Genomic DNA, 70709 nt, shown 5'->3' with positions numbered 1-70709 from the left:
CATATAACTTCCACAAGGCTCCCACGCTGCCACAAAAGCTGTGCCGTGTCACTGTCCTGAGATGTGTGTGTCAGGGCACTTTGTGAGGGTTGCAAGCAGCCTACAAGACACCATGTCCAGGCCCAGTTCCTTCCCTGAGTGCGTGAGCAATGGCAGCGCAGCCTGTGATGAGGCCGCTGACAAGCCCCAGGGGGTTACAGACCAGTCTGTCACTGTTAATCAGAAATACTTTTTTTTTCCCCTCTGCCTGTGCACAGCTCCCTTTACACTGCACTGCTTGTTTTCAGGTCTGTCCCAAAGAAGGGCTCCAAAATACAAAATGCTCCGTGGGAGTGTAATCCAAGGCAGAGCCCCAGGCAATACCACGTTCAAATGCCTGATCCCTTGCACTTGGCTTTGAAGAGCCTAACTCTGAATTCTCTTCAGCAAAGAGCCCTTTGACCTGTGGCCTGCAGACCCTCTGCTCTGAAAGGTAATTAAGGAGAGCAAGCCTTTTGCTGGCCACTTTAAATTCACTGTATGGGGCCTGTGTCTTCAAAGGGAGAAAATCATGGGAAGGTCTATAATCAGAGAAGTTGAAAGCTACCAGTCCAAGAAACTGGAGGCACTTACATGAGAGATTGCTGTGCTGGCTGTGGTTTATCTTTTTGTTCCCACAGGACAAGTTTTGCCTCCATTTAGAAAGCACTGCAGGACCTGGTTCCTCTCACAGTCCTCTCTTAGGCATTGACTACGGAATAAATAGAGGATGTTTTCCTTCCCTGAATATCTATTTCCTTCCTAAATAAACCATGGGTGAGTCTGTTTGGTTTTTTTGAGTTTTTGTTTTGTTGTTGTTGTTGGGTTTTTTAATGGAAGAAACACAAGCCAATAGGGAACTTACAAAGCTTTTAATAGCTGTATTTTGTTCCTTAGTACCATGAGGAATAGGGAAATCACTGAACAAAGACTAAGACTTTGGGATCAGCTAACTCATCCTCCTCTCCAAGGCAGGATTAACTAAACCTAGCTCATGCCAGATGCTTTTTGACATGTATTTAACAGCCCTACAACCCTCCAGCCTACTCAGGAAGTGACTCATGTGTTAATGGTATTGATGTTGGTCGTCTTAGAGTGCTTAAGGCACCTGAGTTTGGGTTTTCCCCCCCCCGTGGGAAAAAGAAACAGGTTCTTTTTTCCCCCTTGCCTTTAGCAGTGACCTTTCACCTGACTGAAGCCTGTAGCAGTGGCTCCTCACAGTCTCCTCCAGGTAGGATGAAAACACAGCCCGTGCTTTCACCTCCCACCAGTCGGAGTGGGGGAGGCAGCTGAGCACACCTTTGTGCAATTCCTTCACTGTCTGTGATGGTGGAGATACAGAGGGAGTGGATAAAACCAGAACTGGTCAAATACTATACTCACAGAGCTCAGCTGAGAGCAGTTCACATGCATCAGCACTGAGGTGCCTTCTCCAAAACATCCAAAGGCCTGAAGCTGTGATTCTGCAAAACTGCCCTCATCATCGTGAGTCACTGGACAAAGGAGCTGCTGCATTTGGACTCTGATACCTGCTTTGAGCTCTCTGCTGATATGAACCCTGAGATCTCTTCTGCTCTGACTCTTAACCTCTTACACCACTGAGCTTCCAGGAAGGCTTGGGCTGAGACCCAAACACCCATTCTGTGTGGGCATGTTCAGAGACAGGTTTTTGCAAGCCGGTCTTTGCTTCACCCATGGACAATTTTCATTTGGATGGTTTTCCTCCAGCCCCATCTGTTGTTGTGGCCTCACATACACAGTTCATGGCTTGTTCTTGCCTCCTACTCCTTGGCCTGCCAAAGTCCCATCCCTGTTGCAATTACCACAGCCCTGAAGCAGCCAGGTACAGTATTCCCCTCATGGAATGGAAAATCAATCCTTTCCATCCACAGAGAACTAGAACTGCATTTAACTATTTTCTGAGTTAGCAGCACTCTTGAAGCTAGTGAAATGTCAGGATTTGATCCATGATTTCTGCAAGGCTGTGATATGGTAAACTTAGGCTGATTCTTTCTGTGTAGATGAGGCCAAACTGTTTATGACAGGACATTGTTCAGTACCTAACCTATTGCACAGGCACACTTCCTATCTTTAGTGTTATTGTCTAACCCTCTTACACCCAGGTCACCCCAACAATATTGCAATGGAGTGCAATATTGACTTGCTGTATTCAGCAAGACAAAATCATGTTTACAGGTAACATTTCAACAGCACTCCTTAGAGCTGAAGCCTGGGGCATGTTTAGGTGTGGGGAGGTGCTGCCTGTGGAAGGCTCTACAAAGCCAGCATGAGGCCCCTGCACTGGGGCTTTTGCTGGGATGCAGTTGTCATTGCACAGGAGAGGTTTGTCATTCACCCCAGTGAATGGGCTCACAGAGGCTTTTGGGAGCAGGTGAGCAGTTTTCACAACCACAGCAAGTGTGTGCTGCGGACCAGGGTGCCCTTCATGTTGGTGGCTGGGTGCCATCTCCCAATGAGTTTTTGGTTGTTCACTGATGTGGGGGCCACACTCAGTCCTCACCAAGCAGCACAGCAGTGCCTCTGGCAGCTCAGCATTACTGTGCTCAGCACAGAACAGCTTCACCTCCATCCCCAGAGCAGCTCTGTCACCGACCCTGGAGATGTGGTCAGTTCTACCTCACAGGTCCCCACTCAGGCTCCATGCAAAGGAAACATCCTCAAAATCATAAATGCTCATATATCCCTTTTGTTGAGGGCACAACTCAGAATTCCTGCCCTGAGATGGGAGTTTTCCAGTAGTGATCTGTGCAAAGGGTCTGTGGAAACACCTGTGATGGATTTGCTTTCTACATGGGGTGCAAAAAGTATGAGTGTTTTTGTGAGTCACACCTCTATTGCAGAAATGCAGATGCTGCTACAAACTCTCCTGATGTACACTGACCAAACACTGCCTGTCTTGTTAGGTTCCCAGCTCCAAATGATGAATTTTGAAGCTCCTGGCAGAATTTATTCTGAATTGATGTTCTAAAAGCAGAAACTGCTCATGCATCCCCTTATTCCAGAAAAGGCTGAGAAACTCTTGGATGGTGACCTAGCCTTTAAGGTGCTGCTTTTGTTCAAAGGGTTTCTTACACTGAAAGTTTGGTGCTTGCTTAGCTGCTTTGAGCAGCATGAAAATGTTGAATTATATGGATGTCAGAAAACCATGATGAGGATTTTCCACTTGGGAAATTTTAGGGATGTGCCTTCTGTGACTGTGTGAATTATTTGGTGTAGCAAAACAGATGATAGATATGACCACCCATGACATGTCACTCCTTAGCTAATACTGTGCAAAGATTGCTTGTTGTGGGCAATACCCTGTTTTGATGTCTCTGGCCTGCATCAGCTGTAGCTTCCTCAAGACTGCAATCAATTCCCAAGATTGCACAAAGGTTATGGACTGCCTCCAAACTCCCAATTTGAGACCACTGCTGTGTGCAGGGGTATAGTATTAGCTACACTATATAATTATATCTGATCGCATTCACATGAGGGACTTCAGGACCTCTGCCACATCTGCTACCAGTTAGGCTGTGCAAAAGCAGATCTTTGGCTTTCTGAGCTGTGTCAGCAAGCCCCTGCTGTGTTGTACATGGAGGAGCTGAAATAAACTGCAACTAGTAGCTGCTGTAAAGCCTCTCATGTTTTGCTGTACAACAAAGCACTGAGCTATGTTGAGAAGGAGTTTCTTAATACAGACTTTGAGAGAGAGTGGCCAGCCAAGAGAATTTTGAAGCTGGCAGCCAGTAATCAGTCTGCATAAAGAAAGGACAAGGGTTTGGGGGTCTGAAGGGCAGTAAGGCCCAAAGCAACTGCATCCCACAAATCCAAGCAGTGGTCAGATCCGTGCAGTGATGACAGCAAAGCCTAACAACTCTTTGTACCTTGCCTGGTCCTCTCTGCCTATGGACACCTTGCTAGCTTCACTGCATGCTGGGGAAGCAGGCTCCCAGCACAGAGAATGGAGATAGTCCTCTTCCACCCTGCCCAGTGCCACATCACTCAGCCTGACCAGCCCCATCAGGATCCCAATAGCTCTGGAGACGGGCAAGAGAGAAACCCTAAAATTCTACCAAAGTAGAAAGTCACGCATCTCTTTTTTTTTTTTCTTTCTGCAGCAAGCAAGCAGAATCCAGTCCTTACCATTTGCATATGGAAGAGGGATGATGAGGACAGGGCCAAGCTGGGAGGCTGAGCAGCCCAGGTGTAATGGAGATGCATGGTATGCTAACACAGAGCCCTGCACACACGGTGCCATTTGCTGAGCTGCTGTTTGGCCGGGCTCCTGCAGCTCAGCCGGTCACACAACAACCTCTGCTCTCATTAATGCCAGATTGGGTTCCTGCCGCCGCTCCCCTGCTGCTTTTAATTATGTGGCCACCAGCCAAAGACTGCTGGGGAAAACCCTACCCCTCACTTTGGGTGTCAGCTGATCCTAACTAAAACATATGGCTCTTGGAGGGGGGAGAGGGCATAAAGGAAAACAACAGACAGGGAAACAATTCATGGGAGAGAGAGGATGAAGGTCAGAGGTTAAAAGTGCAAGAATAGGGAGCCAGGAGGGGACATGGAGCAGAACACCACCATTTCTGCCCACCTCTCCCTACCAGCATACCAAGTGCAGGGAGAAAATAGCCTGTGGTCTAAAAAAGCTGTGGTCTCCTCTCTTCATTCTCCTTCTCCTGGGGCTGCAGGTGGTCAGTCTCACCAGGGCAAAGAGGAGGCTGCCAAGGTCTTGTGGCACTGTGGGCCTGGAGGTGGAGAAGGTGCTGGCACAAAGGCAGTGAGAAAAACACACAGCCCTTGGGGAAGATGGGAGGGGCGCTGGGGCATGCCAGGTGCACGTGTGCCAGGTTCTGTCTCATGCTGCAGAAGGGATTTGTGTCCAGGAACCCCACAAACCATGCTGTGACCGTGCCTGTGCCTGCTGCTTCTGCAGGGTGTGCAGTTGGCCCATGGAACGATCAGTCCCACTGGTGTCCTTCAACATCTTCTGAGGGTGTTGGGAAAAGGAAGCGAGTGGGGACCAAGCACTTGTAGTTCAGAAAAGTGCCAATGTTGGTGACACCTGCCAGGACTGTTCTCTGGAGAACTTGGGTCTCTCTGCCACTTGCACAGAAGATGTGGAAGATATACAATGGGGACTGATCAAGGGCATTTCCCCTCTGCCCCTTGGTGGTTGCAGGAGTCCTGGCTGCTCTGAGCCAGAAAGAAATCAGTAGCAGAGACAGTCCTGGGCACCCTGGTGTCCTGGGACAGCACAGAGCATAGGCAAAGGGCCACATGTGGCTGGTGCTCTGAGCTGCACTGATGTGGGCAAGGGAGGTCTCCACAGCCCCAGGTCTGCTGTTCAGCACATGCTGGGAGCAGCACCTCCCAGCCCCCTCTCCTCGCTGCACAGGGAGGCAGTGGTCCCTGGCAATTCAGAAATACATCTCTGGCAAGGCCAGCCAGAGGCACTTGCTGTACTGGGATAAAGCACCAGTACTGGGTGATATTTTCAGGGGCAATGGCAGCTGTGTTCTCAGGCATTCAGACACAAGGTCAGTCTGACCCTGATACTCCTTCCTATTGCCCAGCCCCAGGCAGTTCCCCACACAGGCGCTCTGAATTGCTTACCAACCTCCGAAGAATCTAAAAAATCCCTAACAAGTCCCTAAAAACCTCCACTGTCTGCACACAGGGCCTTGGGAAGGAGGCAGAGCACCTGAATAACAGGACAGTGGTGGTCTGACCACGACCAGCTGCCCACTCAGCCACTCCCATTCCCCTCACCTCAACAGGTCAGGGGGAGAAAAACTCCCTTTGTGGTCAAGATCATTACAGTTTAAAAAGAAAAGCAAAAGCTGCACATGGAAGCAAAGCAAAACAAGAAATTAATTCACCACTTCCCTTTGGGAAGCAGATGCACCACACAGGCTGCTGTGAAAAAAGTTAACTTCCTAACTCCATTCCAGACAGAGCCAGCACAGACAGTAGACATGTCTTGTGTATTTTGTGTACACACTTGCAAGTGCTCACTTTTTTACTTTTATTTTTCACATTCCTGCCATCTCACTTGGACCCGGGTCTGTCTCCCAAGTGATACCCAGTTCTTAAATGCCATCATGTCAGCTCCATCATCTATACAAGGAATGAACCACCCTCAGATATCCTCAGCAACCTCGGGAGTGCTCCCACCCACAAATGCCCATTTCCCCTGTGCAGTTACCACAAACACCTGCAAATGGGCCAGACACAGTTCTGTGCTCATACACACCCCTTTGTTCCTACCACAAATACAGCTCCGACATGAGGCTGGACCTCTGTGCTGGCAAGCTACTTAGCAACATGAACTCTTAACATAAATCAGGCTGGCTGCACTGGTGAGCAGCTCTTACAATAAAAATCACGTTACCTTCCCTTCTGGCTTCCCATGCAGACAATGTGGCAGCCTGGAAGTCATGTTAGGTCAAGAGATGTAGAAGTCTGAACTAGCTGCAGCTGCCTCGAACAGCTCTGGAAGGATCTTTTCCTCTTTGTTCATTTGATCCTGTTTTAATAGGCAAGAGTGACTGGTTTAAAGCAGCACACAGAGTCCCTGGGAAACCCACGGCTAGAGCAGACACTTGGCTTTGTCCGGTGCCTGGGCACCTCATGCAGAATGGGCACTTTGTATTTGCTCTTAGAAGATAACCAATTCATATAGGAGGTTCATGAATATTCAGCTTGTGCTTAGGGTTGGGGAGAACAATCCTTAAAACAAAGAGGCAAATTCTTTTACCCTTCATTTGGGGGAATGTGTTTTTCAGCCCAGGGGCTGCAAGTAGCCTGTGATCCTTTCTGGGCAGGATCCATTAATGACCAGTGTTTTTCCAAGCCTGAGCATGCATCACTGCTGAAAAATAGATGCAGTCAGCGAGGGCTTGGGGTTAATGTTTCTGGATGAAGGAGAATTTGGAGGTGAGTCCAAGAGCATAAGGAGCCAGGCTGAAGTCAGTCAATCTTGCTGTTGTAGCCTCTGTGGCTTTGTCCCCTTTCTGTGGCTGTACCTGCCCTGGGAATCTCTAGCAGAGCAGTCTCCCAGCAGTGGGAAGCCATGTGGACATGTCTTTTGCTGCTGCATGGCTACTGCAGTCATTCCTCTGTGCAATGTAAAACAACCAGTGCAGATTCTGTCTTCCCCAAAGAGGTCTGCAGTGGCATGCTATTCCCAAAGCTGCATTTAGCCTCCGCCCTCATTTTCCTTACAACATTTCAGGGCTCAGAGACACTGTCTAGGTGTGGTAACAAACTACCAATAAATAGCGATTGCAGCTTCTTTGTCCATCTGCAATGACCCCACATGTGCTGTGAACCCAGATGTGCCACCCCAGGCAGCATGCAGCTGATGAGCAGCAGTTTGCCATACCACAGTGACCTGAAATAGAGCATTTCTAGGCTCTTGTATTCATACTTCTCCACATAAAACACTTGTTGGTGTTGTTTACAGGAATTTCCAAGTGAAATAGGCTTTCCTTGAAAAAGTGAAATGACTTTTCCTATTAAAAGTACTCTTTTGCAGTATAACTGTACCCATACTTGGGTTGTTGCTGCTCTGACTGAGTGCTGTCTTCCCTCCCCTTCCCAACCCCCTTCCAAAATGATTACACTGGTAACACTTTTAAATACAGCCTTGTTTTCCTTGTCTTCATCCTCATGGGAACTGTCCTGTAATTGTTCCGTGTTGTCCAACCAAAGCAGCAGAACAAGTTGGGTGACCCCTGTGTGACTGATCACCACCCTCCCATGGGGAAGACAAACAGACAGGAGCTGGGCAAAGTGGGCACTGTTTGCACCAAATGAAGGGGATGTTACTTCTGTGGAACTCTGGCCTGGTCCCAGAACTGTTCCAGCAGTGCCAGGTGAAGCTGGTTGCTAACTGAGTGCATCAGTGCTACCAGACACCTGCCTGGAGCTGTGTGTGCAGGCAAAGAGCCTCTGTGTGACCTCTCATCTTTTCTCACTGGCCAGGAAATGTGTGCAACACCAGCTCCAATCGACAGGCCCTCCTCAATGCTCCTACTTGCTGCCTTTCTTTTGCAAGCATGTCTGTGTGCTCCTTCCTCCCCTTCCAGCTTTTACCTCAGGACCTCCATTTTTTCCTTCTGTTCAGCTCCAGATTTTCCATCCCACCCCCTGCTGCAACCCTCCGTTCCCCCTGCCTCCCTCCAGCCTTGTCCTTCCCTCTGTCACCATTCCTTTGTATTTTTCCCAGGTGAGAGGCTGCTCAAGCTCTGCACCTGCTGACCAAGGGGGAGCAACAGGGATTAAGGAGAGACACATCCGTGGGCAGCAGGTCCTGGAGCAGCAGGGCTCCTTTAGCCCCCAGCAGTGATGGAGAGGGCTGTCAACATCATTGTTGTGTTGGCATGGCAAAGGTGGGAGGAAGGAGGCAGAGGATGGGGTGGGAGGGGGAAGGGATTTGAAACTTCAACTGCCCCTTTGTGTTTTCACCTCCTCCAGTTTATCTGGTGCCCTGTGGAATTTATGATCCTCCCCCCTGCAAGGAGCTGTTGTATTTCAAGTCACAGAGTGCCTTCCAGCCGGGTGATAGACCAGCTAGCCTGCTCTTTAACAACCTCAAAGAGTGTAAGGAGCAAAGCCAAACTTTCTCCCAGCAACAGTTTTAGGAAGACTGATTATCTCTCTTTTATGAGCGGGAAAACAATGTCAATCCATTCCAAATCCCCGTGGTGGAGCTGAGCAATGTATACAGCCCATGATTTATATGCCATTCCAAGGCTGCTAACAATCTCTTTTCCTTTCTCACTCTCCATGCTCAGCTGGACATTTGCCCTACTTAGGGAGAATAAGGAGACTGGCCCTTGTAATTTGAAGAGACAGAGAACAGGTAAAGCAGAGGAGAACAGGAGCAAATACAGAAGTCAGACAAAAATCCCATCTCAGCAGCAGGAGTTGCCATCTAGGTCCTGCTTTCCAGGCACCCCAGGTGAGGGACTTTGGGAGTCTCAGCCTTATCTGCTTCTCACCTCATTGCTTTGGTGTGTTTTGAAGGGGGCAGGAGGCACATTTTGAGAGGATGCAGCCCATGTGATGGGCAATGGGAGAAGCACAGCTCCCAGAGCAGCTCTGCCAGTGATGGGTTACACAAACAGAGCAGCTCCTCAGGGAAGCCCCAATGCCAGCAAGCATGAGGGGCAGCCCCTCACTCCATCACCCCGTGTCAGGTCACTGTTCAGGGTCCACCCTTCCCTCTCCTCCAGGGAGTTCACTGTGGGATGGGCCCAGGTCAGCCCTGGCAGCAGGCTCCTTCTGAGCACCTGTGGCTTTTTCTGATTAAGGAGCACAGAGCTATGAGGCACTGGGAATTTGAGATAAGCTCCAGCACTGGGAGCACTTCTGACAGCCCTGTGGCACAGCTGGAGGGACAGAGCAGTGCAGAGATGTGGATTTCACAAGCTTGAGGCACACCCAGCTCTGGAGGATGGAGCTGAGCCCTGAGCTGGGGGATGTGGCAGGCTGGCCAGAAGCCCTCTGAGGAAGGTGCTGGTGCAGACACCTGCCCACTGAGTGCAGCACCAAGTGCCCCACACCTGGAGCAGGTGCACAGTTACACAGTACCACGTGTTCCTGGTGGCTCCATGCCCTTTGCCAGCTCAGCCAGGGCTGGAAGGACACAGAGCTCAGACAAGGAGGATGCCTTGCAGATATTCCTTTCTCCAAACATCACCATCCCAGTCTGCTTTGCCTGCATACGTGGGGTGGCTTTTATGGCTGTGGTACAAAATGCAGCTGCACCAGTGCTGCTGTGTGCAGCCTGAGAGCCCTTTGCTTCCACAAGTCACCCTGCAAGCCTCCCTTTCTGTATGCAGCCCGAGGGCCCATCAATCCACCCCTCCTCTCTGCCCTGTGCCTTCAGGCAGGGGTAGGAAGCTACAAAACTGTTAACTCCCTCCTCCCTGTCCCAAGAGATAAAGGCACAGATGCATTGAGCCAGGCAAAGCCTCCTGGCAGCTGAGATCCACACTGGCTACCTGACAGGAGTGGCCTCCTCTGTGAATTACCTGGCATTCCAAATGTGTGAGTCTTCCTCCTGGTTGCTAAACTTCAGAGGTCAAGCTGCTACCTGTGAGATTCAGCTCTTGCTGTCACTTTCTTACACATGGTTCTCAGTTACTATGACAGGGACACATAATATGGAAGCTTATTTCATTTGCATTTATTTTTGTATTTGTAATTATAAAACGTGAAAGGCCCATTCTTCCATAATCTCTGGCACAGCAGCACTGACATCCTCTCAGGGGGATTTGCAACAGGATAGGCTGGTGGCCTGCACGTTTATTGGATCAATTTCAGCTTGCCTTCTCCATGCTCTGCCACGGCTTCTCTGGTTACCACAGGTAGGTGTGCTGAAACCCAGAGCAGTAATGCACACCAAGCCTTCTGCTGTCCTTGCTGGTGGGACAGGGAGAAGGAATGCCACCTGGAAAGGCTCCTCCACTTCTGCTGCCATAGAGAAGTCACGCAGGCCTCGGTGCTGAGACATGCAACTCAATCTGTGGACATGACCTTTTGGTAAAGCAAGCTGAGTGTCCCAAGTTTCTAATTCTTGTGCATTATTAATGTCTTGCTCAGGAATTAATGTGGGTCAGGCTCTGCTTATGGGCCCATGTGTGCATTTCAAGTGTAAGTTTATCCAGAGTTCAGAGATGGATAAAGGCAGGATTTTGGCTCAGTCTTTTTTAGAGAAAGACTCTATGAAGTAATGACCCAGTGACAAGTATCCTCTTTGATCTGGTTTCTATTCCCTCACCAGGGAAATTGTTCACTTAGGGCCACAGCGAGTCTTATGTAGGGGCCAGCATTCAGACTTCTGTTTGCACTATATCAGGATAAAGCCTTGGAGAGGTGAGCAAAAATTTTAAGAGAAATGAGCAAGCTGGGCAGAGGGCTCAAAAACACGACCTCTGAGGAAGATGTTGCAGACTCAGTCATGTTTTACCTCTAGGCAGCTGTAAAAGTTGCGATGCATTTTTCTCCATGTCCATGGATGCAAGGCAGGCCTGACTTGATTTACAATAAAGGTGATTTATGGTAGGCATAGGGGCAATATTTCCAAGTTTTTAAGGATTGCTAGTCTTCCAGTAAGTACCCACAGACAGTATTGCTGGGCTACCACCCATGTCTCTTTAAAACCTGTCTCCACAGTCAGTCGGGGGAGGGTGAGGTATCCTGGATCCTGCCTCAGAGCAACGGGAGGCTTAGATCACCATGAGCTAATCGGTGAGGCAATTGGGCATGGCCCATGGCCTTTTTGGAAGAAGGCTTTTAGGAATGCATTCCATCAGCATCCCCTTCATTCAGCTGGGTGGGGCTGGGCAACAGCAGCCAGAGTTGTCAGGGCTAAACTGCAGGAGAAAATGTGGAGGGCACCTTGCATAGGAGCGAGCCCATGGTGCAGAGGGGAACTACAGTTTTCCACTTAGGATATAGCTGGAGTTTCCTAGGCTCTGTGATGAATCCTCATCAATTAGTACATGGTGTTTGAGACTTCAGTATGGCTGGAAGCAGGGCAATGCCTGTGAAGTGAAGTTTACAGCTTGATCTCCTTCACAGCTCAGGCCCAAACCCTACCCTTTGAATCAAACTTTTCTTTCCCTTTCAGATGCTGGGTAGAAATCTAGTCTTGCAATCCAGCTGGTGTAAATGTCTAGTAAGAATGAGTAACACTGCAGCTACACAGTGCTAAGCACAAAATTAGGTGCTGTACTTGGATTACCTTTTTTTATTACACTGCAGTGTTCCTTCAAGGCATTCTCTTTTATAGAGGCAAACCCAGTCCATACTCATTAACTCAAATGGACTGACAGCAAGGAGCTTGGCTTTCCTGTCCCAACCACATCAGACAAACAGAAAATAATCCTGCATCAACAGAGACACAAGCACTGCGTGCCAACAGGAACCAGAGGTGTAACCCTCATCCACTTCCATGGCTGTTTTCCATCCCAGCCTTCCCTGGCCATTACATTTCCCAATGGCATTGCATCTGCAAGAGATGTTTTGCAATCTACTGCCCTGTTTCTGAGCAGAGAAATGAGGCTCCACATGGCATAACAGGAGTGGAAATTTAAAGAGTTAACAGCACAAGACTGAATACCAGTCATGGCCAGGTCCCTCTGCAGTCCTGAGGACCTTCAGGTGAAGAAATGGAGCTGCCATCTTTTCACTGTATTCCACCTTGCCACGCCTGCCTCATGGCACCCTGCCTGGTGGCACACTCCCCATATCTGATCACACACCCTTCCTTGTCCTGTGATCTTTTTTTTCTTCCTTGCCATATTATAGGGGTGATTTCAGGATTGCTGGATGTCCACAGAGCACAAAGGCATCTGTGTTTTGCTGTCAAGGACTCTGGAAATGCTGCTAGAATCTAGCTGACTCCCCCACTGCTGCCTGTGTTGGCAATATTAACAGAAAGTTATTTCCAAAACTGAAGTGAAGAGCCAACTCCCTGATTGGAAGAGCAATAAAAAAAAAAATCTCAGTCCTCTTTTACCCTCACAATTTTTTCTTTTCTTCCCCACACCCCCTCCTCTATTTCTCAGGGGGTTATGCCTTTTTATCACCATGTCTGTTCTCTGTCTCCTGGGAGAGGTAAAAACCTCAGCATGACAAATCTGTCTTTCTTGGGGTGGAAGCTCTCCCAAAAGCCTTAGCACACTGGTGAAATCCTATACCTCAGAGAACCACCCACCTCACTCATGCTAAAATCATTGCTTGAAAGATCACATAAAACAATCTGTTACGCAACTCTCAGAACACCAAATAACCCCCTTATTTATAGTATATACACTTGCAACAATAAACCTCCCTTTTGAACTGCATTGGTCAATATAGGTTTAAAAGGCTTTTCCTATTTCAGCCAACATCTCAATTTGTTGTTTAAGCGTTCAGTGCTTTGGCTTGAGAGGAGCTGCTTGAGTGACTTCCTTTAGGGGTAGGTGATTAGGTTTGCAAAAACTTCTCTAGTGTGGTTCTCTGGGAGGTGGTACTGCTCCAATTTTTTTAATGCCAGCTTCTTCCTCTGTGCATTCAGCCTACGTCAGGAAGCCTACGTTTTGAGTTTGTAAGTATACCTGGAAAATGTTGCCCCAAAAGTTAAAGAAGATGATAAAGGCTATTTCTTCAAGCTGCTAAGCAAGATTTTAAAAGTATCTGTAACATCTGAAAGGCCCTTTCTGTAATAGGTCCAGCCATAAAGGTCAGCAGCAGAGCACTTGCAAGCAATCCCCTCCCTGCCCACCACAGCTCCTTTGGTCAGTCAGCAGAATCAATGTTTTTCTGCAGTGCCCAGGGCACTCATCAGCCACCAGAAGCCACAGATTTCTCTAAGCTCATTCCCTGGTGGCCAGGAGAGCCAGACAAGCTCAAGCTGGGGGACAGAAGCTGGGCCCGTGCAGTGCCTGAGGCAGCCCAGTCCTGCCAGTCAGTCAGCAGCAGCCAAGGGCCACCAAGAGCTCCTGCAAGGCAGGGGCCACCACAGCTGCTCAGCTCGGGGTGCACTCAGCCCTGAGGGAGGGGAACCCTCTGCCCCATCGCCCACTCCTGCTGGCCAGTGTGGAGGTTTGGCCTCTCCATCACTCCATTACTGCATGGAATCACAGGATATGCTGAGTGGGAAGGGACCCAACAAGAATCATGGAGTGCTGGCCCTGCACAGGACCATCCCCAAGAGTCACACCAAATACCCAAGAGCATTGTCCAAATGCTCCTTGAACTCCATCAGGTTTGGTGCTCTGATTGCTTCCCTGGGGAGCCTGTTCCAGTGCCCAGTCACCTTCAGGGTGAAGAACCTTTTCCAAATACCCAACCTAAACCTTCCCTGACTCAATGTCAGGCCATTCCCCTGGGTCCTGTCACTCCCACCACAGGGAAGAGATCAGTGTTCCTTTATTGCAGCGACCAAAACCACACACAATACTCCAGGTCAGCCCCCTGTTATTTCACCTGGAGAAGAGCTGACCCCCTCTAGATCTTCCCCAGTCTTTTCCATCTATTTATTGCTGTTGACTTCCTCGGGGCACTGAAATACTTTCCTTTATGCTTTGGTTACAACACTCAGCGAATGATTTGCATATTTTTATGGCCCTTGCCTGGAGATGCAGGAAAAGCGGCTTGTATGGGTGTGACATGCATTAGCTCTTAAGAACATACCTCGGGGAGGCTGTCTGGTGAGTTAGGCAATACCCTTGGAGAGGTTTGTGTGCACACTGTAAGGAAATAAGCTTCAAAGAATGAAGGCAAGGCTGGCAGCGTTTGTTACTGTTGCCTTCCTACTCATTGGGGCATAAATAAGAGACAGGAAGCTCCCTCTGTTTATGTAGGAACTGGAAGCTTTCTCATTTGTCCATTGGGATAGATTACTGGAGATTACGCAGGCTCTTTTCTTCACCAAATCTTTGCAATATATATATTTTTCTATGTATTTACTTCAGTGATGTCTTAGTCTTAAAATTTCCAGGTGCAGGTATTCTGGAAGAGCGATCCAAGCAAACCTTCCTTGTGGGAGTCTTGCTTTTGCTGTCACAAGAGTTCTCTTGGTTTAGCTGATTTCGATAAGTGAAACAAAAATGATTACATATTGGCAAAAAGACTTTTAAGTGGATTCAACTGCATTGCACTAAGGTTCTTGTCATTATGGAAATTTCAACTTCTCTGCCAAGGGGAAAAAAAAGATGAAGTAAAAAAGCGCTGTTCCTTAACAATATTGTTATTCTGGCACCAAAAAGCCTGTCACAGACATGCCTTAAAATTAATTTTCCCAGATATTCACTGAACTCATGATTATCCTCTCCCACTAAACATTTCCAATTTAAGTGGAGACTAGGCTTGAAACAAGGTAATGCATCCAGCAGTCCATCTGAACATTCATATATATATGAGAACAAGATCTGAACTCTGTCACAGCCCTCAAACCAAAATAAATTCCTCAGGCTTTTCAGAAGTGAGAAAATTCAGCTTTGAAAATGTTGGGTTTGGTTGGGGTTTTGGGTTGTTTGGACTTTTTGGAGTTGGTTTTTTTTTTCTTTTTTCTTTTATCTGCAGGAGAGGAATCTGCTTGATTTGAGCGCTAGATCAGAAGATCTTGAGGCTTAAGGGTGGATCTCAAGTATCCAGCCCAGGTCTATCGCTAACCATAATGGGCTTTTTGCAACGTTTCTTGAGGACATGCCCATGCAGACAATAGCTGTGTGCCGGCAAGCCAAGGTCTAAATGTATCTAAATACCACAATAATCATTAAAGAAACCACACCGGGGCGCGGGGAGCGGGGCTGCTGAACTGCGTGTCCTCGGCAGATACCTGTGCCCCGAGCAGAGCAGGGTCGGGGGGAGCAAAGCGCGTTCTCCTGGGCCTGCTCTGCCCAGAGCCGCTCCCCGCTCCGCCGTCTCCACTGTAATTGCCTCCTGGAGTGCTGGATGTTAACGCTGCGGCCCCAGGGAATGCTGCTTTTCCAGCGGCCTGTGGGAAAGAACAAAGCGGACAACAAGAGAGCGCCTGGAGCAAAGCACGGGGGTAGACATCTCGCTCCTCATCAGGGGAAAACCCAAGCTCCAAGTCAGCAGATTTACCACGATTTCAGGTGCTCTTAACGTAACAGTTAAGGTCGTGGTACACGTATGTGTATTGTGAAAGGAAATCTGCACTGCCCAAAAGCAGCCAGTGCCAGAAGGACATCGAAAAGAAGCATTAGCATTCTGGTGAAGAGCTGATGATATCCCGCTAAACAGAGGCTGGCCTTTCAGCTTTGCCTGGAGCCGTGTGATCCTAATCAAAACATGGGTAGATCTTCCCGTGAACTTTCGAAACAGCTGAGCCGAGACGGGGTTTTGTGCAATTCGCTGCCCCTAACTTTAGCTTATTGAAAAGTTTAAGTCTTTGAACAGGGCCCAAGTTAGTGGGGAAACATGGGGTCTTCCAGAGTGACACTTCACTCTGGGGTCACTGGTGGAGATCAACAGAATGAGTTGCTCTTGGAGAGGTGCTCTCGAGTGAGTTTGGAAATAGACACATTCAACTCTGGCCCCTTTGTGCTGTGTTTCTCTCTCCCTCCTGTGCTATGTAGACAATGACATGATGGGGCTTTTAGTATGGGACTCCACCTGGAGAGTGAGTTTGCCAGCTGGGTAAATCCACGAGTGGCTAATGCAGTGCATCAGAGCAGCTAGGAGAGCACAAGAGAGCTCTCAGAAGGGTGTACCATGGGCACTTCTTCTAACTCATGGCAAATGGGCAGCATCCTGTCCTCAGCCTTGGGCAGCCACAGGAACAGATGCTTTATAACCCACATGCTCTTCCCTGGCAATAATTTGTTCCCATGTGCGTGGTATGTGCCTCGATCAGCTGCCAGTTTGTACTTCTGCTAATTTGATCAAACACAGGACCAATTTCTCCTAATCTGGGTGTAATCCCTCAGACAGAGCTATCACTGCCTCTGGTCTATGTGCAACTCTTATCTAGGGCAGCCAGAAGAGTGTGACAGCTGCATGATAGTCTGCCTGGCACAATGGGTGGCCCCACAAGAAGGGCCTTGCCACCCTGTTGCCCTCAGATGCACAGAGGGACAGCTGAGGTGCCTTTGTGGTGCAGGGGAGTGCCTGGAGCAGCCTGAAAGTTATAACTCACCAGCCCATCAGGATATGTCACTTGGAGTGGCTTGTAGCCATCTCAGCACAGGGCTGTAAATCCCCTTGGCCTGCTAAGACCCCCAAGGCTAGAGAGGGTGGAGGCAGCCATGGAGCAGCATCCTCCCCAGAGCTTGCCCTTGGCACTGGCTCTGCCCTGCACACCCAGAGGAGACAATAATGCAGGGCCTTCTCTGGCTTTAGCCTGGGCCATCACTGCTCTGCAGGAACTTTTGGAAAGGCAATGAGCTCTGCCCTGCCCTGCAGCTGGGCCATGGCTGTGCTCACCCTGGCCACGAAGGGGTGCTGGGTTGGCAGTGTCCAGCCCTGCTCCTGGGGTGTGTCACACACCAGTGCCCACGGCCCATTCACACCCTCTCTTTGCAACACTCGCTGAAGCTGATTAAAGCGTGAGAGCCTCTGTGTCCTCTGGTCCTTACGCAGAGTAAGCAGCAATAGAGACAACACTTGCAAGGACTTTGCTCTAATTTTTACAGATCTAGTGAACTTCATCCACAGCACAGGTGAAACTGCAGGTTTGTGCAGGTTCTTTCTCAATTACTTCTAGTTGAGGATACTTTTTAAGGTCTCTTGTTTGGATTCTGAACATGTAGGCACAAAATTTTTAAAATGATGCCATTGTAAAAGCCAGTGACCTTGTCAACTATGCCTGTCATCTGAGTTCTCTCTCTCACTCAGCAATTCTCTTCTTCTAGTTAATTTTCTTACTTTTTTCCATGGGGTAATATTACATTGTGTTGATAAGCAGCTCTCTTCTTTTGCCCCAGAACAGTGATGAGTGCAAGCAGGGAGATTTAAAAAACCTTGAGGAGAAAGATTTTCTGCAAACAGGACTTATTACATAATTAAATTGTTACAGAATTAAAATTCTAAAGAAGACTTGAAGCAAAAAATCTATAGCTGGTCAGTGTTTTGCTTGCTCATGCTATTTGAGTTGCTCTGAGCAGTAAGTACTGGGAATATAACACATCCTTGGGCTACAGCCCATCTTGACAGAACAATTTTGCTGCTGAATATGCACTTCTTAATAAGGGTAACTGCTCATGTCAAGACTATAATGATACCAATGCACTCATGCCATGGGCTGCAACCTACTGTTCTGGCAGTTCTCTTGTTTTATTTTCCCACCACAAGAGCTGGAATTAAATGTATTTGTTGGTGAAGTTTATTTTTGCTGGCTTTCCATCTCATGCTGTGGAAGATTTTGTGGAGCTATCTTGTCCATTTCAAAGCCTTTTTTAAATCATCCTTTTCCCCAAGTTACATTGTCCTGAAGTAGCCCTGTATATTTAAATATCAATCATGCAAATGGGTTTTGAGTTTCCCAGGGTACAAAACTCCCTCTGCAAGCACAGTGTAGGAGAACTACTGTGAGCCTGCACCCTCTAACCACCAACCTGGCTGGCTCTGCCTGGTGTAGGTGACATTCTTGCTCTTTCCTGGATTCTAGTGCATCTCAGCTAAGATGACAACCAATTTATCAGCACATAAATTCCAGGAGTAAGGAGTACTTTTGGGTGTCAGGGATTAGAACCATACCCAGAATGTCCCAAACCCAATGTGGGGTGAGAATTGTGTGTTTCACAGCCCCTTCCCCAACTGTCACTTCTGCAGGACCCCAAGGGGATCCTACTTGAGGCCCTGCCTCTGTTCCTCAGGAAGACAAGAGCATTTCCTGAGTAACTCCAGGTGGGCAGGATGCTTTTCCTAACAGTGAAAGACTTGGCCATTATAAGCTATAGGAACTACAGCTGATCACCAGCAAACCTGGGGCCTCCTGTCTCCCACACTGTGGTGGCAACACCAGTCTGTGACAATGCTGCCTTGTGCTGTTTGTGTGGGTCTGGTATAAGAGCAGAGCTCCAAATAAAAGACTCCATGGGAAAAATAATGGGGGGGATGCTTTCTGTGTGTTTGTTTCAAGTGGGACCGGTTCTCCAATCTGTTTCAGTGTTTGTCCATAGCACTTGAGCCCACTTAGCTGCTGGGAGAGATGGGAAGTGCCAAAGCAGCAACAGGAAAAGCCAGGGGATTGTGGTAGCGAGACAAAGCTTTTGCCCTGAGAATGTTGATGGATGTTTTGGGGACATCCATGCAGTTTCAGACTCCTGAATGATGAGATTACATTCCCTCTTTCTTATTGAGGCATGTACCTGGGAGAAACACCTTTTAGCACTTCGGTTTCTTCTTACCACATGGTGCTTTGTAGACAATTACACTTCTACTAAAATATCTGCTCTGCAGTATTTGCCTAATCACAACACTTGACTTTGTTACTCCTGCAAAAATCTTAATGGGGGCTGGATTCTTATAAAAGTGAACCTGCATAACAAGTGGCTCCATTTAAGAGCCCAATACTATCAAACTTTTCTCTCTTATCCTGAGGCTGTACAGAAGAATTTCCCTGGTTCAGGGAAAGAAAACCTGCAACAAATCAGCATTCAACAATCAGTGACTTCCCAAAGCTCAAGCACTGCCATGGCAGTTTGATAACCAGCTGAAAAATGTGTCTGGTGGAAGATCCAGAGTGGGAGTCTGGGCCTTAAAAACAGGGTCCTAATCCATAACAAATTACTGTGTGCAACACTTGTCCAGAGAGCCCACACAGTGAGGTAAGGTTGCACCATGCTCTCTCTCCTTCCTTGAATAAAAAGTGCCTGCTCTAATGAGAGGCAGGTCCCTGATTCAGCAAAGCACTTAAGTGTTTTGATGAACTGGGGCCAAACTGAACATCTTGTGCAGAACTCGGTTGTCTAGTGAACAATATCAAATATTTTATTCATGGATGCAGACTTAAATGAAAATTAAAGACATGGCTATTTAAGGCCTTAGGTGCCCAAACTCATATTGTTCATTTTTTATTATCTTAAAGTAATCATTTGTACGGGAAAAGAAGCAGCCACCTCCAGAAAATCCATCCCTGTCATGCTGGGAAGAATATTCTCAGTTCTCCCCCAGCACCCTGTCAATTTGATGGCTTATGTAGCTTGCTTAGAAACTTGTCACATTCAGGCTATTTCAGATCAACAAGTTCCAGCCAGCATCCTCTTTTCCTACCAGGAGCACCAGGCTTTAGTACCCTTATTGGCTGCATAAGGTGTGGGCAAGCAAGGCACAGCCTCCAGTAGGCCAGATCAGGTATTAGAAGGGTCAATTATTGTGCCATCACCCTTACTTGGCCATCAGTCCCAGACAAGGCAGTGAGCTCCGTGCTGGCCTCTGAGGCTGCAGCCAGCAAGGGTCCCTGTCAGGCTGCTCTCATCACTCCAACACCTTGGACTGTCCTGCTGAAAGGAGCTCCCCAACCCAGAGAGCACCAGCCTTGGAAAATGAAGCATTATGGCAGGTGAACACAAACCTCAGCCTGTGAAAGCTTTTGCTGAGCAGCGTTTCACCTGAAATGCTGGATGCAGCAGCATATTGTGGCTGAAGGCTGCACCACAGGCAGGTGGAGAGAGAAGAGCTTGGACTTGGGCACATCCTGGCTTCAGGGTGTTTCTCCTTAGAAACATCATCTTTTTCTAATGAAAATTTTCAGTAGAACATTATCTATGCCTTTCGTATATTTGAAAATATTTCCATAGATAGTGAAATGCCAAAGAGAGCTGTTTCTAGTATGGCAACACATACTTCATTTTCTTCTCCTTGTCCACCCTACAGCAAGAATCTTCAACTCCCTTTTACTTATCAACACACCCACTTGTCCTCACAGTTAGGCAGAAAACAGTCAAAGTATGGATTGAAAAGAAAATCTGGCATTTTTCACCAGCTTGTCTATACTTAGATGCAACCACCTCCCTGTCATGGAATACAGGGAGATGCAAATGGGAAGAAAATGAGAAAAAAAATTTAAAAAAGAGTACATGCAGACATTTTTGGCTAAACCTTATGCTCTCTTTGATTTATTCCCATACAGCTACTAGTGCTCAAATGATTTCCAGAGCAGGCATAAGTTACATGGCACTCAGTTTATCTGCTCTGGAATGGCAAAGTGCACAACCAGATATACACTGTGGTTCCAGGGAGTCTAGGGATTTCAAAGGTGCTTTATCTCCCAGATAACTCACTGGCAAAGAAGGGTGAATTAATAACAGTGTTGGTGACTAAAACTGGAATGATAGATTATGAGCATGGGCTTTAAAAAAGAAGTGTCAATTAAATGCATGTTACAGATTTGTTCAGAGCAAGATATTAATCCTTTATTTTCTTTTTTGGATTTGTGGATTCCTAAGCATTTTTCTTGGAGAAGCACAAATCCTTGAATTGTGCATTTCAATCTACTGGCAATGGCTTTTTTCCCTGTGCTCTCAAGCATCGCCCCCCTCCAAGCAGTCTTTGGGGATCTGTGAACCAGAAGTAAAACCCCATCTCCTAGCAGTCAGACAGGAACCACATTCCCCTAAATCCCACACATGGATCTGGTTCACTGCATGACTCTAGTAAGCCTCCATCCACCTCCTCTCTGGGAAAGCATAAAAGATCCACAGTCTTTAAGTCCTCGGGCTGCGGGACTTTGAGCTTAGTCCAGAGAAAGGCTGAGCAGCCAGAGTTCCCGCTTACGGAAGTGCCAAGTGCCCAGGCATCTGTGCAGGCACAGCACTGAGGCACTTGCAATGACGGGAATGCTGTGTATTTGTGCCCTTTGCCTCTGCAGTCCTGACACCAGCAAGGTGAATCTATTTATATGCAGTGCTAGAGGCTGGAGCCCTCATTTTCCCCGGGCCTTTGAGGAGCCTTTGGCATGTTTTTGTGACACAACAATTTTTGAATGGCTTGGAAGGCTTCAGAAAAATAGGAAATACTGTCAAAAATGCAAAATGTTTGTATCCCTCAGCCAGGGGGAGGGAAATAACATGCCGGAAGCTTAGCCAAGCCTGACAGGGTATAGTGGATCTTGATCTTTGCTCACCCAATAGTTAGATATTGTTCCCCCTGCCCCCCCCTTTAATGGAATCACTGCCTTATCTCTTAAAATGATCTCATTAAAGCAGGGGACAAGACAGCAGAGGGTAGGAGGCCTGTAATTACATATGGAAGGTCGATAGAAATACCGCTTCATAAACCTTCTCATCTCTGTTTCCCCTCTGAGGAGAGGTGGTCTTCAAAAAAGCATGAACCCCTTTTGACCACTTCTCTGAACCACCCTGAACTCGTGGTGGAGATGTCACACAAAGAAAAAACAAATCAGAGATGGCAGTTTTTCCTATTCTGGGGACTATCCACTGGTGGGATCCTAGTTTTCCCAGCAAATGCAGCCCTAGGCTGCGGCAGGTGTGAAGGGGTAAAGAAGAGTTTCTTCTCTGTGTCAAGCTGCACAGAGTCCATTACTGGAAGAAGGAATATGTTTGAGAGCAAGCTGTCATATCTGGCAGCAGGAGCAAAGGGCTTTCAGACCCTTGGACTCTTAACTGGAACCTGCTAAAGCTTTCCTGCATGCTGGCCTTCCCTCACTGTGACTGTTCTCCTGTTCTGAAAATGGCCATAATAAAACTCCCTACTGTAAATCAATCCCTGCTTCTCAAAGTAGAAAATGTGGCAGGAGGGCCTTGGGATGTCCACAGCAGCAGGCAATGCCCTGCACTGCTCAGCTAAGGCTCATCCCTCTCCTTTCAATGCATCCCATGCTACCTACCCTTGGAATTCGACTGCTGTGCAGCAGCCCACAGCCACACCACAGCTGCTGTCTGAGGGGAAAACAATGTATGGCTGCAGATCTGCAAAGTAACAACTCTAGATTAGTCCTGGGATGACCTGGAGTGGAATACGAAAGCCAAAGAGCAGGAATTTTAAGGTATCAAAGCCTGCCCAGAATTTCACCTGCTGGCAGGAGTGAAGTTCCCTGTATGTTATCTCTGCTTCTCAGTCACCCTGCCAAGGTCTCAAAGGGTTTGTAATTGCCTGTAGATACTGAAAACAGAGCTCTCCTGATTTTTCCTAAGCTAATCTCACTGATACCTATTACGGAAAGAGAACGCAAGCATTTCCAATACAGAACATTACAATCCCTGCCTGGTTTGATGTAATAAAATTTCTTTTGATCTGTATGGATTTGTTCTCTGTTTAAAACACTGACTGTGACACTGAGACATTAATCCAGGTTTCCAGCACCACAGCTGCATGCTACAGTTTCGTATGATGCAGAAATAACAAGGCATCAACTATCCCAAGGAAAAGATGGGTCAAATCGATAGTGTGCCAAATCAACTACACTGGTTAGGTGGCACTTCAAGGGGCAATGTAGTGCAGAAGTGGTCTGGAGGTCTTCTTTAGAGTCCTATTGATGATGCTTCTTCACTGCCACATAGAAAGAAAGCCAAGTTTGGTATGGTGCATTGCTGTTCAGGAGTAAAATGCTGTTAAGGAGTGAAAACGAAACTAATAGGTGATTTCAGGCACTGGAATATTGACCCACTTCCTAATGCTTATCCCCTTCTCCCCACCCACAGGCAAGAGCCAAGCCTTTCCTGGGAAATTTCAGAAGAAAATATCAAGGGTAAGTAATGAAAGCTATCTGTCGCCTCAGGGTTGGGTTGGTGCAGCTTGGTAGGGAGACAGCTGTCCCGGTGTTTTCTAGGTAAATAAACCAAAAGCTTCAGCCTCCCATCTGAGGAGGCTGTCAACACAGTGCCAGATCTAATAATGACCATGAGAGGCTCCAGTATGGAGCTTATGCAGACAACTAAAAAGTGTCTCTGAAATGTTGGCCTGCTGTCTAGAATTGCATCTGATCTCACTGCTGGTTTTTGCTTTCATGTTCAGTTTGTTCTGTTGCAGAAGCACTTCAGAACTGAGCAATCAAGATGCTTCCAAGTCCAGCTGGAGTCACAACGATGGAGCATGTCCCACATCTGCAAACAGCAGATCCATAAGAAGCTCTAAAAGCTGGTCTAGGGAGTAGCGACAGGGCCAAGCCCACCACCAGTGTGGTGCCTCTACACGATTGTTTAAATAAACATGATGATTGCAGTGGCAGATATTCCCCTAAGAGTCCATGGTTCCATGGACAGTTTGATGAGCAAGCTTTTTGTGCAGGATGTTTAAGGCTTGAATTCAGTTCTCTTCTCCTGTGGAAGGGTTTCTAGCCATGCTGAGCAGGGAAGTGCTCTGTGTTCCTCTTTCCCAAGAAAGTTCACAGCTATTTTTGGGACCCTCAGCAGGTGAAGCCTCCTGAAACACTTTCTCATTCCCAAGTTTATACAGGGTTCCAGGGCTTCTACTAAGCCATCGAGAAAAAAAAGAGCATCAGCTCATTTTCTTTGCCAGAAAATCTAGACAGAAGTAAAAGCAAAGTCGACAAATTTCTGCAAGAAAACCCCAAAACCAAAGTAAACAAAGTCCTAATTTCTGCACCTGTCTCTCCCAGAATTTGAAAGGTAAGGGAAAGATGACCATAGCCAAACTTGGTCCCCTAGCCGGGCTTGCTGAGCAGCAGAGGGCACAGAAAGCTGCCCCCAAACTCTTCACCGAGTCCTGAACCATAGAAGTGGCTTGCGGGAAGAGCATCTCCCGCGGGGCGGGAGCGGAGCGCGCTGCGGCTCGGGCAGGCGGCAGCCCGGCAGGGACCATGCCCAGCACGAGGAGCGTGGGTGGACGGGGAGCACCGGGGCTCCTGAGCCTCTCAGCGAGCGGCGGCAACACCAGCGGGGCACCAGCGCTTGCGGGCTCCGGGCGGCCGCAGGGCCGGCGGGAAAGGCGCCCGGGGAGCCCCGGCCTGGTGGCGCCGCGGAAGGGGCGCTCGCCCCGGCGAGCCCGAAGGTGAGCGCCCCGTCCCGAGATGCACCCGGGAGAGCGGAAGGGCCCGCGGGCGCTGTGCCTCGCCAGCCGCGGGCGCTGTCCCCTCCCCCAGCCCCGCCCCGTTCACGCCCTTTCAGCGCACGGGGGTGGTGCCACAACGGGCTGGGCGTGGCGGACGAGCGAGGCTCTTTATGCGGCGGGAACCCGGCGGCGGCCGGAGCTGCGCGCGGTTGCGGCGGCGGAGAGGAACGACCCGGGCGGGGGCAGAGGGGGGCGCGGCGAAGGCGAGGAGCCGAGGAGGAGGAGAAAGAAGAGGAAGGAGCGCGCCGGCCGGGGTGCTCCTATTGTTCCGCACCTGCGCCGGCCGGGACACGTGGCGCCGCTGAGCCCCGCTCTTCGCCCCCCGTCACTTGACCCGCACGCAGTCGCCCGGCACGATGGGCAAGGGGGTGAGCGGCGGGGCCGGGCCGGGGCGGGAAGTGGGAAGTTCGAGGAACCGGACAGTGGCCGGTGCCCCTTTCCCTTTGGCGAGGCTGCGCTTTGTGTGTGCCGGGCCGGGGCGGCCACGTCGGGCCGGGTGCGAGGGCGGCCGCGGCCGTTGGCGAGCGGCGCCGGTGCCGCCAGCCCCAGCAACGTGCGAGGGCCGCCGCCGCCGCCCGCGGGAAGGAAGAGCCGGCCGAGGGCGTGGCGGAGCCCGGGGCGAGGAGCCGGCGTCCCAAAGCCCCCGGCTCCTCCTGGAGGCCGTGTCTCCCCGACGAGGGGCCTCTCGTCCGCCCGCAGCCCCCGGGGCTGGTGTTATCTGGTGGCCTTGCGGAGCTGGGGAGGGAGCGCGGCTGCTCCCGGAGCTGAGAGTACTTTAGACTTCCCTTGAGACACGAGGCCCGGCGTGGGGGGGCGGGAGAAGTAGAGCCCTCAGCGTTGTTAGGGCTAATTTGCCTGTTGGTAGTGGGGGTGTGATGGGAGATTGTGGCAGAAGAGAGGCGGACACGGCTGAGGTGTCCTGTTCTCTGGGGCGATAACTTGGCGCAGAAGGCTGTGCGGTTCCTGCAGCGGTTTCTGCCCCTGGATCAGCATTGTTTCTACTCGTATAGGGAAGAGAAGTCTTTAGTTCAGACCGTATCTTCTAACTGAAGAAAAGTGCATGTGAAGGCTGTTGGGGTATGTTGTGCTCCAGCACCCGTGTGTGGAGTAGAAACAGCTCTTGGCTTGGTCTGATTTCATTTTATGTCAGAAAACTAGAGACTAGTTTCTGGGGTTTGTTGCTTGGATGTTTGTTTTTTCCAAAAACTTCGAATCCTTCCCGGTATGTCTTGCGTAGTTGGAGGTGTGTAGGTTCGTGTTTACTTTTGGTTTAGACGCATTCCTGTAAAATTCCCTGATTTCTCTGCTTCCTGAGGAGAGGCTGGCCGTGCAGGGCCATGGCAGCGGTGGTAGCCTGCTCCCTGCCAACAGGTGTTTTGTGCTTCCTGAGCGCTGTTCAAACATTGACTTGACTTTGTATTGTCCTCATCGGTGCAGTACAGCAGCAGTGTTGACATAACTGCGTGAGTAGTAGGGAGAGCTGCAAGACCGTGGCTGAATGGAGGCTTGCTTGGAAAACGGGCTGTGTGGGGTGGGCTTTCAGCACTTGATCTGTGTATGGGGTTTCTTTTCCTAAGGGAGTTCTTCTGTTGCTTGGCAGCCCAGCATGTTGTATTTAAGTCTAGTAGGCAACAGGGTGTACGGACAGTAAAATTCATCTAGGAGATTAAACACTGAGGAGAGATCTGGCAGTGTGGGCAGTATTCGGAATCTTTTTTAAATGATCAGAGCAGCCTTTGAGTTGTGTGTGTGCAGGACTGCAGCACAAAAGGCTTCAGGGGCTTCGCCTGCCTTGGTGGGACTAAGGAAAGGTACAGACGCCTTCCAATGTAGAAAGCTGTCTCGCTCCACTTCAGATTTCGGAGATTGCATGGATAATAAAGCAATTAGCTTGAAACTGAAGCGCCGCCACAAGGGATAATTCAGCGGGGATAATACCGCTGCCTCATGCTTTCTGGTAGCAAGTCACAAGATTTGCTCCTTCGGTGCTGAGAATGTGTGTGTGACTGGGGACCCCCTGGAAAACGGGCATGTGGGAGAGCGAGGCAGTGGAAAAGGCGGAGTGTGGATGCAACACTGAGCAGCATGTGCCTGCCCTGAGTTAGGGTGCCCAAAAGGGAAACGTCTTCCCCGTGGGTGCACGATGGGATGGAAGAGGAAAAAAGAGCCTAAGTGTGAGAAAACAAGCTTCTTCTCTCTGTGGCTGTGAGGAGAAGCTGAGTCTGTTTTACTTTAAATGGTAATGGGGCAAGGGGAGGGCCAGCTGCTGCTCCGCAGCCCAGAAAGCAGATTATCCAACGAGGGGGGGTGTGTGGAGCGGAGGAAAGCACTCTGGATTTCATTCCTGTTCAGAGCCGACTGGAAGCTGTGTTTCACTCCATCTCCCTCACTGCACAGGCATTGCGTGGAGTTGGTGGTGTGTGCTTGGGGTCATTTCTGGAGGTCAGCTTTGCCTTCAAGGCCGTGAGGAGAAGACGTCCTTAATTCAGATCGAATCTTCTAACTAAAGAAAAGTGGGTGTGAAGACTGTTGGAAACAGTAGTGAAGGCTTTTTGAAGCTGGATGCTGTGATCAAGCACACTTGTGTGGAGCAGAAACACCTCTTAGGTAGCTCAGATTTCCTTGAACCCCAGTTAAGGGCCTTTTCCCCCTGTCAGAAACTAGGAAGGTTTATTGCATAATGGAACCAGTTGAGGGGAAATAATGCAAATCAAAGCAATCCTTATCTGGTGCAATTAAAGAAAATCTTATATATTACCTTCCCCTTCCCCCATCTTATTCATTCCTTTATTACTATGGCTATTTTATGACAGTTCACTTTTTATTACTGTAGCTAGAGATAGTCCATTTTCCAAAGAAAATGCTGGGCTTAGTCAGCGCGGGTTTCTGGAAAAACGGGGGAACAGGGACAGGGGCCTCTGCCAAGTGAGGTGAGCTGTACAACCCGCTCCAGTCCTCACCTGCGGAGAACTGCAGCTCATCTTTCACCCAGGCCTGTCCAAGGGGCAGCCTTCACCAGCTTGTCTAGGGGAAACCTGGGTCCAATCCACTCCTCTTGATGTGTTTTCAGCTACTAGAGATGTCTGGAGTTGTGGTGACCATTTATTACAGGCAAAGAAGTGAGGAAGGTGACTCTTTGTAGTTGGCACAGCACCAAAAAACCCAGGCTGGGCTACTCAGCTGTGCAGTGATGACATTTGGAAAACCCTCTCTGCTCCTGGGTCTTCACACAACTCCAGAGCAGTAGAGTTGTTTGTCCTAATACCCAGACAGGGTTTAAGGTGTGTGGGTGGTCCTTGTTTCATCCTGATTATTAAAAACTTGATTAGGCTTACATCTCATGGGAGAGGAGCTTGTCTTTTCATAATTTGGGAAGCAGCAGACAGTGCACAATTAGCAATTACTAGCTGTTGAGTAAAAACTGCCTTGTACTGTCCTAGATGCTGAGAGTCTGATCAATTGATGCAGTTTAAATTTTTGATTCGTGATAGGAGATTGAAGCCAACTCTTGGGAGGGAGTAAGAAGGATCCAAAGAAGCTGTTCCATTTCTTGCTAGGATTACATAGAGTCATGGAACAGAGTTTCCAGTCCAATAGGCAGAGTTAGTTTTATGACTCATCTGGTTAATATATTTACTGTCTCATAAGGCAGCAGGACAGTAACTTTTCTGTTTTCTCTGCACAATTGATTATAATGACATAAGCACTAAAACAGACCAGGCCTCCAGAGACTGCATAATTTGTTTTGGCTCTTACTTGACATTTCTTGTTGGATTAGGTGATCTTAGAACAGGGTACTTCTGAGCTTGTCTGCTGATTTGTACCCCTCCTGTTTCCTGGTCAATCATGGCTTGTATTGAGAACATCAGCCATGAATGGCTCAATTAGTCCAGAGCGGAAAATCATCAGCTGTAGCTGAAAGACAATAGGATTTTCTGGGGGATGTATAAAACTTCTTACACTGGTGTGTACAAATGTTGTGCTTAAGCCAGTGGAAAAAAAATAAATCTTGCATGGAAAAAAAAAGAAGCTGCATTGTTTTTTTTCTGAGGCAGTTTTGATGAGTCAGTTCTTGGGCTAAGTCAAGGAACAGGGGTGACATTTCTGATGAGACAGACCTTCCTTTGTGTTCAGGCCATGTGATTAAATCATGATAAGACGTGGATGTGGAGTACCACAGGCCTTCTTCTCTTTGTGTAACAGGAAAAGAAGGGGAGAGCAGGGAAATCCTACAGCGCCGAGGTGGGATGCAAACCTGTTCCCCTGGCAGCCCAGCCAGCACAAGCCTTTGTTGAACTGATTGGGCTCATCTTGCAGGAAGGGAGGCAGTGGCCCCGGAGGCACAAAACAGGGACAGGACTTGGACTCTGATGCGTGTGTCAAGTTCAGATTTGAATGATTGAGCAGGAAGTTCAAATTCTGCATGAAATGATCCTGTAACAAGAGCTGAAGCTGATTCTCCTGACTTACCTACTTACCTTTTCAGTAAGGGTGGGATGTAGTAATAAAGCAACAGAGGGAAAGTACTGAAAGTATTGTGCTTTTTTTTTTTTTTTTTTTCCAAGCTGGGAATTGCTGAGCTCCTCTGTAAGATAGACTCCACTAAGACCCAAATACTTGGGTGCTTAAAGCAACAAGTAACTCTGTCCACTCTTTGTTCTGACTGGAGCTGATCACTGGGGTTTTTGGGTTTGTTTTTTTTGGTTGCTGTTTTTTTTTAAAGCAAATCATGCTTGAACAAGGGCAATGAGCCTTTTCATGTTTGCCCACTTGTAGATTTATTCGTCTGCAGCTGAAAAAGACTAAGCACTCCTATATTCCTGGCTTATTCACTGCCCCCAATGAGAAACTGGGTTTCTCACAGTAGTTTCAAAAAACCAGGAGATTTTTAGATCCCCTGCAAGCAGTTGCCAAGCTTTTCTTGGGGAGAAGAGGTGAAGCTGGAGGTGATGGAGTGGTCAGACAAGGCACTAGCTCCTTCACCTTCTTTAGGAATCACTTCTCATCTCAAGCAGCAATCAAGAGGCATGTGTTTTGTGCAGGGCCGTGTTTGAACTTGTCTGCCACAGTTCCAGCAGAAGTCGAAGTTGTTTCCTTCAGAGACTGAAGGAGAGAGATGTTTGATGGTGGCTTTTTGTGAATCGCCCTGTGGCAAATTCCTGTGATGCAGGAATGCGAGGACCTTGCTGGTTTAAGTACCGTGGCTTTCACTTTTTTAAAGAAGGGAAATGAGAGTTTAGGTGAAGGGAAGAGAATGTCAGGAATGCTGACAGTCTGGAGTTGTGTGTCCTTTTCCTGGATCAGTGGAGGCAAATAGCTTTGCTCTGCTGTACTTTCTAAAAACTGTTTCCATTGCACAGCTCCGCAGTGGCATGCAGCGCTTGACTTTACTGAGCAGGGCAAGGGGGGACTTCTGTGCATGTGGCTATGGCTATGTGTGTGACTGTGGCTGCAGAATGTTGCACACAGAGCTTTCTCAGCACAGTAAAAAACCCTTGTCTAGATGTGGCTGATGGGTTCTTTCAGAAAAGTAATGGTCATCCTTCTTTTTTTGGTGCAGTTTCACTTTTGGTTTTGGTTTGTACTTCTCTCAAAACAGATAATAATTTCCTGTGCTAGCTGCTCATCAGGACAGGTCTTGGATGCAAACGGTAGTTCCTGTGTCCAGGTCACTCAGGAATCCAGCTCTCAGGAGTCCAGTTCGTGGTTTGAGGTGTTCATGCAAAGAACAAGCGAGGCAATGCCTTTGAAACCTTTTCTTAATCTCGTTAAAGATTTGACTCTGGTGCCACTAAGTGCTGTTTCATCTTAAAGTTCTTCTCAGGGATCTTATTAAGTGAAAATCTCATCACATAAAACTTGGCAGAGTGTGGGGATGTAATTGGTCCCACACAGAAGGGAACAGAAGATTAAATGATGTTTATGTGCACTAAGTCATCATTTGTTTGTCCTTAGATGCTTGTTTACCCCATTGTGACTAGATCTAAATCTTTGCATGATTTCATGTAGAATTCACCATAATAAAAGTGAATAAAAATCCTACTGAATAAAGAGGTTTTAAGCAAATCATCTGCTCTGTGAAGTGTAAGCAGGACTAAGCACAGATTGAATCTGCAGAAGTGTACTGCTGCTTTGTACACCATTCTTGCTGCTCAAACTGCCATAAATTGAAAGCAGATTCCTGTTGTGTAAACTGGCCAGCTAGTTTGCCAAACTGAGAATGAAAGTGTTGGAATTTAGCCCCCAGAATAGACCAGCAGAGTACCACCTCTTATTTACCTACAGTTGTTAGGCTGCTCCTCCTCACCAGAGGATGTGGAAGGCTGGGAGGGAGGAGGAGGAGGAGTTAATGTGCTGAAGGAAACATATGTTTGCTCTCAGGAATTGGTTTCTTCTGCTCTTCATCACTTTTCCAGCTTGAGCCAGGGCTCACACGTCAAGACTGCCTGAGCAGTGTATAGCTTGCTTACCTCCTTGCTAGGCTTGCGCAATGTCTGAGTCTAGTCTGTGTATTGGGCATGATGCCAAGCAGACTTCTCTGTTCACTAGCTCGTTTTTATTTAATGTAGTGGCATGACTGTCGTGGAATCATGTAGGTTGGAAAAGACCATTAGAATAATTGAGTCCAACCGCTAACCCAGCATTGCCAAGTCCACCACTACATCATCTCTCCAAGTGCCACATCTACACATCTTTTAAATACTGCTGGTGACTCAACTAGTTTCCTGGGTATCCTGTTCCAGGGCTTGACAGCCTTTTCTGTGAAGAAATTTTTCCTAATAGCCAATCTAAACCTCTCCTGGCACAACTGGAGGTAATTTGCTCTTGTCCTGTTGTTTCTTGGGAGAGTAAACCAGCACCCACTTGGCTACAGCCTCCTTTCAGGGAGTTGCAGAGAGCAGTAAGGTCTCCCCTGAGCCTCCTTCAGGCTCAACCACCTTAGCTCCTCATCAGACCTGTGCTCCAGACCCTTCCCCAGCTCTGTTGCCCTTCTCTGGGCACTCCCCAGCACCTCAATGTCCTCCTTGCAGTGAGGGGCCCAGAACTGGGCACAGCACTCAAGGTGCAGCATCACCAGTGCCAGGCACAGGGGTACAGTCACTGCCCTGGTCCTGCTGGCCACGCTGTTGCTGACACAGGCCAGGATGCCATTGGCATTCTTGGGCACATGCTGGCTCATGTGGAGCCAGTGTTGACCCCCAGGTCCTTTTCCACTGGGCAGCTTTCCAGCTGCTCTTGTCCCCACCTGTAGCTCTGCCTGGGGTTGTTGCGATGCCAAGGCAGGACTCAGCACATTGTCTTATTTAACCTTGTGTTGTTTGTCTCAGCCCATCAGTCCAGCCTGTCCAGATCCCTGTGCAGAGCCTTCCTGCCCTCCAGCAGATCAACCCTCCTGCCCAACTTAGTATTATCTGCAAACTGACTAAGGATGCGCTCAATCTGCTTGTCTGCATTACTGATAAAGATATTGAACAGGCCTGGCCTCAGTACTGAGGCCTGGAGAACCCCACTGGTGGCCAGATGCCAGCTGGATGTAACTCTGTTCACCACCACTTTCTTGTTTCAACCCTCTAGCTGTTTTTTACCCAACACTCAGTGCACCTGTCCAAGCCACAGGCTTGTCCAAGCAGCCTTTTTCTCCAAGAGAATGCTGTAGGAAACAATGTCAAAGGCTTTACTGAAGTTTAGGTAGACAGCTTTAATAAACTGTAATAATTTTTTCTGCCTGGCAGTCTTGTGTGTGTATAGTTCATGTCTGCTGCTGTGGAATTTGACTGTAAGATGTTTCTAGTAATGCTGAATCTTCCCTTGCAGGCTGGAAGAGACAAGTATGAGCCCACTGCTACATCAGAGCATGGCGGAAAGAAGAAGGGGAAGAAGGAGAGGGACATGGACGAACTTAAAAAGGAAGTTGTGATGGTAAGAGTGCAGGGCACAGAAAGAGCAGCTCCAAGGATGTTTGCTATGCCCAAAGCCCTGTCCCTAATCTGACTAAAAGAGAAACGAGCTGGTGTGCTGACAGTATGGTTCTCCTCCCCTCTGTCTCCAAGTCAGATGTGCTGTATTTCAGCATCAAGATGAGCACACAATAGACCCTGGCCACATCACTTCTCAAAAGGCACTTGACACAGAACCTAGGTCTGTGCTTGCCTGCATTTCCCATAGCACAGTATGGATGCATTTCCTCAGCTCTGCATAGCAGCATTACAGGCTTTATTGTGCTGTCATGTGAGTGGGACTGCTGTTTTCATTCCAGCTGAGGAGTTGAGGCTGTACAGCTCCATTTACTGCTGGCCTCTGCTCAGACTGACCTCAGTGTTACTCCTTCTAATCATGTTTGAGGCTGTGGGGAGTGTCTCCCATCTCCATCTGTGAAAGCTGGATGATGCTGTATCTGTCTGTGAGCATCATCTGGCTTAGATCTGCTGTCCTTAAAGGTAATGCAGATTTTGGTTCTGCTCCATGGGTTTGAGACTGTGCTTTAACGTTTTTGACCCCTATGTTAGGAAGAGGGGATTCTAAATATTGCTCAAAGATTACATTCTGTGTTCAGTAGACGTGTACTTTAAGCATCTGCTCCTTCAGTGCAAGTTTTTAAGTGAGGCACTGCTCTGAACCAACTCAATCCAACTGAAAAATAACCAGGCTGTGAAAAGAAGCCTCTTTAGGGAAAGAAACACTTCCCCCAAAGTAGTGCTTAATATGGCAGCACTACTTAAAAATGTGTGAAATTACAGGTTTAATCTTCAGTGCATTCCTACCTTCCCAACTCCTTTTTTTCCCATTCCTCTCTCAACCTCCCAAAAAACCCACCCACTGAGGTTTAACAGAACCTGTTGAGGGTGTAAGGACTGCACTGAAAGTGAGACTTTTTCAAATAAGTTTTCAAGAATCCAAATAGTCACAAGAATGCTAAAGATTAGACTGTGCTGAATTCCAGAAGGAGTTTGAGATTTCTCTTCACAGAAAGGATGAGCTAGAGTCCTGCTATCACACCATTACAGATAGGAAACCTGGGGTGGGAGGTGGGATTGCTGAGCTCTTTTCTCAGATTCTTTTCTCTTCCAACCATTTGTCTTTCAGGATGACCACAAGCTGAGCCTTGATGAACTTCATCGTAAATATGGAACAGACTTGAATCGGGTAGGTAAACATTGTATTCCTTCCTTCTTTGCCCTGATCTGAAAAGAAACAGCCATAGCTCAGAGCATTTCACAAAGGGAGATCTGGGTGGTCTGATTTTGGTATGGTGCCTTTTTTCTTTCTGTGTTTAATCTCCCCTCCTCCAGTTAAGTTTCTCAGGTTTTGGGAGAACTGTTGAATTCACAAATACTTCTCCTTATCCTCCCACTGAACAACTTGACTGCAATACTTTAGCGACTTTGCTTCTAACAAAGTCACTGTTATCTGCCTCTGAGTCGTTCAAGGTCAAGTTGATTCTTGGTGTTATTTTTTTCCGGAGGAGCATGTAATGAGGACAAGTGTTTGTTATGTTGCAAATATAGTCTAGAGAGCTAGCACATGCCCAGAGGCTTAATGATGGCTAGTACCAGTTAAAATTCTGCCTTTCTGCACTAAGAGGTGTGCAAATGTCCTAGGCTACCTTAGAGTCCAGTGCAGAAGCACTGCAGTGGTTTTACACCTCTGCTGTTGTTTGCTTTGCTTAATGCATGTCTTGTGCACGATTGCATTTAGCATCAAGTCTGCTTTTTAAAACAATACAGCGATTTGCATTTTTGTGTCCAAAATCTTGGCTTCTGAAAGCTGAACTTCCTGGAAAGTTGTTCCAACATGTCATCACTTTTATGGCCTCCAGCTTTCACTTGTTCCATAATTTGATGAGGGTGGATGACGCTGTGCTGTTCCGAAGTCTGTGGCTGTAACCTTCTTGTCCTGCCCTTCTTCTGTGTTCGTAGGCCCGTGGCCTGCAGGCTCCTCAAGTAGCATTCAGCATCCTCTAGCTCCTGTTCTGGCATTCAGCTCTCACATCCTGCACTTGTGTTGTGGAACCCTGGCAGCTTTGGACATCTGTGTTTTCTGTTAGCAGCTCCTTGTTGCTGTGGTAGAACTTGAGCAAATTCAGACCTACCTTGTGCACTTGGTCTTTGCACAATGCCTAAAAAGAAACCTCTCTTGTAGGGTTTGACTACTGCACGTGCAGAGGAGATCCTGGCTCGTGATGGCCCAAATGCCCTCACCCCCCCGCCCACCACTCCTGAATGGGTCAAGTTCTGTAAGCAGCTCTTCGGAGGGTTCTCGCTCCTGCTCTGGATTGGTGCTATTCTGTGTTTTCTGGCTTACGGCATACAGAGCTTGATGGAGGAGGAGCCCAACAACGACAACGTAAGTAAAAATGTCTGTTTACCTCCAAGGCAGGCTGAGCAGCCTTTTGGGCTCAAGGCAGATTAACTTCCTTTAAGCATTCAGTCCAGAAGCTTTTTCCATAAGCACGGGAAATTCAATGTGTGAGCTTAACGTGCTTTGGAGTGCTTCCACATAATGAAATGAACAGGCAACTTCCTTTGTGTTGTGTTAACAACACTAGCTTAGGGACAGCCTTTGTGTTCAAAATGTTCAGAGACTGCAAGTACCTTCATGTTTGTGATGGGGCACTCAAATGCCAGGCAATTAATTTGGACAAACTGGAAGCCTTTCAGGCAGATTGTCCTCTGACTCACTTTCTCTGCTCTTTGCAGCTGTACCTGGGTATTGTGTTGGCAGCTGTGGTTATCATTACTGGCTGTTTCTCTTATTACCAAGAAGCAAAAAGTTCCAAGATCATGGAGTCCTTCAAGAACTTGGTGCCTCAGGTATGGAATAAATAATTTCCTTCTTGTCTGGCAAGCCATAGCTTGTTTAAAAGTATGAATTGTTTTAAACATCATCTCCAATTGCACGGGCCTGACTGTTAATGTGGGTTACTAGCTCTTAATTTTGAGGGATCTGTGAGACTGCTCCACGTAGCTATGCTAATAGGCCAAGGTAGTTCCTGAAAAACTCTGGGTTCCACCAGCTCGTTAACTATCATAGGACACTTTCTCCGTAGTCTGGGGAGTTCTATAACTGGTGTGATAAGCACTAAAATTTGAATTCCTTCATGGACAATCTGGATCATAACTACCACACTGTCATGTTGATAACAAGGAGCTTTAATATCAAGAAAAAAAAAACAACTTATTTTTCTTAAATAACATATATATCAGATATAAACACCTTAGTAGAAACCTTGTAGAAGCACAGCATAAAAGATTCTCAGATCTTTAGAGCCTTTTCCTTAAAATTGCTTTTGACACAGATTATTTCTTCACTGCCTTTCAGCAAGCCCTTGTAGTCAGAAATGGTGAGAAGATGAGCATAAATGCTGAAGGTGTTGTAGTTGGAGATCTAGTGGAGGTAAAAGGAGGAGACAGAATTCCAGCTGACCTTCGGATCATATCTGCACATGGTTGCAAGGTACAGTAGTGACAGGCTGTTGGGAAACTTCATTCTGAAGGAGGATGAATTAGTCTTCTATGCTGTGAATTGGGGCTGGAGTGGAGGAGAAGGATGGGGAAAGTACTTAGTAGGCATCTGTCTGCTCATGAATGACAAAGTACTCTCTTTCATGTAGGTGGATAACTCCTCACTTACTGGTGAATCAGAGCCTCAAACCAGGTCTCCAGACTTCTCCCATGAGAACCCACTGGAGACCAGGAACATTGCCTTCTTTTCCACCAACTGTGTGGAAGGTATGTGTGTCTCCTGCTGCCCTGAGGTATGAGCAATGATATTGAGCTGTACAGATAAGCAGGGTGGAAGTTCCATCAAAGTCCTTGCCCATTCCAACTGCGCTACTCTAGAGTGGGTAAAGACTCCACAGCACTACTGGGTGTTTTGTTCTTGCTTCTTTCAGAGGAGTAGCTGTGTGGTGCGTCTTCTAGCCTGTTTTATTACAAGTAAAAAATGTTAAAGTGCAGATAACGTAGCGTGAACCATGAGGTAGATCTGTATGAAGTACTACAGCTGCAGGAAGCAGAAATGTCAGATGTGTCTGGCAGGACTTCTGCTGCACCTCTGAATATGGGGTCTTTGTGCTGAAGCCCACCCAGGACATCTCTTCCACACCTACAGGATATTAAGCTGTGTTGTTTTTGTTTTCTCACACCCATCCCTCCTCCAGGCACTGCCCGTGGCATTGTCATTAGCACTGGGGATCGCACTGTGATGGGCCGAATTGCCAGTTTGGCTTCTGGACTGGAAGGGGGGAAAACTCCAATTGCCATGGAGATCGAGCACTTTATCCATCTCATCACTGGAGTGGCTGTGTTCCTGGGTGTCTCCTTCTTCATCCTGTCCCTCATCCTTGAGTACACATGGCTGGAGGCCGTTATCTTCCTCATTGGGATCATTGTTGCCAATGTCCCTGAAGGGCTGCTTGCAACGGTTACGGTGAGTGAAGTTGAAAAAAAGATTAAATTTGGTCCTTAAAGAAGTGGAGTACTTTATCTCAGTGTGCATTCAGAGAGGTGAACACTGAAGTAGTGGAAGGTGAGTGTGTAGGGTTGGGCTTTCTAAGTTCATTGTATTTTAACTAATTTCCTGAATCAACATCAAGTTCTGCAGCAATTTATCTCATAAGGTTGGGTCCCTAAGTTAGACCTGCACAGAGGCTTGGCACCATACAGCTGAAGTGAGCAAGGCTAGGAGTTCTAAGTCCTGCCTTTTTCTGTGACAATATGGGATTTTCCTGCTACATCCAACAGAAACCCACATGCACATCAACCCTTTCAATCCTTAAGGCCTGGCAGAGGATCCAGCAGGCTTCACTCCAGCCCCAGCTTTTGGTCTGGGATCTGTCACAGGTTTCTGGAAGCTTGGTTTCCTTAAGAGAGGTCATGAGAGTATCTAGGTGTTCTTAGGTGTATGGAGAGTGGTGGTAGACAGAAGAAAATGCTTCCCTGCTGCCTTAGGAGGCAGAGTAGCAACCAAGCCAGGAAGTGAACGGTTGGGAACTGGAACCAGATAACAACCTCCAGCAAGAAAGTTAGCTGGAGCTGCTCACTTTCTACCCTAGCAACTTGCAAGCCTTATCACCACAGCTAATTTGGGCCTGCTCATATGTGGCTTGCCTTCACCTATTTTGAGAACTCTTATCGTTAGGAGGTGGCAACTTTGACTGAAATGTTAGTCTGAGGCATGTTTCCTTCCTAATACACTGAGGAGTAGGAGGCTGAAGCCTGTTCTGGAGGTTTTGTAATGAGGAAAATGTCATTTAAACCTAGCACCTGAGCTGAAGTGTTGCTGTTTATTTTGCACTGTCAGGGTGAGCAAGGAGTTAGGCAATCACTGCAGGCCCTGGGAGCTGGTTGTTATTCCATGTGCACATTGAGTTGGATAGCAGTGTTATTACTGCACTAGTGCATCTAGCCTGACATCTCTGTTGTCCCCAGGTATGTCTGACACTAACAGCCAAGCGTATGGCTCGTAAGAACTGCTTGGTGAAGAACCTCGAGGCTGTGGAGACCCTGGGTTCCACATCCACCATCTGCTCTGACAAAACAGGCACTCTGACACAGAATCGGATGACAGTTGCCCACATGTGGTTTGACAATCAGATCCATGAGGCTGACACTACAGAGAACCAGAGTGGTAAGACAGCCTTGCTGTGCTTGAGGCATTTCATTAAAAAATGGCTTTTTCTGCGCCTGCCTGAACACTGGTCCTTCGAAGAACATGTGTTTGTAGCTCTTCAGTCCAAGTGATGTTCACAATGCAGGGATTTCTAATGTACAGTCTAGAATGAGCATAAAAAAATTGAAATGACACATAGAAAGCTTTGGCACTGGACCATGATTCTGTTTAATCCTTAAACTCTGTTTAGCCTGCCTTTTGTGCAGAATTACTCCATTGGAATTTGAGCCTCTTGAATATTCAGCACCATATGTTTGTCCTGTACATAGAAATATTCACAAAGTACCTGATTATCTTTGCTAAAATATATCTTGATGAAATTGCTCAATCTTAAGTCTGTTGAAAGTATGGACAGCAGAAGTGTTGGCCCTGATAATAATGACTTGAGGCTGGACATAGATGGCAAGTTCCCATGTGGAACTAGATGGTTGCCTTTGGACAGGGGTTTTCCCAGAACATCCAGGTTGTGTTTACACAGTGCCAGCTATGAATGTAAGACTTTAGCAGGAAGTTTCTCCTAGTTGATAAGAATCTGAAATCTGTGCACTGTACAACTGAGTGAAATGCTTATCTCTCCAAACTGTTCAGTACAACCAAACTCAGGAGTTTCCTAGCTGTTGTCTACCTTGTGAAATGCTGTGTTTGCAACACATTATTAGCATAAATATTTTCCAGTGGTGCTGCTGCACCCTGCCCTGAACCAGTCCAAAACGTTGTACTTTCTGCACTGCTTAAAAAAGCCACATTATTTAACACTAATGCAAAGTAATGAGCTATAAATAGATCTTTTGGAAGCCCTAGGCCTGGCAGTGGTTGGCTTGGCTGCACTGGAAGTAAACCTAGAAGATTTCACTTCATGGAAAGTATGTTAGGTTATCAGTTAACTGTCTCTTCATCTCCTTTAAAGCCAGCTTAATAGCCAGAATCAGAGAGTATCTTTATTTAAGCATTGTTCCTTTGGGAGCTATTTCATCCAGTTCCTGGATTGATAGATAAAGTGAGACAAGCTGGAGGTAGAGCCCAGCATCCCTTTCTCAAGCCCTCTGAATGAGTGTTATCTGTCCAGAATTCCTTGGCTTTGTCAGTGTGTCCCTCTGTTGCTGCTGCATATGGCCATTACTGGAATCTTGAAAGCAGAGGTGTTCTCTTACACTGATGCTATCTTAAAATAATCAGTTCCTCATCAAGTATCTGGGTAGGGAGGAGGAATGAAAGAGATGCAGTGATGCTCTTGAGTGTTTCCTGTTTGAGATAAAGGTTTCTTGGTCTTAAACCTGTGGAATTTTTCAGCTTATGTGACTTTCTTGAGGGGTGGCTTTTTGACACTCTTCCTCTGCTTCCAGGTGCTTCCTTTGACAAGAGCTCAGCCACTTGGACTGCTTTGTCCAGAATTGCAGGTCTCTGTAACCGTGCTGTGTTTCAGGCTGGCCAGGAAAATGTACCAATTCTCAAGGTGAGTTCCCCCAAAAAAATGTTGGTCTTGTTCCTCACCACCATCCTCTCATAGTGGTGGTGAGATTACATCCTGTGGGTCGCATGAACCTGCAAAGTGGAGGTAGCTGCCACTCTTAACCTTTTCTGCAGTCTAGCACTCTTTAGAGGAGGTGTGCTGTGGGCAGGGGAGATGGGATTGAAAAGGTATTTTTCCCACAGCAGAATCCCTGCCATCCACTGCCATCTACACTCAGTTTGGGAGGCCAGATATTTCACATAGGGCTAGAAAATAACAGAAAGCTTTCCTAGGCATTTCCCAGTATCTGGTTGTTCCAGGAATTGCTATCTCTGGCATTTGTACACTTCAAAGATACAAACGCCTGGTGCTGGGAGAAGTAAACATCAGAGCAGGGGGAGCAGTGCTTGTGGGAGACTGGCTAGAGACAGTCTGCTCTCACTGGCAAGTCTCCTTGAGCTGTCACTGGTTCAGTGCTGGTGCAAATGCTGGCATAGCACCAGTTCACATTCCTCCTTCTGAACTGTGACCCAGCCAGGGCTGACATTAACCGTACAGTGCTTATAATCTGTCAAGTATTAGTCATGTTGCTTAGTAAACTTATTCCCAGGGGTGTTCTGATGCAGTGGTAGTAGAGATGATGGAACAAACTATTTTTCCCCAGCACTCCTCTGACCGTATCTTAAATGTACAAAATGTGACCTGAAGTTAAAGAGCTGGAGTTCTTCCTGTTTAAGGAAGGCTTGGGACAGGGAAGTTTTGAGAAGTCTTTAGATACCAAAAAATAGTACAGAAATGAAAAAAAAAAAATAGCTCACAGACAAAGAGAGAGTCCAGAAGGGCAAGAAATACTTGGTTTCAATTGCAGCAAAGAAAGCTCCACCAGGACATTGAGCACATAAAGATCTCCTGGGCTGGGAACCCCCATCCCTACCAGTGCTAACCTTTATGGGGAAGGGACAGATCAAATTTCTCCCAGTGGCTTGATAAGCTGATGTTATCTTGGAGTGGGGGGGCACATGGAAGTTTCTGTATGCGTCTAGTCTCACATGAACTGTTCTTCATGGCAAGCAGCTTACGGTAGTTCTTCTCAAAATTTACCCTCCGGCCTCACTTGGACTGACTGTACCTGGTTATGTGACTTTCTCTAACCCTTTTAAAGGGCTTCTTGACTTTGTCACAAGAAGACTGCTGCTCTTTTAAGATGAGAGGCCTGGCTTTCTGAAATGCGGTACTTGTTGGTACTAGATAATAGAATTATTTATTCTTTGCTTTCATATAATCTTATGTAGAAGCTGGGACTGGACTGTGGTGAATTTACTCTTAAAATCAGTTTTAAATATCCAGTCTTTTGTGGTTGTATGTTCTGACAGTTGTCTTTTTTCCTCAGCGAGCTGTGGCAGGAGATGCCTCTGAGTCTGCACTTCTGAAATGCATTGAATTGTGCTGTGGTTCTGTCAAGCAGATGAGAGAAAGGTATCCCAAAGTGGTGGAAATACCATTTAACTCTACCAACAAGTACCAGGTAAGCAGGTGTGCTTTTGAAAGGAGAGCTTCTGTGTGAAGTACTTGTGTGAATTTGCACACAGTTTGTCTCAAAACTTGTTCTGGCACCCAAATCTTGTCTAGCCATTACTTGCTTGAAGACTGTTCTATAAATCTAAGTTAACAGACCATATTTGCACATGTGGGAGCTGCACTGACACTTAGGTGTTAGCTGCTAACAAAGGATCAGACATGCTCTCAACCTGTATAGCAGTAGTGCACAGAGCATGGAGTAACTCAAATCTGGGAATAGGAGTGAACTGCTGGGAAGTGACCTTAACAGGTGGCACTTGAATGCAGAACAGGTCATTACAACACCTGCAGTTACACATTAATGCCAAAGAATGCTCAGATTCCTTAGTTTGTGAACCTCTGTAAAGTGTGGGTAAATGAAAACTAGAGCAGAGTATCACGAATGGCCTTGAGCTGCCATAGTTGCAGAACACTGATGTTGATTACTGTGTCCTTCACAGTACATGTTTATAGAACAGATTCATTTCTTCCTCCCTTAGCTGTCTATCCACAAAAACGCTAATCCATCAGAATCCCGTTACTTGCTGGTGATGAAGGGAGCTCCAGAGAGGATCTTGGATCGCTGCAGCACTATTCTTATCCATGGCAAAGAGCAACCACTGGATGAGGAAATGAAAGATGCTTTTCAGAATGCCTACCTTGAGTTGGGAGGCCTCGGGGAGAGAGTGTTAGGTAAGGAAAAACAGCCTGATTACCTTGGAAAAGATTTGTCCTTCATGTTCCCGTGCAGTCCTCACAGATTAAGTGAAGGGTCACTCTGTTCCTGCAGTGTAACCATAGAATTAAGGTCACTTCAGCAGTCCATGTAGGGACAGTCCTGCCTTTAATCTAAAAGGCAGCCTGCAGGGTCTGGTCTGCGAAGTCAGCAGCAAAGTCACGTAGATCAAAATGCACCAAAGCATTTGGGACCTTCCATGGGACCACACAGTGTTGTTGGGTTTATTCCACTGCACAGGAACCAGGCTGTGTCTGGGCACCTAGCCACAGCTGGTAGCTATCAGGATAGGAGTGTGACTCCTGTCTCAACAGCCCTGGCTAAACCTCTGCCTAAGCTGCCCTGTTATTCTTGCACAGCTGTTTGCAGAAGCAGTAAGTGTTCACTCTCTGCCTCCTGATGTGTAGGAACAGAGTAAATGTGGGTTTGATGTGTTACAGGATTCTGCCACTTGGCTCTGCCTGATGATCAGTTCCCTGAAGGCTTCCAGTTTGATACGGACGACCTGAACTTCCCTGTAGAGAAACTCTGCTTTGTAGGACTGATGTCTATGATTGACCCACCTCGTGCTGCTGTGCCAGATGCTGTTGGCAAATGCAGAAGTGCTGGGATCAAGGTAATTTATTCCTGGGTTGAAAATCACCTCACTTCATACCTGGGGAAATAAAGGGCTTCCTTGACCTCTTGTATTACTGTAATGTGAGTGGATGAAGGAATTGATCAGGATTTAACTACTGCTACTTCAGGCTTAATTTCCAAGTTAAATACAAATGGTTGTGTGTTCATGAACTGAAAAATGAGTGAAACTCCAAACTGCTAGGGCCCTGGCAGGTGCTGAGAGTGTGGTGTCCCAAAGCACATGATTTGGCTTAGAGTGCCACAGTGCTGACTACAATGAGAAGGAAGCACAGACTGGAGACAGAACTAGCTCCATTAGCTCAACATGAACAATTTCTCATCTTCCATCCACTTCAATCCCTTGCATAGTGGTAGCAGGGTACTGCCTGCACCTCAGGCTTGCTCTGCACTAGGGCTTGCAAGTAGAACAAAAGACGTGTGGCCTTTCCAGTGCAAGGGACCCTGCCTTTTAGGCAGTGCTGCTCTGCAGGGCAGGCAAGGCTTCCATGGCAGTCTGTTTGCATTTCAGGTTATCATGGTTACTGGAGACCACCCAATCACAGCCAAAGCCATTGCCAAGGGTGTCGGCATCATCTCCGAGGGCAATGAAACAGTAGAAGATATTGCTGCTCGACTCAACATTCCTGTCAGCCAGGTCAACCCTAGGTAATGTCTGCTGGGAAAGGCCAGACCTGTTCAAAGAATTCTGCATTTGCCTCTCTCCTTGCCTTGGGTAATCCCTCAGCATCTCCCTTCTGTACACGAAAAGATTGGCGTCTGCTTAGCTCAGCATATTGTGGCTCTGCAGTGTGTATCATGAGTTATGTGAAGAATGCACAAAAGATTGGATTAAATGTGCGTGTCTTGTGTGTGGGAAGTACTTAAGAGTAGGACTGTAGGAGAGCAAAGGGAGCAAGATTTATGCCAGGTAGTGACTAGTGACACTAGTGCATAGCTACAAGCAGAATAAATATAAGAAGGGAACTCCTTCCTCTTAAGGGTTAATGCTTGCCTTCATAGCCTGGCTGGGACTGAGGCATCCTCAGAAAATGTGCTTTGGCATAAGCAGGCTGTTTGCAGAATGGCTGGGCTGTCTGCATTGCTTAGCTTGACCCAGCCTGTGTTTGGGCTGGAGGACAGCCATGTAGCTTATGAGCTGTGAATAGAGACACCCTGTGAAGTGAAATTGCTTGGGGTTTTTTTTGGTTGGTTCTTTTTCTTTTTAGATTTTGAGGGTAACTTCAAAACCCAGCAGTGCAGGCTGGGGTTGGCTGGGCTCTGTGACTGAGCAGGTCAGCAGCTGGCTCTAAGGGTGGGGAAGGAATTTCCCTGTCTAAACTGGGTGATGTCAAGAGCTGTGTGGACAGTCTCCTGGACCTATAAGGGATGGTATGCTGGGCTGGAGAGAGATGGTATTCTGCTGCAGCATGTAGGGTACCAAACCAGTCTAAATATAACATTGCATGCTTTTGTGGCCAAAGGGTGTAAATTAGTTGGAACTTGCATGGTGTGAACACTCTGTGAAGTACCATGTGTCACCAGTCACATGGTCATCAGTCTATTGCAAAAAAGATTGCCTGCTGAAGACAGCAGCATCTCTTGAAACCTTGGAAGCTAACTACCTGAACCAGGAGTTCCTTTTTTTCAGAGAGGCTGAGATTTGTGGGAACAACTAGTCTTTGCTTTGATGCCTTTTAGAAAGCTATGGAAAGAATTCATTTGCTCATGAGGGTTTTTGTCTGTTGCTTGGTTCTGTTTTGTTGTCTTTTTCTTGGTGTTCCTCATCTGCCTCTCAAAATTTTGAGCATCCAACCTCTGTGCAGAGGCTGCCTGAATTAGTATTTAGTCATAGCAGAAGTTGGTCTTTCTCAGAGCACTGAAGAACCTTATTTTTATGGGGCAAGTTCAGCTAATGAGAAACTTACTGCAAAGTAAAACATACCTTATCTTGTTTTCAGGGATGCCAAAGCTTGTGTGGTTCATGGCTCAGATTTGAAGGACATGACTAGTGAGCAACTGGATGACATCCTGCTTCACCACACAGAAATTGTCTTTGCCAGGACATCTCCTCAGCAGAAGCTTATCATTGTGGAAGGCTGCCAGCGACAGGTAAAGAGAGGGAGAGTAAGGATGTTACATTAGAAAAGTGCCCAGACATTTCTATGTAAACTACCAGGCCGTTCTGCTGTTGAAGTGCTAGGGCTAAGTCTCCTCAGTGCCCTCATGTAAAGAGCCAGATTAAATCTGTCTGTCAGCAGCCTTCAGCTGCTGATGTCAGGCTGCTCTACAATACATAAATACAAGGGTCTGACAGGAAAACATCTTCAGTTTGTACTAAGGCTTTCTTCTGATCCTAGAATATTCATTAGTAAACTTAATTCCTAAATTCTCTGGATGTGCTTGGGAGAGGGGGATCCAACATGCTCATGTGTTGTCCAGTATCTCCTTTCGAGAGAGCAACGTGGTTCCCTTGATGAGCCTGAGCAGAGCAGGGAAAGGGTGAGGGGAGGGCGAGGAGGAACTGAGGTATCTTTACAGCAAGGTGAAATAGTTTTTTGTGCTTCATCTCTAAGGTAGGAGAACGCTTTTCTGCCAAAAACATGTTGTACGTGATGATTTCAGTCTTGCTGTTCCTCTCTTTGTGACTAGGGTGCCATTGTGGCAGTCACAGGTGATGGTGTGAATGATTCCCCAGCCCTGAAGAAGGCTGACATTGGTGTTGCTATGGGTATTGCTGGCTCAGATGTCTCCAAGCAGGCAGCTGACATGATTCTGCTGGATGACAACTTTGCCTCCATTGTCACTGGGGTTGAAGAAGGTGAGTCTATAACTTGTGTGCAGTGCTGGAAAAGTAACATGCTTCAGCATCCCCTCTTAAATAGAGGCACCTGGAGGGGTCTTTGAGCTTGCCTCCATGACAAGAGTTTTCAAGGAGAGCAGCACTTTTCCTCCTCCCTTCAAAGTTTTCTTTCTTTCCATGGGTGTTCTGCATGACCATTTGGGGATGGCTAAGAGTAGGAAGCAGCTGAGTAACAAAAGCTATTTTGTGCTGTTGCCTGACACGTGACCTTACAGTCATCTCTGCCAGCTGAGTGTGACGTTTTCCTCCCTGATGGAGAAGTAGCTCTCAAACAGCAGCAGAACAGGGGGTGCCTCCAGGGGCTCTTGATGATGGCCAGAAACCAAGGCTGTATGCAGTGAGCCCTGAGTGCTGTGACCAAAGTGTCACTCTCCACAGGTGTTGCTGTGCGTGGAACAGTCTCACCCTTACATACGAGAGAACCCTTTCATTTGTTGCACTAGCATTTTCCCATTTGGTGTTAGCACTGAGGCTGCCTGTGAGCTGCTTGGCTGCCTTCTGCTGATAAGTGAGAGTTACCCTGCTCTCTCTTCATTGCCCCAGGTCGTCTGATCTTTGATAACCTGAAGAAGTCTATTGCCTACACCTTGACCAGTAACATTCCTGAAATCACGCCGTTCCTGATCTTCATCATTGCAAACATACCCCTTCCTCTGGGAACAGTCACCATCCTCTGCATTGACTTGGGCACTGACATGGTGAGTGTGGTTTTTTTGTCTCAAGAAAAAATGTGCGTGTTCTTAGGTACCCTAAAGAAAGGACAGGTGGAAGGAAAATGCTTAAATAATTTCCTCTAGTGTTCTGATTTAAAGTAAGGGACCATCTGATACTCCTTTTATTCACATTCATCTCATGGCTCTTGAGTCTGAGGATCTTTCGGCTCCCTGTAAGGACAAACTGGGGAAAGGGAGGGGGTAAGGTCCTTTTGGAATATCCCTTTTGTTGGGGAGTGCTTTTTCTGGCACTGAGTACATGGGACAGGGAAGACTCAATACAGTGGAGAGTTGAAACTCTTCTAAGAGCAATCTGCCACCCTCAGGTCCCTGCTATCTCCCTGGCATACGAGCAAGCAGAGAGTGACATCATGAAGAGGCAGCCCAGAAATCCCAAAACAGACAAGCTGGTGAATGAACGGCTGATCAGCATGGCCTATGGGCAGATTGGTAAGCTGCTCTGTTTTCTCTGGCACCGGTTTGAACTTGGTGGTAGCAGGGGTTGTACACACTCTTGAGTCAGTGACTGCTCTGCTTATTTTGGTAGGGTTGAGGTTTGGGGTGTGTAAACCAGAACCTCAGGCTGTAAAGAACTTGCAATGATTCTTCCCCCATGGCTTATAGCGGTGGCTTGTGCAGCTTGATCCATTGAATCGCTTTCACAGTAATTTTGTTTAATTGCACAGCGCTGTAAAGGAACTGGCTGGCAACCAGCTCTCCTCTGGTTCAGACTTGTTCAGCAAGAACATAGATCCCATTGTTAGTTTAATTAGAAGTAAAGGATTCTCTCCAGCGTATCCCTAAACACACAGCGTTAGGAGCTTTGATTAAAGGCAGCTACAGAGATGTGCCCAGTTCACAGGATGGGAGCTCAGGCTTAATTGCAGCAGACCTTGGGAACCTTCTTGACTGTGTTTTGCAAGGGTTGGGGGTGGGCAAGGCATAATAAGAATACAAAGGGAGTTTTATCTTGTGTCCTTGAGTGTGGTGCCATCACAGCAAAGGGCCAGAACAGAAGTAACTCTGTACAAAGTTGGGGGCAGAAGCTGCTCAGCAAAAGGATTGCAGCTGAGTTTGATGTTAGTGTGAACTATTTCTACAGCTGCTGCTTGGGACATAGAGCACTGCAAGGAGTAATTTTTAAGGTGGTTAGGGTTGCCTACAAACTGTTGTTCTGTTATAATTGTTTTGCACAGTAGCCTCATCAGTTTTATCATCCTTTCTTACCTGTTTAGGTATGATCCAGGCCCTTGGAGGTTTCTTCACCTATTTTGTAATCATGGCAGAGAATGGGTTCTGGCCTTCTGGCTTGCTAGGGCTCAGAGTTCAGTGGGATGACAGGTGGATTAACGATGTGGAAGACAGCTATGGGCAGCAATGGGTGAGTTTTGAGGCACAGCCTAGAGGCTGCCAGCCAAAATATTAACACCTGCAGAACTTGGTGTGAGCACCAGAGAGCAAAGGCAGCGTGTCTGAACAAATGCTCTCTGCTTTGTCTGCTTCCTAGACCTATGAGCAGAGGAAAATAGTGGAGTTCACTTGCCACACAGCCTTCTTTGTCAGCATCGTGGTCGTGCAGTGGGCAGACTTGATCATTTGCAAGACCCGGAGAAACTCTGTCTTCCAGCAGGGGATGAAGTAAGTCAGCCTGTCCATGGAGAAGATTTAGAATTGAACTCTGTGTGTTCTTCAGCACACAGCACTCTAGTCCTTCGTCCCAGCAGTGTCTGGGTGTTTTGGCAGAAGTCTTGACCAAGACTGCCTTGGTAGTGGGTAAAAGATGGGTGCTCTCTTGTGCTTTCAGTTGTCAGGCTGAGACACTGAGACAAAGAAATGGTGGCTGCTGTTGGCATTGTCTGGTAGCTAGCCCACCTCACTAGCCCACAGACACTCCAGCACACAGCCTTGATCTCTTGATCTTGTACATCAAGAGATCTCATGGCATAAACTCCAGCTGCCTCCTGAATTTGTGATGAAAGTAATTGCTGGTTGATTTGATAATGAGCTGTCTCTAAAAAGACTTAAAATACCATCATGGTAACTCTGCAGTTGGCTTGGATGGATGGCCTGGTGGTCCCCACCTGATGACCTTCTGGGCTGGACTGGAATGTCTGTTTCCATTCACTCCCATGTGGCAGCTAGGTTGTTTTCTAGGAGGTCATCTCTGAAAGTACTTTGTTCTTGACTTCTTTCCTGTCTTTTCTAGGAACAAGATCTTAATATTTGGTCTCTTTGAGGAGACTGCTCTGGCTGCCTTCCTGTCCTACTGCCCTGGGATGGATGTTGCTCTAAGGATGTATCCTCTGAAGTAAGTTGCATCATGCTTTTTGGGTAACAGATTGTACCACAGAACAATAGTGCTTGTGTGGGGAGATGGCTAAAAGTAGTTGTGAACCAGTGGAGCATCAAACCTAGTCTTAAAGAGTTCAGGTTAGAGGGTGTCAGTGATCCTTTGCTGTCCTGTGGCACAGTGGGTTTTTTTTCACTGTGTGTGGAATGTTTATGAGGAGCCTCCTGTTCAGTGCCTCACTAAAAATCAGCGATACAACTTCAGTACCAGTGTGCTCTAGTGCAGCTGCCTCTTGCACTTATTTCCTGGAGTATTTTTATGGGAAGGGTACTGCACCTCCAAAGAAAGCCAGTGGCATTGTGTGATTCATAGGCCAGATGACTCCTGGGTACTGAAAAACTGCTGATGACATCTTGTGCTTTTTTCCTACATCTCTTGGGAAGAGAGCAAGTAGTAAAGTCTTTTAAAAGCTGCTGCGTAGATGCAGATGACCAGTTGATGCACACTAACTTTCCTAATGGTTGGGAAGCTGCCAACATTTCAAGTGTTGCTCAACAGCATTGCAACACTTCATGGCAGAGTTTAGTCTTAAGCCAGAGGACTGTTCAAAGTTTGTGTCATGAAATCTTCATGGAAAAAAAATAAATCCTGGTACATCTTGCATTCCAAGAGTTGGGTGCTGAAGTGTGAGCGTTTCCTAACAGGAAAGCTGGCCTCTGCCCAGTGCCTGCAGCAGCTGGATGTTAGTATGTGTAAATCATGAGGGGAAACAGTACAGTTCCAGCCAGCAAGGCTCTGGGCACAAAGGTTGTGTACTTAGAGGAAGTATTGCTTGATTGGTAGGTGGGGAGGTGCTGGTACAGAGATGAGCAAAGGTGCCATGACACACCTTGTGTTGGAATTATTATCCAAAAGTGAATTAATCTATTGCAGCAGAAAACCTGGTAGTAATTCTTGGCTTGGAGGATTCTTGACTGAAGTGGCAAGCTGGGTCATGCCAGCCTTCTTGCACTTGAGTGTGCCATCCAGTCAGAGCTGTGCCAGGCCAAGAGCATCTCCACAGGCCATGTTCTCACTGTCTCCTCTCCCAAACAGGCCGACCTGGTGGTTCTGTGCTTTCCCATACTCCCTCCTCATCTTCGTGTATGATGAAGTCAGAAAGCTCATTATCAGGCGCAACCCTGGCGGTAAGAATCTGCTGCTCATCTCTGTGTTCCTTTCCCCACCTCTTCATGCTGCTGAGTTCTCCAGAAACCCCAGCAAAGCTTGGGGACCCCTGAACACTATTTGGGGCTGTATTTTGTTGTGTTTTCCCCTTCCTCAACATTAATTGTGCAGTTAGTTCAAATTAAGGCCTTCTTGCTGTCCCTACATTCTTTCCCATTATATAAAAGTATAGATGCACTGAAGTAGGTGGAAAAGACTGATTAATGCCTGGATAGCTCTAGAAAGCTGGAAGAGTTCCTGAAAGCTGGAGAATATAAATTTGGCAGGATTTCCCCATTGTGGCAGGTCACTTATTAGCTCAGGTGCTACAGTGCCAGTTTTCAAGGACCTAGAAGGAGCTCTCATGAGCCCCACACTTGGTTTGCCTTGAGACTAACTCTGCTTTCTCCCTCCTTTTCCTTCAGGCTGGGTGGAAAGAGAGACCTACTACTAAAAAGTACCTGTAAAACATTCCACGCACAGCCCATGCCACCTCTCCACCATCTCCCCTGTGTGCATACTTCATCTTTGCAAGAGCAGTACTGTGTCTGAGCAGGAGTGAGCTGAAAACTAAAGGAAACATGAAGAAACATGGACTGGAGGAGAAAGCAAGGGGGAGGTTGGGGTGGGGGGGAAGTGTCCGACCATCAGTCCAGGGGGATGAGAGTCTGAGTAGTTTTACGTGCCTTTATGTTTTTGTAAAAGGAAACCGAAGATTTTATATGTGGATTTTTACAAATAAAGATGGATTATAAGAGGATGCCCCCACATGGTCTTAGGTGGATGTTTTTCTCAAGGCAAAAACTGGTTCAGGGCAGCCTCTCCACCCTGGCTTAGGGTGTGGTGGTGAGTGCAAGGGTTAGTCCCTGGCTTCCTGTTTTTGTAATAGGGAAGCAGAGCTGCTTGACCCACAGACAACAGCATGTGTAAAAGCCCCGGTGTACCTTACCCATGCTCAGTGCTTAATGTGACAAACTGCTGCCAGCACTTGGATCTCACAGCTCAGGAAGCTTCCTTGGCTGTGTATCTTGGCTTCTTTGGGCAAATGGAGCATTGAGTGGAGAGAAGAGCTGGCCTGCCTTAAGGGGCTCTTTGCTGGGTTCTGACTGAGAGCAGGCTTCCACTGACTGGCACTTGGATCCAAGCAGCCTTGTTCTCAAAATCAACGCTGATTTTCTTGCTTGCTTAGCCAAGCAAGGGATAGTGTTTCCCAGTGACCTCTGTGCATGGTACATACCCTGTCCTGATACTGGCTCGTGCCTCCTATGGAATGAGGGCAGGGGCTGATCATGGATTCTGCATCCTCCACTTTTGAGGAAGGCATTGCTGTTGTCTGGGGTCTGAGCTGCCTCTGTGAGCTGAAGTGAGTCATGCTACTTCCCTCTGAGTATCTAACCTTTTTCCTGTATGCTTTGATTTACTGTTAATGCCTGTATGGCTCTCTTTTGTGAGAACTCTGTCAGAGAGCTGGCCTTTTGCATGTGGGCAGTCACCATGAAGTCCTAACTATTCATTGCTCTTAGTGCTGTTATGCTAAAGCAAGCTGGAGATGCTTCAAGCCCTGTTCCTGAACTACTGGCCTGTGCCCCTCTTAGATATGTGTCTATCTCTGCAAAGGATCACTAAACCACAGCACTGAAAGGCTCTGCAATTAAAACTCCATGTTGTCATCCCTCTTTCCTCATAAATTTTTGGTTTTTTAAGGTGGTGTTTTAAAGCTGGGTTGCTTACCTCATGTACTGAGCAATATAAACTCAGAAAGCACTAGGGAGGGAAAAAATGAGAAGTTGAGGGTGGCAACTGTTTCACTTTGTCTTGGACACTCTACTGTGGAACCCCCAGTTGGAGATGATTAAAAATAATAATAAAGTCTTCCAATTGTTGGAGTCTGCCCATGCTAACAGTTGAATTGATGCAACTGAGCGTGCGGTGATCCCAGCTGGGAAGGGGAGATGATGAGTTGCACTGAGGGAGGAACCAAAAACGGTGGGATGTGTGTTACTGGGTCTGATGGTGACTGAGAGGCGATGCAGAAATGACACTCAGTCTGCCCAGGCGTGACACTTCCTTGACTCTGGCATTACACTTCCTTAAACGTTTTGGTCAGTGCCTGAGGCCCGCTGCAGTGAAGTTGCAAAATCAGTGTTGGCTTTCAGATGCTGGCAAAAAAAAGAAGAAAAAAAAAAGTCCTGTTACTCTCCCTGACATTTCAGCTTTAAACAGCCTTAGCACTGGGCTTCTCACTAAGACTCAAAGGTGTGGGTGAAGAGGGACCCCTGAAGGTTCAGCTGCTGCTCAGAGCATCCTGGCCAGAGCTGACCCCCTCCCCAGTGGCCCCAGGGCTCCTTGTTGGGCTGTCCTTGTGCTGCACTGTAGTTGAGGCTCCTTTCCAGACACATCCAACCACAGCTTGCAAGAATGCTTTTTTGGCTACGGTTGCTGCTCAGGAGTTCCAGCTCACCTGGACATCTCACACTAGTCCAGGAGCATTTCTTGCACTTTATGCTGTGACTCACCAGTTTAGTTGCCATCTTCCAAAAGAAAACTTCTCTGAAGCCGAGTCTGGACAAGCAGTGACTCATGTTAGAGGAAAGCTTCACCCCACTGTGCTCTGACGTCCTTTTCTGGGTTAGGGGCTGAGGGAGCTGTGACTGGGGTGGATGGGGCTCCAATGCCTGGGGAAGGGAGCAGGTAACCAGGACCAGGGTGTGGCAGAGATGTAGGATGTTCTGTACTGGCTCTAGGTGCTGGTCAGCATTCACAAGCTAAGTAATGAGCAGCAATTAGAGACAGCATTTACAGCAGCTTCCCTTTAGCACAGTGAGCTCCCATCACATGGCTGAGCTCACCCTGACTTTTTTCCCACCCTCAAAGGGCAGGATGTGCCCATGATGGCAACACCATCTCCTTTAGCCTGAAGTGACATGGAAGGTATTGCAGACGATGCCCATGACTCACCATGCAGCAAAGGAACCTGAAATAGCATCCGTGCCTGAGTGGATGGACTCCAGATGTCTGTGCCAGAATCATGCCTATCCTTTGCTGAGGTGGGGGTCTGAGGCAGAACGGTGAGGGCAGGGCATGGGGCCAGCTGGGAATGGCACCCTCTGGATGTGGGAGCCTCAGCAGACCTCAGCTGAGCAGTTACCTTGCTCAGTGCTGGGCTCTTGCACAGGAGTTTTTTTCCCTAGTAATCCTTCGTTTTCACAAGATCTGCCAATTAGCAAGAAGAAAAGCTAGTCCCTCCTGGGGACCTGCTCCCCAGCACCATTCCTCAAGGGATAAAGCACTTTTCTACCAGACTTGACAGCAGGCAGCTCTGAGCCCCTCCACGGTGCTCGCTTGCCCCTGACTCCATGGCCTTGAAAATAGGAGGAGAGCAAAACATCCCCCTCCAACCTATTAGGCCTCTGAACCAGCTGATTAGCCAAAGTAGAAAGCAGATTAACCCCAATTAGGTGAAAATGTATAAACAATTATATTCAGCAAAGCTGTGTGGATGGGCTTCCCAGGAGTCTGGCTTTGAACATGCATCCCAGGGACCTTCCATAGCTTACACTCACAGCTTCTTACTCCATCACCTCCTAAATTCTACCAATGCTTAGAGCCCCTTCTGTGCTCTCCCACAGCTCACTGCCGCAGGCTTGCCCAGATCCTGCCTGCACTTGCTTCACATGTTGCTTTGTTCCTCTACCTCTCCTCTCCTCCAGTCTCTGCAGTCCTTCTTCTCTTTCCTCATCACTCCATGTGCCATCCCAAGGGCCTCTGGTCTCGTGGGCTTTGCTGATGGCAGAAGGTCTGTGTCTATGGAAAGTTTTTACTCCCTATATGGAAGGATAGAAATCTCTCTCATCATTCTCATCTTTGCTCCCATGAGATCATCTATCTCCCTGCTTCTTCCATCTGGCTTTCCAAGTGCAGTAACTTCTTCACTTGCGTGAACCTTTAAGCTCTCTGACTCTTCAGAAGGCTGGAAAGAAAATACGGCTGATTTGCCCTGCTCTGATAACAGCAGCTGCACAATCTTGCATTTATGTGCTTCCTTTCACTTTAGGAAGCCCCACACTTTCCTGCATGGTACACAAAACTTTCCCTCTGCCTCTGGGAGGCTTACGCTGCTGTCCGGCAAGGAGCCAGTTCAAACAGCGCAGCGGGGAGATCTGATCAGGAAGGAGATACTGAAAACCCTCCAGTGAAATGCCACCAGAACTTTCCAACTATAGCTGGAAAACAGCTGTTCTTCCTAGGCATGCCTGGGAAGGTTGGTGTCACCTCCCAGAAGTTTGCCTAGCCAGCACCCCCACGTCCTATGTGCTCGCTTAACTGCATCCCTGATGCGCTGGAATAAGCCAGAAAGTCAGGGATGGCAAGAAAATTGTCACCCATGAGGAATGGGAAACCTCTCCACAGGCACAGCAGCTCAGCTTTTCCCATAGCTGTTTTTTAAATGTTAAAGGGTAAAAAAAGGGATTCTTGACAGCGTGTCACGTTCATGGACTGGGACCCGCAGCTGACAGGAATCAGGGCTAAAAATAGACATCAGTGCTAATGGGCTTGGAGCAGCCTTTGGCAAATGAGTCCCAAGGTGAATTATGAAATCTAACACGCGTTCTGTCCCTAACAAGTGTGGATTCTATTGAGGCTTATTTACTTTGGTCTTCATACCTGCTGGACATGGGATACGAGGGTCAGGTTTCACAACTAAACGGAGCGGGGCTGATGGGGAGACAGCCAAGAAGTCAACAGGAGCACTGTTGTGGAGGATGCAGCTCCACACAGCTCAGCAGCATGGCCAAAGGAGTTCTGGTGGTGACCCTTGCCCAGACAAAGTGACCCAGCTCAGCTGTGACTCCCCTTGGTGACTTGGCTCTCACACAACCTCCTGAAACGCTTCATTCATACAACACCTGCCAGGCTATCCACACATATCTATGGTGACAGGTATTCTGTGGTGACAATCTGATAGTTTTCATCCAGCCAATGCCCTGCACTACCCATCCCTATAAATCTGGTCTGGCTGAGGCATGGTGACAGGGCTCCTTTCTGTTGAGTAAACATTGTGTGGTGCTCTCACAGCTTCATCCCATGTGTGGGAGAATGAGCAGCACGTGACCCAGTGAAAAAATAGAGCAGCACAGGCATGAAGCTTGGCTGTGCAAGAACTGTTGTCTCAAAAACTCAGGAAGTATTTTGAACCAACAAGTTTATACTTATCTGCCCTGTGTATGGCCTGGCTGGGGTGTGTTTGATCTGATGGCAGGAGGTTTACCACATCATCAAGCTACAACCTGAAATGGCTGAGAATGGTCTTCCCACAGCTCCGTGCTGCCCCAGCAGACAAAGCTGGGCCCACGGGCCAAGGAGAAGGGAAAGGGAGTGCTCAGCAGACAACTGGACTCTTTCTTTCCAGTTAGGGTATTTTCTGCTGCTTTTAAAAGTTGTATCTACAGCTAATAATGCAGGGGTATTTTTCTATTCCTTTTACATGTTTTTTTCCCTTTTACAAAATACTTTCTAAAAGCAAGTCTGTACAACAGCCAGTCTGAAACATGGCTGTCCCCAGCCTATCCTTATCACACATGCTTGCCTGTATGCTCTTCTCTGCTCTTCCAGGTTTTTTTTTTTAGGAGGAAATTAATCCCCAGAGAGATTAAAATAGAAATGAAGGGAGTTTTTCCTTGGAGCGAACATTTCCGAGTGACCTTCTTTCTCCTCCACAGTGAAAATTGACCATCTTGGACAAATCACTCCCAAAGCAACAGATCCCAGTTGAAGGCTTCCTGCAAAGCCTTCTAATTACCATAGGCCAGGGGTCAGGAACAGCTCAGCTGCACTGCTGGCAGTCAAAGCAAGCTGCTGGGAACAGTGTGATCACCTGGAAATAATGAAGGTATGATAGGAAAGAAAACTTAATACTGAGATGACCACCCTCAGGATCTGCTGGGGAAGGTTTATTTTGGTCACAGACAGAGCAGTCAGGGCAGAGTCCTCACTACCTCCTCTGGAAGCAGTCACATAGCTACAGCTTGCTGAGCCTTCCTCTTTTTCAATCTGGATTTCAGTGTGCTTTTTGTAACCAGCTGCCTGAACTCATCCATGCATCATTACTGGAATCAAGGAACTTGCACTGGTGTCAGCAGGGTCATGCCACGGGTGAGATCCCCAAATTACAACCAAATTTAGAAGAAGCACCCAGAACCTCTTCCTGCCCTTGGTGCCTTATCCATGAGTTACCCTCCACATGAAGATCTCCACCCAGTGCTGCATGCACGTGGTTGCTGGATTCTCAGCCAACATCCATGAGCCCTCCTCCCCAGAACACACACACGTGGTGTGTAACAACCATGTCAGGAGTTTTCTGTTCGTGTTGTCCTGAAGGACTGTCCTGTCCATTCATATCAGTGGAATATTAACACCTGAACACTCAGGCAAGATCTAGCTGTTTAAATACATGCCCACAGGTGTCTTACAGCTACAGCTGTATAAATACAGCTACACAAATACTCTGTTGCCTGACCACCTGTCAGGCTTGAATAGGCTTATCCTGCTGTCTAGGGAGAGCTCAGCAATGCTATTGCTCCCAGGGTGTCACTGGGGCTTGAGCCCCATCAGCTCAGCATCCCAGCTGTGCCCTAAGGGGAGCAGGGAGCTGGCTCTGGATATCCTCCAGCAGCAGTCTGGGAAGGGTGCAGCAGTCCCCAGGGACAGGGATTTCATTGTATGTCCAACAACACAGGGAGAGACATGTATTCTACTCAGGGTTCCACGGAAATTGACTGAATTGCCAGCAGATCTGAGCAGCAGTTTAGGGCATGCCTTGTTGTGCCTTAAGTATGTGATGGATCACAAAGGGTGGAGAAGCAAAGCCTCCCAAGCCAGTCTTGAGGAAGACACCCTGCTACAGTCAAGCTTAAGAAAGGAAGGAGTAAATAAAAGCCTTTTCTTTCACAGCTTCATGCCTATCCAATCTTAGGCACGAAAAAGGAGGTCAATCCCTCTTTGAATTTCAGGCTAACGGTGATTCCACCCTAACAAGGCCTGTCCCACCTTACCAAGGAACAAAAGTGTCTTCAGATGCCATGTGTGTGCTACTGTTAGAAAAACAGCTCTTCACACATCTGTGGGATGAGCTTCTGCACCCACTGGGTGTGCTGGTGACACAGCTCTCCAGTCCTGCAGGGCTGAGGGGTAGGTTTGATGGAAGGAGATGTAGCACAGGCAGGAGAAGAAAAGCCCTTGAGCTCCTGTGCAGTGTGTCTCAACTCAGTCCATTGGTTCTCCTTGAAATTGTTCCTCTCCCTGGTGCCTCTTCTGACATCTCCTGTGTACCCTGGACAGTCATGGTGTAGGCTGAGGCTGCTCAGCAACCCACAGCTCATATCCTCTTTCTTGCCAAAATAAGTGAGGAAGGGGATTTTTGCTTTGCTTCACTGTGAAGCATTTGGGAGCAGATAGATTTTGCCATAAATGGCAACTTTTTTCTGCTCTGTGGGGAAAGCTTGGCACAGGAGTACAGAGCTAGCCAAATTAGAGGTATTCCTGGGTGGGTACTCACATCATTCCCAGCTCCCCCAACCTCCCATCACCAGCCAAGGCCATGCATTAGGGAGCACAGGTCAGGAGGTGAGAGGCAGGAGGGGAAGGGGTTCTTAGAAGATCAAATCTCAGAACATCATATTTGCATTCATTAGGAGGCAGTAAAGAAGCTAGGCAAGCAGGGCAATTAGAGATAAGGGTGAGCAACACACTGTTCCCAGACCAATGTCCTGCCTGCTGGTAAAAGTGGGGGTGCAGTGCGATGCATTCTTGACATTTTGTTCTCCCAGCTGATGCCAGCCCAGTTCTTATCAGATATCTCCACGGCCAATGATTTTTCATAGTGGATAATACAACTGAGCTGCATAGAAAATAATCATAAACCTCTGTCCAGGCATCTGAGCAGAATGTTCCCTTCCTGGTCTTCAAATATTTGTGGCTTTACCTTTTCCACTCTTCTCACTTAATCTCTTCCCTGCCCTGCACATTCAAGGCTCTGACCCACACCCTGAGTTACATGAAAGTAATGAACTTCAGATGAGATCTTTCCTCCACTCCTTGGATCCAGCCTGATCTCCTCTTCCACAAACAACACAGTCTTGTCTTTATTTTGAACACACTCTTTGGTGGTTCCCTGCTGGTCAAACAAACCTTAAATTGCAGGAGCAGCACAGCCAGCATGCAGACTTGGAGCTGGGGCAGAAGGGCGCAGCCAGAGAAGGCTGCCATCAGTGACCAGCATGGCCACAGGAGAGGCCGTGTTTTCCTCCTGACTCCCCAACTCTCCACAGCAAAAGAATGCCTCCATCCACCCTCTCTAGTGAGGAAAGCTATCTCCATGCTCAAAGGTGCTCCCAGCTTGATAGTTTCCATGAGAAAAAATTCCACACTCTTGGCAGTGCTGGTGGAGGTAGCCACCAGCAGCATTTCAGACTCAGTGTGGAGATCATCTTGCAGGCAGCAGAGCCGCCTCTGACAGGAATCTGACCTTGAGCACGCTGGCCTGACCTCCCAGCAGCAGTGGCACCTGAAGTTCCCTCTGGGGTGGATTTTGGCCAAGGCTCAAGGATGCTTTTGCTGCTATTCTTCCTTTATGCTGAACCTCGTGAAGCTGGGCTCGGTGTCACCGCACTGCGCAAGAGACACCCTCCTTGTTCTGCTCTGTGTCCAACTCTCTGCTAAAGCAATATTTGGGGAGCTCAGTTATGTGTGCCAAAGCCAGGGGAGCTGAGGATGCAATCCAACTGCTTCCCTTTAGATTCTGCACTCCAGGGTAAGGAAGCTTTGCAGTAAGCACTCCCACCCTGGTGATAACAGTGACAGAAGCACACTCCTGCCCAGGTTAACACGTGATGGTAACCCAAGCAAGGTACTGCTCTGCCCTCCACATGTGCATACCACAGCTCGAGTCTCTTTCAGAACTCCCTGGGATGAGTCCTACAGATTAGGCAACAAGGAGTATGTTAATTTTGGCCAGGAAGTGCTGGCTTCAGCTTTCCCTGGGCTGCTCTGCCCTCGGCTATGTGCCCCTGGGGCTCCCCTTTTGCAGTGCCCTCACTGCCAGGGCACAGAGCACACCCCGCTGGGGCTGCCAGTGATTCTGGGGCTGTTCAGAGCCCAAAGCTCTTTGAAAGAGATTTCTGTGTGCCATACACACATGCAAACATACATATTTGTACAGATATACATATATCTCTGTAATCTGTGTCTGTATTTACACGCATGACATTACTCTGTCGCATATAATTGCCCTTCACTGGAAAGCTTTGTGACACTGTGATAGCACGTTTTCTGGGACATGAGCTGTGTAGCAAGTTTCTGAGCCAGTTTTTTGGGGTCTTTTTCAGAATAAGCAGGATAATTTCCCATTTTGTCCATTCCTTCATTTTACTGGCAATGATAGGCATCAGCAGCCATCAAACTGAATCTCTTCTATGCTGCGTGCTCTACCACAGCCCCACTGAACTGGAGCCAGTCTCATGCACCATCATATTATGGCAGCAGCTGTATCCAGCCACGTTCAGATTTTTGTGGCTTGCGTGGCTTGTGCAGGACCCATAGGTCTGTGTGCAGTCATCCTTTGTCCACACACTCTGCTCTGCAGGTCTTAGCTCCCTTTCTTGCAGTGCTGTGAATTTCCAGCTCTGCAAACAGTTTCAGGACACGATTCACCCAGGCACAGCCATATTTTTAGGGGGGATGCACTGTGTTGCTTGGCACAGTCAGGGTTAGTTCTGGCTCTCCAGCAGTCCTTGTTTTCAGTTCCAGCCATGGGCTGGTCTCTTCTAAGGGAGCTGGCTATGTTCCTCTTTTCCTTTCTCCTCCCCTAAAACTACCAAACTAACAAGCACATCAGAGCCAGCTAGTGTAAGAAATAGGACTATTTCTGGAGATCTTTTTATTTGCTCACATTTCATGCAGGCACTGACTAAAGCAGTCCTTGACCTTCCTCTGCTGCTTCCCATAGCCCCAGAACTCCTCTGGAGCTTTAAGACCTCCAAACTACTGCTCTGATGTTTTCTTGGTATGTCTGGCACTGTGTGACCATCAGAGATTACTCAATAATTCAGTTATTAATTTGCAGGACAGAGGCTTGCCTGTGGTCAATAAGGAGGCACCTTTGTGTTTATTACATGCAAACTCTGCCCGTTCTCTGTCCCAAGAAATCCTTCCCAGCACCTCTAACTGATGGGAACTTTTCCAAACAAAAGCCTGTAAGCACAGGAGTGCCAGTTCCCAGCTCCTTGCAATAGCAGGACTATATCTGCCAGATGAAAACCTGGGCAACCAAGTCACATTCGCACAATTCTTCCCTACCCAACCAGAACAAAGATTTTTTTTCCTGTCTTCAGTCCGGATACTGGTTTACCCTTGAACTCACGAACAAGAGACATCCTTGAGAGGTTTCCCAGTTCGAGCTGTACACATCTCAGCTCATCTCTCTATCTGTGGCCAGTCCCTAGAACTCCAGAGAGTCAGCCAGAACTGCCCCGATTTTACAGGAATAGTCACCAATGGGAAGGAGTTAAGCAAATGGTGTACAGACAAAATCTAGGCCAACAGCATGCCTTCCTCTGGAGCGTGCAGACAGCAGGCACATCTGTGATGGAAACTTCAGAGAGTGATCTTCACACCTGGATAGCTGTTCAAGAGAAAAGGGAAGCTGTAGCTCAGCACTGGCTTCTGTGCACCAAGTGTGCACTGCTACAGGTGCCACAAGGACACTGGCAGTCCCCTGACCCTGTCACCTGTCCCCTCTCCCTCCCTCGCTCCACCAGCTGCCTGGGGCCCTGTGGGATCAGGACTGCGTTTTTCAGCAGGCAGGGGAAGGTACCCTTTTGTCCAGCATGGATGGGGTGGCAAGGGCAGGGACAGCTCACCTCACCTAGCTCCTGCACATGGAGCTCCTGGCTGGCTCTTGTTCCAGGGGTTATCTAATGGCAACACAAGGTCACCAGCCAGCAACCAAGCGTCACTCCACAGCCTGGCTTCCTTGCTTGTGCTCCCTGCCAAGGCCAGCCCCCAGCAGGGACTGGCTGTGGCCTCACTCCCAACCCCAGAGGAAACTTACTGGAAGACCCTGATCCAGTGTCTAGCCAAGATCCTGGCAGCCTGAAGGAGTGAGGTGCGCTGTCCCACTCATTTGGGTGGACGTGACACAGCTGATGCACACCAGTGGTGGTTTCAGTGGTTAACATTGTTTGTTTCTCCAAGAGCTGTGTCGGAAAAACATTTGATCTCTCTAGCAAGATAAATACGCAGCTGTTTCCTCCAAAATAGGAGCTAAATAGAAGGGAGAGGAGTGAAAGTGTGTGTGTGCATTTGTGGTGCTTGTGCTTACAGAGAAAAAGGGAGAGGAAATGAGGCTTAGTGCAAAATACAGGAAGTGGAAGAAAAACAGCACAAAGCAAATGTTGCATCCATTGAACGGGACTTGAATTGGTATCTTGGCTGCTGTTTGACTAACTTACGGTATCACTAAATCCCATTCTCCTCACAGGGAGAGAAACCCTGCAACTGTGCATTGTCAGTGTGACGGAAGAAACAGCGGCAGCTGATGCTGGTTGGGTCAGCATTGCCCTGGGGCTCACAGAACAGCCTTTGTTCTGGGCGGTGACAAAGGGCTCCCTTCTTTCCTTCACCTCCCGCAAGTTGTTCATGGGCATGTTGGAACAGGGCATGCTTTAAAGTATATCAGCTATGGCTGACATGCCTTGGCCAGCTCCCATCAGGACCTCGGCCACCCCTGCCCTGTGGGAGGTGTCCCTCTCGTGCACCGGAGCCCTCCATGGAGGGTGCAGCCAAAGGTGATTTCCTTATCACCTGGTGGAGCTGTGTGCTCCCAAGAGTCTGTTCGTACTAAACATGACCACAAGCCCTGAGCCAGCAGGTCCACAGGATACCAGGAGCACACACAGTGCTCCTATCACTTCCTTGCTGACCTCTCTGGTTAACCTCAGCACTCCCAGACTTGTCCCTTGGGCGCTCTGCTCCCCCATCTTTCTTGGCAGATGAGCACTGGGGAAAGGGAGCTGGTGTTGGTGAGTCTTAGCTGATGTTCATCAGGGTGACCTCCTTCTCCCTTCACCTGGAAGAAGAGACTTTAGAAGGTTTGGCCAGTGCCTGAAAAGGGATAAATTGTGGCTGTTAGGGTAAACCCAGCCTGTGGTGCATCCTTTTTCTAGAAGAGGTAGCCTCTCAGCCAGTGATTTTTTGGCAAGTGACCATGCCCAACATCTGGCAGAAAGGAAGGATGCAAGGCATTGTGCTGGGTGGCAGAGCTCTCCCGACAAGGAACTCAGCTGGAAAACACACTTCCCACACTCAGCCACCCTCTGACTGGTGGGCTCTCTGCCACCTCACTGCCAGGGTGTGAAGGTCTCCCCTCCCAGCACCTCCCTGTTGCAAAGGGAGAGCATGCACAGTGCTGCAGTACCTGAAGACCTGAGACGTGATACTGCACTTGCAAGACCATTTGATGTGATCCCTGCATTCCTCATCTGTGCACTCAGAGCAGCTCTAGTCTGGGCTATTAGAACAGCAGGATTATTATTATTATTATTATTATTATTATTATTAGTCACATTTCCAGTGCTCTTTAACTTGACAGCATAAGGATTTTGCCCTCATTACCTTTCTGAGGTCCTCTGAGGTACAGAGGGTTGAACCTGCACAGAGACACACAGAGATACAAAATAGGACCCATGCCCTGACGCACGCAGGTCCTGACATGCAAAAAGACATATTTAGAGGCTGATACTCAGACACCCACTTGCAAAGTGATTCTGTGATCTTGCATGGACATGCAGAATAGTACAGGAAGAGCATGACACAGGCAGACATCTTCTAGTGCTCTACAAGAAATCAGAAGTGTCATTGTCCCCTAAGGGAACCCAGAAAAGATGGTGTAGTACATTAGTTTAGAAGCTGATGTTTCAGTGTCTCCCTTTCAGAAAACAGGGAAATAATTTTAAACTTCTGAGAGCATCAAACAGAAGCCTATGGAGAAGTCAACATAGGAGCCACTGCTTCAGCAGGAGTTCTGGTTGAAGAAAAGGCCTCAGCAGGAACACCACATGCTGGCCACCGTGCCTGCACACAGGTCTCACCACTGGGAGATGCCTGCAGTCAAGTGATTCCAAATCTTTTTTGGAAGTTGTGTTTCCAGGTCATGTTTGTACAAGCTAGCACAACCACAAGGAGCAGTTCCTTGAACAAAAGAAGAACATTTCTGAGTGGCAGCTGAACAGGTGGAGTTGACCACATCAGTCACGGGTTCCAGGGGTTTGTGACCAACGTTCTCCTCTATCCTTATGCTTCCTGGGAGATTATTTTTCCCCTAAGGGCTTTGTCTGATGCCAACCAACACAACTCTGTCACGAGGCCTCCACAGGCAGCCCAGAAACACAGCTCAGACTCTCCTCTGAGGTTTGGATCATGGAGTGCTGATTTTTGACAGCAGGGGTGAGCCAGGTGACTCCGTATATAAGTAGTGTAAGTTCAGGAGAAAAATGAAAAGGCAAGATAAAAGTTGTTTAGGGGTGCAAGACATCCTGCTTAGCCCATATATGTTTATTTCCCTTACCCCGTGTAACACTGTCTGGAGGAGCTGTGGTAACGTCCCCACTTGTGTCAGGGACTGCTCAGTGCTGAAAGCTGTGCCAAATATACACATTTTTGTGCGTATTTGGCACAGAAGCTTCTTCTGTATGCTAACAGGAGCCACCTATGCATTCAAATCCCAGGAGAAATGACACCAGGAATTGTAATTCATAGCTCATGTAAAGCTGGGCAAAAAACTGTGACCTTGAATCTGTAATGTTTAAAGAGGAGGTGGGGATTGACCTGCAGCAGGAATTATGAGGTGCCTACAGCTTGGCTTAGCTAACATTTCCCACAGCAGAGCAGAGGGAAGGGCTTGAGCTTGTTTGAGATTGTTTGAGGGGGAGAGAGAGCTTGTCTCCAGAGCTGTTTTTAATGGCATACGTATGAAAACAGTTTACATGTGGCTAGAAGGAAGCCTCTTTGTTATTGTGGTTCAAATGACCTCCTAGTATCTAGCCTCTATTTTAAGCAGGTGATGTGTGTGTGTTCTCATGCCAGTACTCTTCAGCCTTTTAGCTGAAATAGCAGCTCCCCTTCATTGGGATTTACCCATCTGATGTATTAATAGGCAGAAACCATATGCCCTCTTAACATTCCTTTTGCTAGCCTAAAAAAAGCAAAGACTGTTTAGACTCCTACCATCACCTCTCTTTTTGTCCAGAACACTCTAGTGCCATTCTTTCCACTTGTCAGAAATATCTCTCTCCTTTTGCAACTTTTTTGGAAGGCATTTTCCCTTTCTCTGTATCAGCGATACTTCTTTGTTTTGTCTCTTCAGCTAATATTTACATTTCTTCTCCAAGGTCATCAGTGAAGATATGAAATTAGCCCATGCCAAAACCAGTCCCTAAGGAATTTCATGAGCCCACAATTTCATGTTTCAGGATCTCTCCATTAAGCAATTTGTTACTCTCTTTTGAGTTAAAGTGTGTATCCCTGCACTCCCCTGCCTTCACAACTTTCCAGCCCCCCTCTGTGAAACCCAGATATCTTTCATATACCACATAACCAGTGCTTTAAAATTATTTATTCTCATATTTAAATATAAAAATAATAAAAAATACTCTACCTTTCATACAGCCACATCAATTTTTGTCTGATTGTCTGTGCACTACCATATCTTTAATTATTCCTATTTTGTTCTAGGAGAAAAAGAAAAGCTGTTCTAAGCTCTTGGGTCTGTAAGCAACTACCTCCCTTTTTTGGTTCCTTAATTAAATTCAGGTAAAATTGTTGATACTAGAGCAACTGTCTGGTCCCCATCCAACCTCCATCTGCACAGGCTGATTGTACATCAGTGCTATTGGATTTACCACTTGATCTGTCTCCAGGAACCTCTGATCTGAACAAACCTTGCAAATTTTGCCTTGACCTCTGATTAGATTTTTGTGTGTCCAGAAACTTTTAACCGTCAACTTGGAATCCCCTTCTTCTGCACCATCTTTCCAGCAAAATGAAGCAAAACTTCTGGCTTCTGAAACATGCCTTGATCTTATCTGCACTGCACAGAGCTCTGATGCCTTCCCTGCTCTTTTTACCTCTGCAAAGAACTTAATTCAGCAACTCTGCCAGCTATATCTCACCTGGATTTCTGCTGACTGACGTGTCTCTTTCTCTGAACTTTGTGACCTCTGCAACATAGATTTCTTTGCTGACCACTCCCATTTTTCACTGAGGAATTTTTTCGCCAGTCAGCCACATTTTCTTTACAGTCTCCTCCTGGTCTTTGTTTGGGAAAGTAAGTTAGCTATTGCCATCGTAAGCCTGAATGCCTTCCACATACAAAGACTTAGGAATTTTAACTCAAATTCCTTCATCACTTCAGTCGTATAAGTTCTCTGACCATTAATGTTTGGAGGCTGAAAAACCTTAGCTGTGGCCCCACGATATTTACTCTTCCATTTAATTGAAACCGAATCAGCCTGTGTACAGTCAAGGTTAAAAGTTATCTTCTGCACATTGTTCTGCAATGTCTCACTGGCTGTCAAGACCAGGTCAAACACAACAGCAGCTGTGGTTTGTTTGCTGCCTCTTTAGTGAAGGAATGTCAGGCAGCGCATCCTAGAAATCCAAGGCCCAGCCAGTGTTAGTGGCAATTTTTTCTCCATGTATAAACTTAAAACTTGTATTAATGGCAATCCCTGGTTCTGCATATCATTCTAAAAACATAAGGGACCATCATCAGTATCCAGACACAACCTTGGATAACAGCAGCAGAACTACAGCTGTCTTTCCTCAAGGTGATTTGAACCCAAACAAAATCTGTTTTATCACCTCTGTTCCTGCTTTTGCCTTCACACTCAACAATATCATACATAGGCAATACTACCACATGCTCCACGGGTCTTTGCTCCTCTGAGCAGCACAAATCTTTCAGTCTCAGAGGTCCAGCCATGCCAATTGTCTATCCAGCCTCTGAAAGTCCTGGCATACACAGTCTGCATATTGCTCATGAGGTCCTTGTCTTAGCAGTCAGGTACTTCCATTGTTTCTCTTGGTTTAACATATACATTGGTTATATAATCTTGGACTGAGTATTGGTTTCTTGCTCAAATTAGTATTGCACTCCTGCTCTCATATGTTCCTTTAGTCATCATTGTATCTTAATATCTACGCTCTTCCTTCAACTAAACATGAAAAGCTAGGATGGAAACCACACAAGTCCCACCTAAAAATCCCAGACAAAATCCCAAGCCCTCCTCCTTATGTGTTAGTCCAAAGCCTGTCTTGGGTGTCTCGCTCCCGGCAGGCTGTGCTCTTCCACATGCACACTCGAGCTGCCAAGGAGGGTCCTCTTTCTCTGGGTGACTTCAAAGAGAAAACAAACTGCTGGCAGGAGTTCCCAAAGAATCTGTGATGTCTGGGCCATGGATTTGCCCTTCTTCTCTTAGGACATGGCTTACTGAGGTATGTAAAGTGCCTTGAGCAGTATCTGCAGTCATCCTTCTTCCATTTCAGTGGGAATCTAGCTCCCTCATTTGTCTCAACATGAAAGGAATCACATATTCTTTTTCCTCACAAGCCCCTTTTCAATTCCAGATCCCCTTTGTTACAGGATCTGTCTTAAAATGTTCCCACTCACATAGACCTGTTTTTCCTTGTGCTCCTCCTGTTCTCTGTAGTTTTGTTTTGTCTCTTCCCCTTGCCCTTTGCAGTGCTTCCTGCAGCCTCTTCTTTCCAGGTTTATGGACTCATGCTTCCCTGGCATCTGACATCAAGCCATCCCTATCTCTTCTTTTCATTTTCTTCTAGGTTCAGTTTTTCTCTCCTTCTTGTTGCTACTCCACAAGCCTTTCCTGGAACTCCAAATGAAGAAGCTGCAGGGAAGAACTTGCATGTGCCTGATAAACTCTGCTCTGTTTGCTCAGAAGGTATTGTAGAGATGACCTGAGTGCATTCCTGTCTACACTGAAAACCTGAAATCTCAAAAAGAGATCTCAGATTTCAGCAGCACAGAAGTTGTAATCCTAATTTAGATTTACCCAGGTCCTAGCTCTGAAGTGACCTGCTGATTTAAAGTAGAAAAGCAGGCTGTAGCAGCACAAGGCCAGAACATATAACAGCCTTTGCTTCAATGCAGCAATTACAAGTTTGAATGGAGAATCTCATTTCTCCAGGAGGTGGGTAGCTACTACTACTTGCATCATACATCATGGTTACAGAGGTTAAATAACCTGCATGTTGCTGTTGACAGAAGCCAGCTCCAGACAGCTCTGTTGTCTGCCCCTTGGCACCAGGTGAGAGCTGCCAGGAAGGTGGGGAGTGCAGTCAATGTGCCTCCTTTGCAGATATCTCAGCCTAACTGTGCTGCCTTAGACAACACAGGTGGAGGCAGAAATGACGGACGTAACTTCAGCACTGTCATCCAAGTGTTTGAGCCTCCCATCAGCACCACAGTCCTGCCCACAGCTTGGGTACAGCACTGTTCTGCACAGCACCATTGGATAGCATTCCTTAGGTGGAAAATGTGTGTTTCCTCCACAAAGTTTCCATCCCAGATAGATAGGGTTGTGTTGTCCAAGGTGAGTGACATGATGGGCTGAGGAGTAAATTGTCACAGCACAGCAAAGGACATTCTTGTCATGAGCCCATCTCCCCTCACCTCCCATCAGCCTTGCTCAAGGTCATGCTGCATGGCAGCAACAGGAATAGAGCTTGTGAATTCTAACTCCTTATCCTTCTTGACCCAGAGCCAGGCTCAGCTGGGAAAAAGCAATATCCGTCCAAGCTCCGCAGCGGCGGCGGTGCCCGGGTGTTGTTGTGCAGCTCGGGAACAGGTTAACACTAGTGCTGAAACCCCCACCATGCACACAATAGGCAGTGAGAGGTGCCAGCTCTGCAAGCTGGAGACCTGGGGACACGCTGTGCTGGAAGCGCTGGGGCCCCATCCAGCTGCACCAGCACTCCCTCGCCCGTGGGACTGCGAGTTCCTCCCTGGGAAAGCAGCAACGCCCAGCTGCCTGCACTCCAGCCCTGGCAGGAAAATGCTGATTTCATGGACAGTGCCCAGCTGGGGTGATTAGGGCTGCTCAGCAATCATGGTCCCACGGGTGAGTAGTGTGCACACCTCGGAGCACACCTGCACTCCAGAATGTTTTTTGTGTTTCTTTTTCACTAAGTTCTGTGTATTAGGGATGCTTTTTCCTAGAGAGGCAAGGGAGTAGCAGAGTGTGCTACCCCACTGCCCACCAGCCTGCTTCAGCTCTGCCCCAGAGGCCTCCTGGAGGAGGATGTGGGGTTGTTCACCCTCAATGAGAGCTATCACATCTGTTAGCATGGACCTTGGAGAACCTGAGGGATTTGGGCACCCAAACACTAGGGAGTAAAATGTGCTGCTTTGACTTCGGTGGAAAAGGTCAAGCATCACAGGCTACTGCCAGCTAATGAGAAATGAGTCTGGACAATTAATCAATACACAATCTCCTCCGCTAATCATATTGATGGAAGATGAGCTCCATCCCCCAGGAAGGGCAAAGGCCATTGATCTAAGCCATTTAGCAGCATTTATTTATATCCTTGGTGGTTCAATAATTTGAGTCTTGCCCAATAGCATCAGGCCCCTGAGGGCTGGGTAATATTGTCCAGCTGGAAAAAAAAAAAAACCACAACACAACAGGTATTACTTAGCAGAAAAATAGCCTTTTAATGGAAATGAACACTTTTAAGGGGATATACATTCCTTTTCTCTACATTTCAACCACACACGTACGTACAAAAGAAATTCTGAAATATTCCATGTAAATGGTCATAAAAATATTTTCTGGGGGGAATACTTAAAAGAATTGTCAAGATCTCAGGATATGTATTACTCTCAGTTGCACCAGAATGCCTTTCTGTAGAAGCCTATCCATTCTACTAAAATAGAATTTGTCCCTCACTCATCCATCCTAAAACCATGCCTTTCTTCTGGTAGGCACAACCCATTTTGTAAGAACGCTGGCCCCGTAGGTAAGGTGAGTTTACACTTGTGTAACTAAAGCCTATGTTGAAACACATACACACCAAGGGACAAAGATGATGTCATGGCACAGCTGTTTCTGCGACACAGCTGGTTTCCCAGCTTCCCCATACAAATCCTGCTCTTTCTGAGCTGCAGCGAAGCGGGTGGGAAAACTGTCAATTGGGAGCTGCAGCTTGTCCCTGCCTGGTGTGTGGTGCTTGGGCTGTCCCTGCAAAAGCTGACAGAGCCCTTCCGCTGCACTACGTAAACTGTGGAGAAAGGTACTGGTGCTCCCAAAGAAGCTGTTTACTTACACAGTTGCCTGCTGGTACTTATTTACAGAGTACTACTGACAGCCACCAAATCTGCTTGCATAGCCCTGGAGACAGTTCAAACTCTCTGTTCCCAGGCAAGTGATTAATGGTGTATGGAGAGAAGTTGGGACTGAGGATAAAACTGAGCTTTCAAAACAAGAGCCTCTGATCTCAAACTGAACAAACATTTCCCCTTGCCTGTGTCAGCTAGTTTGATTTCCAACAAAAGAGTAGATTGCTTGGGAAACCGCAGTCACGCCAATGAATTACTTTCCTACAAGCCAGAGAGAGTTCTCTCAAGCACCCTGCCCGGCTCTCTCAAATCAGGTTGAAGGCAGAGCTCCCTCTGCAAGCAGCTAGTGCAAATGACGCTCAGAGGAAGGTGTCCCAGCTCAGACCTTGTAAGGAGCAAGACAAAACTCTTCAGAGCCCCACCTCCTTATTAACACTTAAATTGTGCTCAGAAGATGCTTCCAATCCTGCCAGCAGCAGATCCAAACATGAAGGCATCAAGGGAACAGTTAACTCACCCTTTGAAAGGACTACAGAAGCCAGAACAGTATTTTCTCAATGTTTGAAAACATCTCTGAACAGGAAAGAATTAACGGCATTGGCAAAGAGGTGCTCCATGCAAACAGGTCTGTGGCAGCAGCACAGAGTGCTGCAATAGAAGGAGCCTAAGGCACAGTGTCTGGATGGAGTGGTCAGACAAGGCCAGCCTTCCCCTGTGCCCCACCCACAGATTGTATGAAATGCACTGGGTGATTAATAACAGCTCTGAAAGCCTGTGGGTTTCAGCCTGCATGTACAGAGCACACATGCAATATAGATTCATATATGTGCACGCACACACACACACACACACACACACACACACTCACACACACACACACACACACACACACACCATTGTTCACATACTCCTGCTGTGGAAAGTGCATCCAGCCCAAAGCCATTGCCTCAGGCTCTGCCAATAACTGATGGGATGTTGCTGAAAAGTGCTCTAAGTGCAGGTTTAACTCTGTATGAGCCTCTTCCAGCTGAGCCCACAGAGAACACTGCTATTGTGAGGGCCAGAGCCCTGCTGCCATGCCAGCACACGCAAAGGCTGACGTTTCATAAGCCGCCTGCCATCGGGAGGACAAAGTCCCGTTGAGTGGGCATTGGCTCTGCCTCCCCTTGCAGATAGCAAGGGATCAGCTGAACTCGAGCCTGGCAGCCTCCCAGCGTATGGCACAAAGCTAGCCAAGCATGTGAGGCAGAGCCATTATCAGTGCCCTGCTCCTAACAAAGTGAAGACATTCTCTTTCATCTCAAAGTAATATTTGTCCCTGTTCTTTCCAAGTAGAGGAAAAAAGATGGATGCTGTGCCAGATCCCCTGCTGTGATATCTATCTCCTAATCTCTGGCTTGTATGGTTACAGGGAGGCTGCAGGCATGGGAAAACACTTAAACATCCGAATCCAAGAGAACATCCTGAAATCAAGGTGTGCAGTAGAAACAATAAATAAGGGTTCTTTGGGAAGGAGGGAAGACAAAATTACTTAATTCTGTGTGTTTTCCCACCACAATGGCTAAGGAGGCTAAGGTTTACAGAGGGCAAGTGAAGAAGGCTGGTCCAGTACCTTTTAGGAGAAAGAAGGTGCTGACTGCCCAGATTCCATATCCTATCTCCTCAGTCGCCATTATCA

At 47.5% G+C, this 70709-nt stretch overlaps 1 protein-coding gene across 1 annotated transcript; it reads left to right on the top strand.

Moving 5' to 3' along the window:
* The first annotated feature begins 24625 nt into the window (after positions 1-24625).
* ATP1A1 (ATPase Na+/K+ transporting subunit alpha 1) lies at positions 24626-50391 on the top strand. Its single transcript, XM_054269676.1, has 23 exons — positions 24626-24890; positions 32338-32442; positions 33607-33666; positions 34663-34866; positions 35220-35333; positions 35842-35976; positions 36134-36251; positions 36683-36951; positions 37953-38151; positions 39537-39646; positions 41034-41168; positions 41701-41893; positions 42377-42552; positions 43084-43220; positions 44513-44663; positions 45204-45372; positions 45958-46112; positions 46454-46577; positions 47363-47508; positions 47635-47765; positions 48334-48435; positions 49513-49604; positions 50049-50391. The coding sequence occupies exons 1-23, from the start codon at positions 24879-24881 to the stop codon at positions 50075-50077; spliced, it is 3066 nt and encodes a 1021-aa protein (XP_054125651.1). The 5' UTR covers positions 24626-24878; the 3' UTR covers positions 50078-50391.
* The last annotated feature ends 20318 nt before the right edge of the window (positions 50392-70709 follow it).

The sequence above is a fragment of the Melozone crissalis genome, unplaced genomic scaffold (genome assembly GCF_028551555.1).
Source record: "Melozone crissalis strain CALT ecotype California unplaced genomic scaffold, PUWL_Pcris_2 ptg000008l_1, whole genome shotgun sequence".
Taxonomy (NCBI): domain Eukaryota; kingdom Metazoa; phylum Chordata; class Aves; order Passeriformes; family Passerellidae; genus Melozone; species Melozone crissalis.
The sequence above is the reverse complement of the archived record's forward strand: the minus strand, read 5'-3'. Positions and strand labels throughout refer to the sequence as shown.

Coding starts and splice junctions, on each gene's coding strand:
- ATP1A1 (XM_054269676.1), top strand. Junction 35,977..36,133: donor TATCTGCACATGGTTGCAAG/GTACAGTAGTGA, acceptor TCTTTCATGTAG/GTGGATAACTCCTCACTTAC. Junction 41,169..41,700: donor ACTCTACCAACAAGTACCAG/GTAAGCAGGTGT, acceptor TTCCTCCCTTAG/CTGTCTATCCACAAAAACGC.